Raw genomic sequence first — 69,282 nt, 5'->3', positions numbered from 1 at the left:
CTAGGTGGGGCTCCTTGCACCCGATCTAGGTAGGGCTCCTTGGACATAGCCTAGGCAGTACTCCTTGGACCCAGTCTAGGCGGGGCTCCTTGGATCCAATCTAGGTGGTGTTCCTTGCACTTGGTCTACCTAGGCAGTGCTCCTCAGACCTGGTCTATGCGATGCTCCTTGCACCCGATCTAGGTGGGGCTCCTTGGACAAAGTCTAGGCAGTACTCCTTGGACCTGGTCTAGGCAGGGGTCCTTGGACCCAGTCTAGGCAGGGCTCCTTGGATCCAATCTAGGTGGTGCTCCTCAGACCCGGTCTAGGCAGGGCTCCTTGGATCCAATCTAGGTGGTGCTCCTTGCACTTGGTCTAGGCAGTGCTCCTCAGACCTGGTCTATCTGGTGCTCCTTGCACCCGATCTAGGCGGGGCTCCTTGGACCCAATCTAGGTGGGGGTCCTTGGACACAGTCTAGGCAGTGCGCCTTGGACCTGATCCAGGCGGTGCTCTGGGGCAGCAGGAGCCCAAAGGATCTTTTTAAGAGGCATCATGATCTCAAGAGATCCAGCTCTGCCTTCCATGGGCCATCAAGGGCTGCAGAAAAGGGGCACGTTCCCTTTGTGCTAAACAGCACAGGGGGATCGGGATTTCATGGCTCGGAGCCAGCCACCCTCATAAAGCACTTGTTCCTCTGGGAGCCCAGCAGTAGTTCCCTGGATGCCCTTGGGGAGTCCTCAAGGGACTTGGGCACCTTCTTGTTCAGCACTGAAGCTGGTGACTCTTTTGCTTGACAAGTTTAATCTCCACCAGAGGTCAAGCTTGGCCACCTTTTTCTCCTCGTGAATCTGGATGTACCCCCGCCTTCGCCAGATTTAACTTAATCACTGCCAATCCAGGTCTCCCCAGTCAAGTTCAGGGGACCGCTGCGAGGACATACGGAGTGACACCTTATGAGGTCTGCCACAGGGGACCACGAGGGACAGTGCCAGGGGCAGGAGGTAGGTCTGTGTTTGTACTCCTGGGCACGGCTGCAGTTGACACCAGCCAAGGGATAATGAAACCTCCTTGATGCAAAATGTCCACAAAGCCCAGATCCCCCCTTTCCAGCCACGTGGGGATGCAGAAACTGCTGAGGCACTCCCGTATCAGTTTATATTTATAAACGGAGTTTGCACGTGAGTGTAACTCACATCACCCCTCTGGAGGGAGGGTGGAGAAAAGGTAATTCCTAGTCAGAACAATACCGGGAATGATCTTTCTAAATACTTACCGAAGCAGTGCTTGTGCTCCCGCCAAGACAGGCAAATGCACAACGAATGCTATAAGAAGTTAAGAAAGGGAATCTGTATTCTTGGCATTTTACTATGGATGACCCAAGTTCAGCTTCATACGCGAGTCTGAATTTTGTATTTCAAGCAGAGATCCGAGCTCTCTACTATGCAAGAAGGGCATCCCTTCCCCTGACACCACAGCACATGCTCAGTGACTGCTAAACACATTTTCTGAGAACTCACAAACAAATCCCTTAATGAGCTGATAAGTTAAAATGAAAGCATAACTGGGAAATTTCAGAAATGTCACACCTGCCTCAGATCCTGTACATTCTTAGCCTGGTTCCCTCAGGAAATGAGATCCATGGAGTCGTTCAGAGTCTGCCCTGGCTGGCTGCCCTCTTTACAATAATTTTTGAACATGAGTTCACTTGAATTTAACGGAGTGGAGATCTCAAAGATACTATCAAGCTCTGCAAATTTAGTAAAAAGAGGTGATAAGGAAGAAAAGCCATAGCTGTGCCATGACCCAGCCAGCACCAGGCAGGACGGGAATGCACAGCCCCGTACCATACATCAAAAGGAAATCTCCAGTCATTCTGCTGCTCTGTTTTCATCCCAAGCGATTTCAGGCCAGACTTGGTTTATTTAAGCTAAAACTGTCAGAAAAACTTGATCTAGGGTGTAGGGGGTTGGCTTTTGTTGGGTTTGGGTGTGGGTTTTTTTTTTCCCTTTTGAAAGAAACACTAAGGATTCATTCATCCTGTTATTCACCAGGGTGAAACTTTCTCCATAGGTACAGCCTGGAAAAAAACCAGCCCCCGGAGATGCTTGCTCAGCCCTGCCCTTCCCTTCAGCTCTCACCGGGATGGAGGGGTGATGCTGGATCTGGCCCCCACCCCTCCCAGCCACAGGGCTGGAAGTGCAAGGTTTTTCCACAGATTTTCTCATGATTTCCTCATTCTGGGAGGACAGGGAAGGAGGGCTGCCTTCACTTGTCACTATTTTCCCCAAGAATAATTGCTGGTGCTTTCAACTGTCTCTAAGTTGTTGCCTGCTCTGTATTTCTGTTGTATCTTAAATTAAGTGGTGGGTGTTTTCTGATTTCTCTTGGGGTTTTTTTTGTTGGTTTTTTTTTTAATTTCTGGTGTTTTCTCATGTATACATTTTTTCATAAGCCAGTAGGATGATTTGAACATATTTACCCAAAAAGCACTTCTCCCTCCCCCTACATCTCGCCTCCAGAAATGCTGGTACAAGTGAGAGGGAGTTTTTAACTTTACTCTTCCCAAGTTTCTGGCTGTCCATGTATTTTAACTGCTCACTTTTAGTTCTCAGTGGACAATCATAGGAACCTAAATCTCATTTCCAGGACAAACAGGAACATTAAGAAAACACACCCTTTTTAAGAGATTCCAATCTGAACCAAGAGATTGCCTGAAGCATCCCAGGCTTGAATCCAAACTTCCTGCTGGAAGCTGTGGGCTGAGCTCTCACTTAGGATGCGCCCAAGGTAGCAGAAAGAAAGTCCCCCCTTGTATGTGGCCACATCTTGCTCTCCTTTGTTCAGCAACTACTGTCATTTCTCCCTCTGAGACTTCTTGCATGTGTGTAATTTCCCTTTCAAAACCACAATTTCCTATTTTCTTTAACATGTTCTTATTTTTTCAGGTATCCTCCACAGCCAGTTCTAGGTACCTTCCACATCTGGAGAGGCTGGAATCTCCCTCTTGAGTTGCAGGGCAAACTCGTGCTCAGTTTAGGCTTTCTGGGTTTTCCCTGCCTCTTGGGCTGCTAGGATTTCCACCAAAAAAGCCTTGCATAGCACTCTCACCATCTATCTATCTCCTCCTCCTGCCCCTTAATCATCTCTCTGACCACATCTCCTCTACTAGTATGTTTGCAACTACATTTCCTCTCATGCCTCCTGCCCAGATGGTCCCCAGAAGAACGGCCACGTTTCCTACAAAGCCCAGCCCTGGTGAGCGTGACCAAGGTGGGCAGGAGACATGATGCTGCCCAGCCTGTTAGCCATCGCTAAGGTGACGGGGAACAGCAGCAGATTGCTCTTTGCCATGGTAACATGATGTTCAACACTGCGCAGCAGGGCAGGATGCTCTGTGCTCCACATGTCTGGCCATACCTTGGGGGACCCAGGGTGCTGGGGACCATGAGGAGCCTGCCTTTGGTACTTTGTAGCTGCTCAGGTAATAGATCAGCATGGAGGTGGATATATTCTGCTCCGACTCCTTGGAAAGCCAACAGGACCCTTGGAGAGGAGACCAGAGCAAGGTGAGCACCTGCCAAGCTGAGCCCAAGCACTGCTCCTCTGCTTTCCTCCCAGGACAGCCAGCAGCCCTGCCTTGGGACCTGCCAGCCACCTCCAGCTGGGAACACCAAGGAGTGAGACCTGCAAAGCTCTCCTCCTGGACCTCCCTGACCCATGCGTTCCTCTTTCCAGGTGAAGCAGGGTCCCCATCCAGCCTGTGTCCAGGTATTAGCGGGAGGACCCTCTCCTCACTGACCACCCTGCCAAAGGATGTGGCTTCCCATTCACAGTCAACATGAGTAGAGATGGTCCAGTCTGACTCGGTGGTCTGCACCAGCCCTGCTCACCACAGCCTCACTCCTTGCTACTTACTCCAGCTCTGCCACACTGGATGCTCCAGGTGCAGCAGGACTTGAGCGTTACAAGGAGGGGACCTATCATCCAGGTTGAACCAAGTGTTTGTCCTTAGTTGTGGAAAGCATCATTCCCAAGCAGTCTTGCACTAAGGAATGACTTTTTTTTTTTTTTTTTTTTTTTTTTTACACACCTCTGAAAAAGCAACCCCTGGGAAGAGCTTCAGCCAGAGCATTTGCTAGGGTCAATGTGACAAAGGACAGGGCAGGAGAAAGCTCAGCCTCACACTTCTTCATTTTCAGAGGGGGACACAGGGCTGGGCGACGGATTCCCCCCCTCGCGGCCGCCCAGAAGCAGCATCCGTAGGCGGCACCTCCCGGCGCCCAGCGGCTGCGGGAGAGCCCGGGAGAGGGCAGCCGCGCCGCGCGGGCAGGGGGCTGCAGGGGGCCGGGAAATGCGAGCCAGGGAATGTTGCAGCACAAACAAACCAGTAGGCTACAACAAGGCTTTTACCGTCGGTCGGATTCTACTGGCCGGGCTGTTTCTTCATACTCCTCAGGCAAGTCCCCCTGCTGTATCTTCCTTGTCCCTCCTATACCCGGAGCACACTCTCTCACCCCTCTGCTTCTTGCAGGTCTTTCTTCATTGGCTGCTCCTCTTCCATAGGCTCCTTAGAGCTATTTAACTACTTAGCAGGAACCAGCCACAACAGCTGCACATCATCCACATCAGCCCCTGAAGCCAGCCCACAGCTGTATACTGTTAATTAACCCAGCTTCATTTCTTTACAAGGGAAGGGGCTTGCTCTGCTCCTTGGGTGTAGAAATAGCAAATTCAGAGCAGGGATATGGGTCTAGCCCCAGATCTTGTGTTCAGTACAGCAGCTCCAGAGGCGCTAAGCTGTCCCAAGGAACCTTAGCAGAAAGCATGGGCTGGCAAGTGTTTGCTGAGGGCCAGTGAAGGGTGAGATGGTGCCATTCATCCATCGCCTGCAGACCAATCTGCCCATCAACGGCCAGTCCCCAGGCAGGAATCCTGGAAACCACCTGGGAGAGGCGAGGAGAGGAGGGGGAAAAGTGGAGAAGAGGCAGAGCAGTGATGCGCTGTCTGAGGGGAGGGGGCGGGGGGTCTCTAGGCAGGAGGGGTGGGCAGGGGGTTACAGGAGGGCCCCTGGTTAGCTGTAAAGCTCTGTGGTTCTCCTGCTCCTCTTGGCTCTCCTCCAGCTCACCAAGCTCCTCGGCAGGACCGCAGCAGGTGATTAAACACAGCTTTGACATCAACGAGCCAAAGGTAGGGGGAAAGGCAGAGATGGGAGAGCTGGATTCCAGAGTCCCTGAAGCAGGGAGCGCGGAGACCTGGGGTAAAGCCAAAGGAAAGGAGGCGGAGGAAACGGGCAAGTCAGTTCTGTGACCATCACCTTGAAGTCGCTCTGCCAGGCTGGAGGTGAAGCCCCTGGGGGAAGGCTATGTACAGCTCCCAGAGACATAGGAGCTGAGGAGCACTGGGGGTCTCCCCCTGCCGTGGAGCCTGGATTTGCTCCACCCCTTCAGTCACTCTCAGCGTCTCCCCCCTGCAAAATCCTAAAGGGCGCTGCAAACCCCCTTTTGAATGAACCTGCCTGCCAGCAGGGCTGCAGCCCAAACCACAATCACGCTAATGAGGCAAAGCTAATGCCCACCCGCTGCCTTGAGGAGGCTGCGTACATGCCAGAGACCCAGCAATGCGTAAGGAGACTGCTCGCTTGGCATGGGCTGCAGTGAGGAGGCAGTGGCAGCTGCTGCCCAACTTAGCTCCGCAGCCCAGCTCGGAGAGAACAGATTCCTTCTGACTAATCTTGAGACAAGTGTAATTAGCAGGTCCATGGTGGGGGCTGTGGGCGGGAGTCATGGTTGTCCTCAGTCCCCAGCTGCGTGGGCTGTACCGTGAGTCGGTGGGAAAGGGCTGGGGGGAGCTGGCTCTCAATACAGGCTGTCTGGCCTCTGCAATCAAGGGCCGAGCAAAAGGCCTGGCAGTGAAATTCCCCATAAGCCAGCCTCCTCCAGGAGAGCTCAAAGAACTGGGACATGGAAGGGGTTTGGGCAGACCAGGGCTGGTAGCCTGGAGGGAGGCAAGAAGGTGTCCAGCTGATGATGGCATGGATGCAAACAAGCACGGATCTAGCACACACGTTTCTCTAAACACTCTGTTATGGGGTTGGTCAAAAGCCTCTTTAATTTCATGATGTTTTACGGGTTCCTGATTCTTTCCTACAACGTCAGACTCCACTCCCCCACTGCCTTCCTAGTGCTGCTGTTCCACATGAACAAGAAAAAAAAAAAAAAAAAGGCAGGCTGCTCCCATCCTGGGTTCAATTCAAAAGTCTGTTAAGCACCCACAGTATTTTCCGCATCTGGGATGTCTGTCAGCATATGTTTAGGTGCTTCCCTGGACTGGGGTCTCAGAGAAAGACCAAGATCATCAGGATTCTGGAAAATCAAAAGGATTTTTGGTGTGGGGTAATAAGGCAGTAAGTGGCAGCATCACAATCATTTGTAGTCATCTGCCCACACTATTTAACCAGATTGAGATAAATACTTGATGCTTATGTTTGCAAGCAGTCATCTTGAAAATATTCTTATTTATGTCAGATTTCAGTCTTTCTGGATCCGAAAAGGTCTTCTGTTAAATCAGGGCCATTCTGTGCATGTGTCTGCATGTAATAGAACCTTTTCAGAAGTAACACATGAACCAAAATTTCATCTTCCCAAGGTCCCTAAGTAATGCCATTTTTAAAAAAGGGTCTGGTCCAGAATTTATTTTATGCCTAAAATCCAACTAGAACACTGTGATCAACTCTGTGGGGAAAGAGCAACGGGAATTTTTTATTAGCCAGAATGAAAAACAAAAAAAAGGCATTGGATAAATAAATAGAGAAATTAATTGCAAATGGGAAATCCAAAACATTTCAGCCTGAAATAATGAGACCTCTCAGTTTTATATTTGGGGAGATGTTTTCGTCTGAAAATTAAAACATGGCGAAACTTGTCTGCACTTGTAAAGCTTCTGGAGGTCACAACGTCAGTCCTACACAGCCCAGGGGATAAGTGCTGAGTAAAACTGCTGCCCAGCTCTCTGCAGAAGCCTGAATCCAGCCCAGGAGAGGTTTAATCTCCCCAGCACATTCAGAGTTAGGGCTTTCTCCCCAGGCTGCCAAACCCCTCTCCTTGCACACATCTCTTCCCTCATCTTCCTTTCCACCACCAGCAATTGGGTAGCCCGAAATACATGCTGGCTTTGTGCAGTTTGGAATATCCATGCTGGTTTGAGAGTTTGGGGGTCTTCACTCAAAACCGTTGTCCCAGCTTTCCCCTCCTGCAGACTTCTTTGAATCCAGACTCATCCCAGCAAATGGGGGCTGGAAGGTACAGCTGGGTGAACAAGTTAGGAACCAAAGCCACGTTTCCAACAACTTTAGTTTTTCAATCACCTTTATCTCTGTGATATGAAGTGGGGCCTCCACAGATCCCACACAACAGGGCAAGAGAGGACAAGAGGAGCAGAGCAGTGCAGAATTGGGTCCCTAATTGCATATTGGTATCCATGACAACCTCTCATTCCTGCTTGCTCACAGTAATTGCTGAAACTCTCCTCCTGCACCATCGCTGGGACTGCACCCTCTTGCTGAGGGTCTAAAGGAGCCAAGGGACTGCAGTGTGATGAGTCAGGGATGGCACAGACATGTGACACTCACAAGGACAAGAAACCTTCCACCTAGTGCCAGGGCTGTGAGTGTCACTGCCCTCAGCGCTCTGGCATCAGTGGTGATGGACAGACCCTCCAGAGGCGAGTCACTCTGTCCTTGTATCTGCCCTGGACTCCAGAGGCATGCCCAGCACCCCTGACCCCCAAGTGCAGAGTGCCAGCAGGCATGGATGTGTGAGATCCTAAGAAAGCCTGCCCCCAGCAAGCAGCCATGTCTCCCATCCACTGTAAAATTATCAGCTCACAGCTGCCCCTGCAAGCACGGCACCGCTTCGCAGCGCAGCAGGAGACATCCCCGTGTCAGAGCATCAGTGACCCCAGTGAATCCCTCTCGGGAGGGCTACCCTGCCCTGCCGTGCCAACACCATCCTGTTTTCCAACACCAACGGCTACAGATTCGCAGGCCCACTGGTTTTAATGACATGGGGAAATTTCTTCCACACAAAGGAAGTGAGGGGGTTCCTTTGAAGCCCAGCTCCCTTCCCCAGCCGACACCAGCAGGGCAATTCGGCTCCTGTGATGTATCATTAGGTAGCTCCCCTGGGCACAGAATGTGTCCTGGAGGGGCTGCACGTCAGCACTAATAATGAGGCAAATTGCAACCCAAACCTCTTTGAGGCAGCCACTCAGGCCAGTAGGGCCAAGCCTGCTGAGAAGCATTTAGGACCCCCCATCTGGCTCACAGCCCTCCTCCCCCAGGATGGGGTCAATTTGAAGGATGAAGGTTTGGCTTTTGATTAGCATGTGGCACTGCCTGGAACAGGAGAGGCAGGGTGGGTAGGTGCAGGAGTGAAGGGCAGTGTATTTGGTGTGTCTGTAGCCATCAGTGACAAGCTCACAGTTCTCCAGTTGCCCAGATGACCCCAAGAGAGGGGAGGAATTTTGCACAATTGCAAACTGAGCTTTTCTCCACCTTTCTTGCAGGCTGCCAGGCTCGAGCAAAGGGACTGTCACTGAACAGTAGAACAAGGCCAGAGAAAAACCTGGAGCCAGCCAAAGGCTTCTCAGTGCCAAAAGCCACACCAAATTTTGCCATCCTGTGAAGGATGATCAGGGCCACATTCACGTGATCTTCAAGGTGACGAGCTCCTGGAGCAGGAGGTTTGTGCCATGAAGCTGTCCCCTTCTCCCACGAGGTTTTCTGTGCTGCAGAAGTCCATCTTCCTTTGCAAGCCAGAATGGATGCAGTGGAGGTGGGAGCAGGAGGAGGAATTTGCTCTGCTACAGAAGTGCTCTGCCTCTTTAGTGCTCGTTTTCTCTCCTTTTCCTTGGGCTTTGCTGCTGCTTTGCTCCTGGTGCTCCCTGAAACTCAGGGACCTCCCAGCAGCAGGGTAAGCCAGGTGAACGTGGCCCTGCCAGTCTGACAGGAATCCACACCTTCTCCCTGTGGATTCTGGGATTGCTGAATAAAACCACTTCTAAAATATATCTGATCACTAACTACCTGATACACAATTGGAGCTTTTTAATGAAAAAAACCCACAAAATAATCATGAGCAAATACCATGACTGCTACTGTTTGTGACAGTTTATAATACACTTCCTACCTCGAGGTTAACTGCAAGTTCAGTTCACAATTTGCAGTTCCAGTGCCTGCTTGTACAACCTCAGCCTTAAGCAAGACCTGCTTTGAGTTCGAGCATCTGGGACTGTTTCTTTCTTGTTAAAATTGCCTAACCCGATGGAGGTATAAATGGCTCGATGACAGCCTTGTATTAATTCACTGCAACTCCAGGAGTACCTTGGATCCCAGCTACCCACCGCACAGCAGTACCCCTGCACATGTGGCAAACAGCCTACAGACAGGGAACTAGTGGAAAAATCGAGATGTTTCTGCTGCTTATGTGATGTGCGATGGACCTCATCACAACTCACCAGGGACCAAGGAAAGAGCATGGCCCCACGCCTCACACAACATGTTCCACCCCAGACTGTTGAAAAACACGCTCTGCCCAGACCATTGCGTCTCACCCAGTACCTACAGGGAGATGCAGATTGATTAGTTTAGGTGCAGCAGGAGAACATGGGAGGCCCCAGGGAGCTGCATCAGGGGCTGGCTCATGCTTTTGTCTCAGAAATTGAACTCTAAAGGCAGCAGTAGCTCCAGGATCAGTGCTGGCAGCAGGACACTGCTGTCGGGTCCATCTGCAGCAGCCCATGCTCTCTTACTGGTTCCCTTACAGTTCCCAGCCCAGCTGCAGCTGAGGACTCCTCCTGCCTGACCACAAACCAGTTGTGATTTCCAGGAAAAAGGGCTGCTCAGCCAGCAATGCCAAGGACAAAGCGTTGCGGTTGCACCCACCACTGTGAGCAAGGTGGTTCTGGGCTGACTGACCTTGGTGACACAAGCAAAGAACAGGCTCCGTGTCACGCACAGCACCTGCCAAAAGGTACTAAGGAAGTGAGAAGCTCAGTCATGAACCCTCCCCAGAGGAGAACATTTCCCTGGCAGTGCTTTGATCCCTGAGCTGGAGACTGCACTCTTTGAAGAAATGAGATGTAGAGATTTTTCTCTTGCAGACAATAAATCACGGAAGTGATTCACTTTGATCTTACCCAAAATTTGAATAAATACAGAGCTGATCCACCATCTCAGGTGGAGTACAGAGTTAACTAATTGCCTGAATGCTGAGGGGCTAAGGGCTGTCTTGCTAGCTGCTCTCAGCAGGCAGCAATTAATTAAAAGTGTTCCATGTAATTTTGCGTATCTTTTCTTTCAAGTCCAAAAAGACCACTATCCACTTGGTCTGCTCTTTCTCCTCCAAAGATACATACTTACTATCATATGCAAGATGCAGTAGATAATTAGTGCACTTTGCTCACTGCTGAGGAGTTCTCAGCTGGAGACTGTCCACTTTTGAGCATCATGCCTTAAAAGATGACAAATTACAGAGGGCAGATGACATCTGGGAGGCCTGAACCACCCCCTCCACAGAACCGAGAGGTCAAGTGTGTTCTGTGGAGGTCGGCTCCGGCTAAGGGGGCAAGAGCAGGCTGCCAGCCCCCGACACCACGCTGCGAGACAGCCGTCGGCTGAGGCAAGCGAGCCAACAGGAGGACGCTCAGCCCAAAGGCTGGCTGCCAGACTAGTCAGCAAGAAGAAGTGAGCGAAAGAGCTGCAGTTGCCTTCACCAGAAACCCAAGAGCTGTGTATTGCCCCCAGACCCTCTCCCACAGCCGGGGCTGGGGCACAGGGGGCGGTGGGGGCCAGCGCCAGCTAGCCCTGTGCAGGATATGGCCACACACGGCCTGCCACCAGGCCACAGCCCCCGCCACAGAGGGGCCCTGACCCCCCCACACACACACAGAGGGGCCCTGACCCCCGCCACTGACGCACAGACGGGCCCCCCCAAGGCCACCCCACACACCCCAGAGCCTGGTGCCGCCCCTGAGCCCTGCAGGCCCCAACCCACGCCACGGGAGCCACCAACACCCACCAGCAGCTGCTTCTGCTTCACCTCCCGGGCGCCCCAGGCCCCCACCCTCTCCCCCATGAGCCCCCGTCAGGTGCTGGCACCCTCGTCCTGGTGTCCCCAACTTCCCCCGAGGCCCCCAGCCCCCTCAGGGGCAGCCGCTCCCTGTAACGCGCAGCACAGGCGGGGACCCGCGCCCGCCCAGCCCCTCATGGCGGCACCGCAGCCTCCCCTCGGGCCGCGCGGGGCCCGGGCTGCGCGCTGGCCAATCCAGAGCCGCTGCCGGGGCTCCTGGCCAATCGCCTTCAGCCGAGCTGCACCGAGGCTATATAAGGCTCCTCCGGTGACCACTGCCACCCTCCGTGCTGGCAGCGGTGAGCGAGGGTGTGAGACGGGGGCGGGAGTTTCTGTGCGGGGTTTACCTGGGGGCGGTTGTTACCCAAAGAGAGTTCCCCTGAGGGGTTTACCTGGGGGCAGTTACCCGAAGAGGGTTCCCCTGAGGGGTTTACCTGGGGGCGGTTGTTACCCAAAGAGAGTTCCCCTGAGGGGTTTACCTGGGGGCAGTTACTGAAGAGGGTTCCCCTGAGGGGTTTACCTGCGGGCAATTACCCGAAGAGGGTTCCCCTGAGGGGTTTACCTGCGGGCAGTTACCCGAAGAGGGTTCCCCTGAGGGGTTTACCTGGGGGCAGTTACCCGAAGAGGGTTCCCCTGAGGGGTTTACCTGGGGGCGGTTGTTACCCAAAGCAAATTTCTCTGAGGAGTTTAGCTGGGGGCAGTTGTTACCCGAAGAGGGTCCCCCTGAGGGGTTTAGCCAGGGATGTTTGTTACCGAAAGCAAGTTTCTCTGAGGGGTTTATCTGCAGGCGGTTGCTGCCCAAAGCAGGTTTCTCTGAGAGGTTGCTGTGGGCCTAAGCTCTTCCAGAACCAGAGCAGTTTGTCTGAGCAGTTGATTTTTAAGGGGAAGCCACCCAAAGCTTGAGGTACAGACCCCACCACCAAGTGCCAAAGCAGGTCTGTGGTTGGAAGCATGTTCTGAGGCAGCTTTGCTGAGAGCTATAACCATCCTGGGCAGGAAGGTCCTTGGTGTCTTTGCACAGCCACTTAGGGGCTGTAATTATTTCAGCACTCTGTGGTTTGTTTTGCATTGCACAAAGCTTTGGTGGGGGTTCAACCAGAAAGGGGGTCTGATGGGGCATGTGAGCTGGCTGGAGGAAGGAAAGGCCAAAGTCATCAACTGTGTTAGCGCTTCACTGTTCTTTTGTGATTTCTCCAATTAGTGCTGAGCAGGAAGAGCAGTCACAATTAAAATAATACCTATTCAAGATGAAATTATAATTACTGTGGGTTGTTTATGCAAATTTGACAAAGCACGTAGGAGCTGAACTGCCACCCTGAATCTCCTGGTCTAAAGGATGTTCTCAACTATAGTTATGGTTCAATACAATACAATTTTCACCTTTCTGGTTTTCTGCTTTTTCATTTATTGCCTTTTTTCTGCTTTTTCTTGTTTTTAGGAAGAGTTGTGCCTTGCTAAGCATGCTGTGAATTCTCTTATGGTGATTGCTCTTTGGGTGTTGAGAAAAACACTTCCAAACAGGCGAGAGTGGTGGCAGAGGGCACATAGCTGGGCCTCCTTTGGCTTTAGTCGCTGAGCTACGCTGCTTTTCGCCATGCTCAGCTAGCAGGACAGACTCACGTGACCACAACTGGAAGGTGATGCCAGCAGCAGGAACTTTCTGAAGCACTCTTCAACCAGCTTTTGAGTTTCTCCTGGCATATTGGAGCCATTAGATCTGATTCTCCTGGAAACAAATCCCCACAAAGCAACATCCCCCTTAACACAGCTGAGGGAAACAGATGCTTTTGGATCAGGAGCTTCCACCTTTTTTTTGTTTTTCTCCCTGAGCAAACTGATTGCTCGGCTTGTTTCTGCAACTAAAGCAGATGTTTCCGTGGTCACATGAGGCAAAGGGGCAGCCTGGCTGGAGGATATTGCTACAAGCTAGAAAGCATCAACATCACATCAATTTCTCATTTGCTTATTCTCACTTGACCTGACCACTCGCTTAGCAACTGCTTAGCAGCACCTTCCTTGTGGAGAGGGATGTGGGAGTCTCCCAGGCTTAGTGGTCATGGTTGTGTGATTGAGAGACTTGATTTGCTTCAACAGAAGGGCAGCAGAGTTTTTCCAGCCTGTGAGAAATGGGGAGCTTGACTGATGGGACCGAGTCATCATGGCCTTGCTCTGCAGATGAGGTGGAAGCCAAGCAGAGCAGTGGGGGAGGCTGTAGTGAGGATTACATTTTGCTCTGAACTCTGAGGCATCCCCAACTGGACAAAGCTCTGCATCCTCCCTGGCCCTTCCACCTGCACAGAGAGATTCAGAGCTGACAAGGAGGCAGGCAAAGAGACATTTACATTGAGAAAGCTGAAGGCCAATTTGACATTGGCAAGAAAGCCGTGGCTCCCATCTGATGAGCAGGAATATTCGTTCTGTGGGGTAAGGAAGTGCAGATATGGGTCTTACAGCAGAAGGTGCAGTTCCAGTCTCCCAGGAGCAGTCAGAGTGGTAGGGAATGTCTCGCCCTGGCTGATGGAGACACAGGCTCAGTTCTAGCAGAGGCTCCCAAAGTATTCAGCTGGGAACTGCTTTTAGTCTGTTAGTGTGGTTTGGCCCCCTGGGAAGCATCAAGTTGAAATGCAGCACTATAATTAACAACCGACAGCTTAAATAATGTAAGGGAGCTGGGAGGCTGGAAAAGCATCTTCTCTCCCAGCAGAGGCTATGGGGGTGGGAAGGCAATGCAAACACTGCCAGAAGGAATTAGTCCCTCAGGTGGGGGCATGTCAAATAGCTTTTAGCATGGGTTCTGATCTGAGGCAGATGACTGTAGGGAGGAACATGGTCAGTTTGGCGCAGAGGTCTTGTTACTGGTGTTTTCCCACTCTGTGGAACAGCACGTACTAGGATGAGGTGATACTTTTCTCCTTCTGTTTTGGGAAGGTAGAAATTACTCTTAATGGATACAGCTGAGCTGTGATGAGTTTCCTGTTCGCTGACTGATGAGATAACGTTTGACTCTACTTCCCCAGTGACCCAGTTGCAGGAAACCAACCAGCTGGGGTTGAACTGCAGCTGGGCCACAGCAGTTCCACCAGGATCAAATGAGGTTTGTGTTGGCCAAAGTCCTCTTGAGCTTTGTTTCCCCTTCACACCTGGGAGATAATTGATAATGGGCAGGCTAGCTATGGTGGCCAGGGACTAGGACTGTGAGGAAGAATTAGTTTAACCCTGCAGGTGTTGTCATCACAGTTGACAGGCTTTTCCATGTATGTGATAGTCACATTCATGCCCACAGCAATGTCTTTCATTCCTCTTCCTCCCCTTCACCACTTCCCTGACCACCAGCAGATGCATCTCTGTTTCCTTCAGCCAATCCCATGAGGAAGGAAAGCAAGCTGTGGCTGAGCCAAATGGTTGTATTTCACTGGGAAATAAGCAGATGGGACAGACAGATGGGAGAACAAAGCTATATATATATTTTTATTGCACAGATCTCTAATAACCAATAAAATGGGTCTGGGACCACAAAAATCTCTGGCATGGTTGCCATGGCAATATGAACACAATTCCAGTGACATGCAGCAAAGAAATCTTTTGTGTTGTTAGAGAGCTTTCTAAAATAAAAATAAATGAGATTTAAATGAGTGATTACGGCTGCCTCAAGGAGCATCTGCCAAAAACTCTGGGCCAGACCATCTACCAGAGTGTGGTATGGGGTTTTTTTTAACAAAATTGCAACAGTGGAAGAGTGTCCTTGGAGCCAAAGCTGAGCGGCCACAGGAGGCCTTACCTTTTGGAAAATTTTATAAATGAGGGGAGTTGACCTGTGAAAGTCTTTGTCTTGTTAGGGTGGTAGAAGTTTACATGGATTCAAAAATAAACTAGACAAATTCATGGAAGGAAAATCCACAGAGAATTACTCAGTTAAACCACAACCAGGCCTGGAAGTCTGAAAATAGTTGGGAGAAGGGAGACTTGTCAGAGGAAAGAGTTGTTCTTAGTTATACAGGTATCTGCCTGCGGCCACTGAAAGACTATTCAGGCCGGAGAGGGTTGAAATTAGAGGGATTAAATGGCATAACAGATTTCTAGGGATACAAGCCATTGTCTGCCCTGCCATCAGTCTGACATTGAGCTGATCGCTACAAGCAGGTGAAATGGTGAATTTAGTTCTCTTGGAGTTTTTCATAAATGAAATCTTGAAAGGAGGCAGTGTGTTGGATGATTCCTTTGTGGGGCTGCTTGGAGTTTCCCTGTATTGCCAACTACCTCTGCAAGAATGTGAAATGGGACAGAAATATTCACAATCTCACCATCCAAGTCTGTTCAAGTGGTGGTAAGATTGCTGTCTGTCACCTCCTGTGTCAGGGCTTGCTGGGTTCTCCATGAGCACATTCCCCAAGGGGCCAGTTCTCTCTTTGCTTTCCTCTGGATTTTCACATCCCATGTTATCAGTCCCCATGGAAGCAGGGCTTGATCGATTTCCTGAAAAACTTGTTCTGCATATTTCACAGCTGAAACACTGTTACCAAGTCTTTGCTGAATGTGTCCTTTCAGAGCAGGGTGGTGGTCTTAATGAGCACTGGCCTGAGTCCCAGAAGCAAGTGAGATTCTGGAACTTGCTCATAGTTTATGGCTGTGGTTGCCTCTGTCTCAGGAGAGTGGTGGTTCACCGAGTCTCTCGCCTTGTGCCGTGGTGTACTGCTGATGATGACCTTTCATGAAAATTAGTTGTTTCTAGTGTAGAAAGACTGGGTCAAAATCCACATCAACGAAGGGTGTTTGGGCACTGCCAGCTCTTTGCATCAAGGAGCCAGAGAGGAGTTTGGACTCTTCTCTAGCAAGCCACAAACACTCTTCTGTCCTCAAAACAGGCATTTGCCCATAGCTTAACAGCAGAGTGGTCCTGAAAGGTGGGTTGGGAGCTGCCTGGGACCAGGTCACCGGGTTGGTCCAGAGCACTGAACCATTTGATGATACCACCTGGGAGCATCTGCCTCTGCTTGTCCTGGCTGGAAACAGAAACCAAGGAGCAACGGCTCTGGTGTAGCTTTTAGCTCTACCCCTTCTTCCTGCCCTTGGTGGGAAGCAGGGCACAGCTGCCCAAGACCAGTGTGGTGTGGATTCGGCCTGCCACATCCTCCCCTGGGCGCCGGGGGAGGCAGGTACCCCTGCCTGCCTTTGGGGCAGGGTCCATCTGCAGTGCAGCTTGGTGTGGGGAGGCAGGCAGCGAAGCAGTGTTTATTCAGAGCAAGGAAGCGAGCTGCTGGGTGAGCTCTGCGTGGGAAGGGAGCTGTGAAGTGTGACGCCTTGGGTGGATGAATTATAGGCAGGCTTTCCTAGAATAGACCGGGTGGAGGTGAAGGGAAATGAATGCCACAGAGATGTGTTGGCCCTCCCCTTCAGGCTTAGCTGCCAGGGGCTGGGGTGCGTGTGATACACAGAAGTGCCTGGGTCTGATCTCTTCCAACAGGTTTCTTCCCCCACTTTCGTGCCTCCATCACTCCTTTGGTTTGCAGATACTCGCATTCACACGCAAAGCTACTACCAGTGCTCCAGTGAGTGAAGGGGTTGCCTGAGCTATGTTGAACCTAGCTGCTGGGAAGTTTCGTGCTGTACTGCTCTGCTCTGTGACTGCTTCTGTGAGGAAGAGGGAGAACTGTTGCCTCTGTGAACATATGGGGATCGCTGCTGGATGAGTCCATCCTCATTCTTCAGTGGAAGCCACCCACTGAGCCACTCCTTTCACCTTTCCAAGGCTGTAGAACACTTTCATTGGCAGAAGAAAGAGGTTTTGTGTCACTGCACCCAGGACTCCTGTAGATTTCCAGGGAACAGGAAAAGAGATAAATCTCTGTCAGATAAAACACCAGACCTTTTTTGCAAGGAATTTTCTGCCTGGGCTCCCCAGTCCTCTGAACTGAAAAGTAGGCTGGGAGCCTCCTAAAGCTCGCCAAAAATTGGTGAGCAGAGCTGCAGGCCTCGCACCATAGCTTTTCCCAGTCCTGAACCAGACTTCTTCCCTGCACAGAAAGGCATCAGTACCAGGCCCTCTGGGACATCTCTGGGTCTGGGGCTCACGTGCTTGCAGTCTATAGTGCTTTTTCACAAATTTTCATGTTACAGACTCATTAGGAAATCTGAAATAATTGTTCTGAGAAAATCCTTCAAAAGCTGACATGCCCAAATGCGTATTGGCTAGCAACAGTTTGAATCGCAGTGTTCCTTCATGCTCTTTGTCTCCCAGACCGCGTGGGCCAGTGTTTAATGCACAATCTGGATTTATCACTGGTTTATCTTAATGCAGGAAATTGTCCAAAAAACCAGAAAAGAAAAGAGGGAGGAATAGGGAGGAGGGCTTATGACTGTTGGCAGCAAATTTTAATTTGGGTTTGGCAGATGAGGAGTTATTCATGGAAATCTTGTCCCGAAATAACACTGAGCCTGCCCTGCGTCAGCCAAGGCAGGCAGGCAGGCACGTGCAGAATTTGTCTCTTCTTCCCAGCCATGGGGCCGAGCAGCACGCAGGGGGTGAGAACAGGCATGCTGGGTCAGACCAAAGGGCATGTGGCTTGGCAGCTGCCTGCAGGCAGTGCTGTTTCTTGAAGCATGTGAGTAATAGGGCAGAGATAGACGGTCTGGCTCCGCTTGTACATGTTCCTTCACCAGGAACAGATTAGGAGTTGTTTTACGGTTTAAAGTCCTGGTGAGGAGATTTCAGTGAGTGTGTCTCACCCCACGCCGAGCATGTTGCTGGCTTTGGCTCCTGCAAACAAACTTGAATCCTGCAGTGCGCAAAAGCACTCTCCTGTATTTCTTTTGTACCTGCTGATTTTTTAATTTCTTTTGAATTCCATCTTTCTAGTTCTTGGAGAGTGGGGAATGAGCTTTCTGAAGTATTTGCTTCCTGGTCACTCTGAAGATCCTACAAACCTCAGCCATTTCTTTCCTGTCCCTGAACTCTCTTCCAGGCTGAAGACATCTAGGTTAGTCCATCCCTGTAGGGGAGCTGTTCTACACTTTGATCTTTGATTCTTTTGAGTTCTGTTAAAGCTGCAACACCGGCACCACATCAGTCCCCAGTCCCTTCTTGCACTGCCATGGGAGAGAGAGAGAAGAGCTGAAACCATAACATTCCTCCGCCAGCAAAGCCAGAGCATCCTGGCTTTTTGTTTTCTTGTAATGGTACAAACAGGAAGGGAGTCTGATAAGGTCCAGGAACTGATAAGGGATAAGTAACAGCCAGGGTCAGGCCCTGGTCCATAGCACATTAAACTGCATACTACAGTACTTCTACAGAAGCTGCGCATCAGTGACATTATAAATGAAGAAACTAAGGCATGCTGCCTGACTGAAACAACTTACTTATCAAGCAGCCCAGAGCCAGGTGAGAATGATCCTGAGCTCTTTCTGCCCTGGGCTGTCACATTGTTGACCAAGACTGGGCTCCAGTTGCCCCAGGAAAACAGGAAAGATCCTTGCAATGTTGGACAACTGCATTGCTTCAAAACATGACTTCTTTTTTACACAGCCTTTGTTCTTGTGTAACAAACTAGCTCTGTTTCATTCAAGGTGCTGCAGGATCAGGCCCTGAGATGCTGACCTTGGCCAGTGACTGGCCAGGTCCCATCCTGTGGAGGCTTGCACCCTTCGCGTGGTCAGCTCTGTAGAGCAAGCCGTGCTGCAGCGTGGGAGCTGTGTAGGTGGCAGGTCTTTCAGAAAGGCCAGGGACAGTTGGAAAACAGACAAGTGCCTGATCTTATTTGAGCCCCACTCCTGCCAGCCTGTTGCATCTGAATGAATGTGGGTACCATGCCGGAGGGAAGGGGAGGATCAAGCAGGTCTGGCTCTCCTCAGGCAGCCAGGAGGCCACCCACTGGGAACCCTCCCAGCCAGCTCTGCTGAAACAGGAGACAGCTGTGTGAAAGGCTGTTGCCCCGCCATCATCTGAGCCCAGACATGCTCCATCTGGCCAGCCCCACCAGCTATCGTGCTGAGCACACCTGCTGCCTACCAGCCAGCCCGACCCTCAGCCATCTGGCCTGAGACAGCCCAGTTAGAGAGCAACCCCGCAGGTCTCCAGGCTGGGAACTGGGCTAGCTGGTAGGAGCCATTTCATTTGGAGTGAATGCTTGGGAACATGTAGGGAGGGAAGAATAAGAGCAGGGAGATGGTTGGGCTGTGCCATGTAGGGAACCAAATACCTGAAAAACCTTTTACTTTCCAGATTTGTAGCTTTACCACTTCTATTGTTTTTTGAAAAAGGACTTGTATGAGGCTGCTCTCATGCTTTGCCCAGGGAGGCAATGCCAATGTAGTCATTAGCTTCCTTCTGCCTCACCCTCCAGCCCTGTTTCCAATGGGAAAGAGCTGAGAGGGAGGGACCTGGAGTAGCTGGAGGAGCTTTCTGCTTAATTGACTTCACAGTTGCTTTGTGGCCAGCCTCAGCCCCATCCCAGGGGATGGTTAACTCTTTCGTCATGCAGAGTGCCACATCAAAGACCTGTGCTGTGGAAGTGACACTCAGAGTAGACCTGATGAAGGCAAAGAAAGGGAAATATCAAGAATCTTTGCAGCTCAGAGCTCTGCAAGTTTGGCTGAATCCCACCATACCACAGGCCACCCCTCACAGACTTTCTCTGTGTCTTTACAGACCCTTCTCCAAGTCTGGGACAGTTGTCCTTTGTGTGTGGCAGTGTGGAGAGAGATGAAAATCTGAGTGCTGTCCTGAAGCTTTGTGTCCTCACAGCCTTGCTCTCAAATGACCCATCATCCACTCTCTGGTGAGCACTAGGGGCACATCCCTGTGACAGGCCTGACCTTGACATTGCTCCAGGAAAGCGTGGTCTGGGAGGCTGAGCTCCAGGGGCCCACAGAGACGTGGGAGGTCTCCACAGCCACGAGCTGCTGCTCAGCAGCTCAGAGGGAAGGTGTTGGGCTCCAGGCACAGCTCAGCCTCAGCTCTTGCTCACTGGCACCTGTCAGCAGATGCTGGCCCCAAGGAGCTGGAATAGTGCCTGGCTCTTACAACACTGAGTAATTCCCCCGGGGCCAGGCGGGTGCAGCCACAGCAGTGAGCAGCCTGGGATCAAATTTCTTTTCTGCTGCCAATGCTACTTCTATGGGTAAATGAAGCCAGGTCATGGGCTGGCATTGCTTTTCCGCGCTCCCACACGTGTCTCCCTGCATAGCAGAATACTGCTGCGGAATAATGACCAGGCCTTATAGGGCAGTCTGAAATACCTCCTGGCCTATTCTGTCACTTGGAGGAAACTGTGGCTCTGCCCAGCCCCTACGTCTCCCACGTTGCCTTGTTCCTAAGCCCCTGGGTGGCTATGGAGAGGCACAGGGAGATGGCAAGGGCAGAATGTATTTAATCATGAGCATGCTGCTCCTCTTCGCTGTGACACGTTCTGTGCTGTCCAGAGAGGATAAGGGAGCCTAGCCTGCTCCCTGCAGCATTCTTAAGCCTCACAGCATCCCTGTTTCCACGTGCACACACACACGCACGCACACGTGCACACACACACGCACACATGCACACACGCACACGCACACACACATGCGCACACGCACACGCACGCACACACACACACAGTGCCAGCATCCTTCCTGCTCCCCCCACAGAGCCAGACTGGGGCCCTCCCTGCCCGCCCAAGGCAGGAAGGATGCTGGCACTGCAAATAGCAAGTCATTTCCATTTCAGTGCTCCTGCTGCAGGGAAGGGCTGGGCCTGGGTGTGTGGGCGCAGAGCAGCTCCTCTTCGCTTCTCCCTACCTTGTGCTTTTTCTCTGCAGAATTTTCCTGTTATCATATCTGCCCTGCTCCCTCACCTTCATATCTGCCCACCACTATCTCTTTTGCTTTATTCTCCTGAACGCTCTGTAGATGGGGCTTCAGTTACCCCTCCCAGGGCTCTGAGGTGGCAGCAAGCCAGAGAGCCCAGTGCAACACTACCCCAAAGCAGAGTTGCAGCCAGCTGCTCATCCTTCACTTGTGGTCCTCAGGGCCATGAAGCTGGAAGCTGCTGAGCAGAGCCCTTTGAGATCCCCAGGCCCACAAGGGAATGCCCCCAGCTCACAGTGGAAATTAGTCCAGTTCATAGTTCTGTCACCTAGTGTGACTAATTTTTCACCAGCCTCTCTGAGTTCAGTTTCCCTATCTTGGGAAAAGAGGCTCTGACTGCCTGTGATCCTGTGATCCCTACTACTCAATGCCAGATCCTTGAATTCAGGGAGACTCTTCCTCCATCACAGGCAGGGAAAGGCAGGAGAGCCATTGCTGAGCTGTTCTGAGCCCATATCTCTGTCCATCCCTTCTCATCTGTCTACTCGCTGCCAAAGCAGAGGAGTGTGAGATCTCCTAGTGGAAAAACAGAGGGAGAAGGGGGAGAATTGCCAAGTGCAACAAGGCAGAAGCAGGAGGCAGATAGATGCTGTGCCAAACAGAGATGTCAGGCACTCCTTCCGCACCAGGCAGACTGCAAAAGGAGATGGTGTCCTGGCAGCTGAGTGGTGCGGCAGAAGCAGCTCTCTCCTGCCATGGAAACAGAGCTCACAGCGTGGAGCAGGAGCCACCTGCATGGGCTGGTGTGGTTCATACCTGTGTCCCTGCACAGGGCCATTTCTGCTTCCTCTAAGGTATAACCCAAGCAGTTTACAGTCGCCAGCTTTATTGTGCTCCCCTTCTCTTGCTGAAGTGTGCTTCTCTCCCTGCTGAACTTCCGCTGTGCGTCAGCAATCTAGGGCTCCATCTGTCACTAGCCCACCCTCCTTGAACACTGCCATGATGTTTGTGCCCCAGGAGGGGAGGGAAGTGGTCCCTTGCCCAAAGGTACTGAGTGATATGCACAGAGGAGAGGCAGTGACACATCAAGGAGCTTCAGAAACTGGCTTTTATCAAAGCTTTGTCTTGCCCGGGTCTTCTATGTGCTGTTAGCGTTGGGTCTGTAAGAAGAATCGTAGAATCATTTTGGTTGGAAAAGACCCTAAGGTCATCAGGTCCAACTGTTAACCCAGGACTGCTGAGTCCACCACTAAACCATGCCTCTAACCCAGTATCAGACACCAGCTGGCAGAAGGAGACTCTGGCCTAGTTTTCCTGTCCTATCTGACTCATCAGGGCAAAAGGAAACAGACTGGGCCAGCAGTCATTGCGGGCAGGTTGTGGGGGGCTCATCAGTGGCTCTGCAAAAGCAAACACTCTACCTCAAGCACCAGTCCACTTCCAAGCCCCATCTTTGGCACAGATTCCTGTAGGAGAATGCCTTGATGTAGGTCAAAAGCCATGAGAAAGCCAGGGGAGAGATGTGTGCAAGGTGGCCAGCACCATGCTCCAGCCTTCTGCTGTCTCCTCAGCTCTGGCGCCAGCCGCGTGCTGGCAGCACACACCATCTCCAAACACCACCTCCAGCGCAGGAGACAGCAGAGGAGGAAACACGGAGGTGACATAAAAAACAGCATTTGCTTTCTTGGCCATCTGTCACAGTGTCGCATTTGCCTTCCCAAACACATCCCAGCTCAGTACTGGCTGGGAAAAACAGGGAGTTATTTTGGTTCATCAGCATCTAGCGGGATGATGGATCCCACGTAGCAAGCAGGCAGGCAGCGTTCGTGTTGGGACTGCTGGCTTCCTTGCAGGGATAGCACACAGCACCCTGTGCACCCCGAGCCACCGATGGGGCTTAGTCACTGCAGGAGTGTCCACCAGCATCTTTGCTGCTCCATGTTGTCTCCAGCTGCAGGGCTCCTCCCTCTGCCTCACTGACCTTCACGATGGAGACTTGATTTGTCTGAAGATTCAGCTGCAGGCTTAAGGCTTAAGGTCAGGCTTAAGGTCAGGGAGATGCAGGCTACTGCCAGCTGGAGGATCCCATGCTCGCACTTGTCTCCCCTGTGATGGCACTAGCAGCAAATGGCTCCTTGCTGTGAGTCAGGCCAGGGAGCTGATCCAGAGAACTGAGGACTAAAAATCTCCAATATTCAGCCAGATCAGCTCCCTGAGCTGCCCCACTGGTGGGCACAGGAGAGGGGAAGGGAGGAGGGAACCCCCTTCTCCCGTGGCGCGTGCACTGGTCTGCGGTCATGCAGTTGCAGTTTCAGCCGGTGTAAGTGTGCAGTCAGCGCAGGACCCGATTTAGCTAAGCAGGGCTTTGCACGGGGGACTGTGCACACTTGGCGCGTGTTCTCAGCAGCTCCGCAGGTCTCTGGCAGCCTGCAGACAAAGCAGTGAAGTGCTTGGCACCAGTTTCAATCCCAGCACAGCACAATGGGCTCCCTGTGTTCAGCGTGAATACAGCAGCCATGCCAGAGCTCTCGGGCCTTCAGGAGATGTTTTCCTCAAGTCCTGCTCTGGGTGCACTTCCCCAGCTGTCTTCTCATTTTCCTAGTCATGAGGCAGAGTCCCGCGAGCAGACACAGCGAAGGCTGGCAGAGTTTTGACACATTTCATAAGGAGCATTAATAGCGCAAAACTGGAGGCTGTGCTGTTGGAGGACGTCGGCTCCTTCCATATTCCTTTCTCAGGCAATTCATTACCCAGCTGAAATTATTCCTTGGTTAAAAAGACAGGTAATTCTTTTACATTGAGCTTGGGATTTCAGGAGGAAATAACTTGCCGGAGACCCACACAAAGCAAACCATGATAAGAATGGCTTAGAATTTATTACCCTAGGATATTTTTAAGTGGAATAATTTCCTTGAAGTAGCCTGGATTCACAGAGAGATTCCCCCAAGAGGGCAAAGGGAGCAAATCTGAAGGGAAATGGGGTGAAGAAAGTTGGGGAGGGGCAAGAAAAGGAGGTTAGACATTTTGGCATAGGCAAAATGACAAGGGCCAGTTTTGTAACAAGAAGTTATTGTCTTGTCACATTGCAAAAAATGGAGATTAAAACAAGGGAGAAAAAGCCTGAGAAATGGAAATGACGCGTGGCAGCTGGACTAAGGCAAAGCAAGCCAAGTTTTATCACAAGATTTTAATGTTTTGTCTCTTTCTGTTTATTTCCCAAGCTCCAAAATTACCCATCGGCAGGGAACCAATGCCACATACTCCCACCATCTCTGCATTGTGATCCAAAGCAGGAGTAAAGCTTCCCAGCTCCACTGTAGTGAATTGATCTAAACTGAAGACTTTATGTTGAATAAGGTAGCAACAGGTCCCACATAAGTTGCTTTGACCAGGGCATTTTTTACTGTTGCAGCTGACAGAGTCGGTGGCATGCTGCCTGTGTTTCCCAAAAATGCCTCCTTGCACCCAGAAAAGAAAAGCAAGGGAGAAGCTACCAGAAAATCAAGGGGTTTCTGCACAAGGACTGTTAGGTGGCTTGAACAAAGGAAACGAGGATATGTAACACATTTGCAGACACCCCACACAGGGAGGAGAGGTATGAGTAATGTAAGACAAGATAAGAGTTTGAAAGGAGCCCGGTAAAATGGAGAAATGGTGCTGAAATAGCCCCTGTGATGAGGTTCACTAGGAATAAACGCGGAGTTCCACAAACCTGCATTGGTCATCAGCTATGCAAATTGTGGGTGGGGGACAATGAGCTAGGGAGCAGCTTATACAGGAATGGTCCTGGCATTTTAGTGGATCCAAAGCCAAGAGCTCTTCTAAACCTGTTTTTTGGGGAGCTTGAAAAATACCTTTCACAATGTGACAGCCTTTCCCTCCTCTTCTCTGTAGCAGGACACAGTTCCTGTTAGTTGTGCTAGCGGTGTTGCCTGAGGGTCGCTGGCGAACCAGAGAATGAACTGACCAACGTGAAAACCTCTGTTTAATGTTAGTTTGCTGTGGTGTTTTTTTTCATGTTCCCTGATCTGGTTCGCAGCATGACTCCCCTATGTGTGAACTGGGGAGGCATGAAGAGACAGCAAAGATGCAAGGAGCTGGGGATGCTCTAAGCTGTAGCTGCCATGAGCTTTAGCACATGAAAGCACAGTCCTAAACAATCCCCTCCTCCAGAAATGGCCATAACTGCGAGGCTCAGCCGGGCATTTCCACCATCACAAAGAGGAGAAAGCTGATGCTGAGCTTTGTCTTTGCTGTTCTTCGATTTCTTCATCCCACAACCCCCTGCACATGAGGAGGGAGCTATAAAAAGGGACTTCGGCCCAGTGCGTCTAAATGGCCAGCTGTGTTTCTTTGTGTTTTGTTGCCAGGTATTGTTCCCTCCTGACTGTTAAAGGGTAACCTGGTATATACCTTGCAGAGAATAATGGAACTATTAGTCATCCTAAAGCCCTGAAATAAGACACCTGCAGGCAGCAGGTCTGAGCCATTTCAAGTAACTGTGCATGTGGCAAATTCCTAAGAAGCCAAGGTTCTTACTAACTTCTCTCTTCCGTCAGCCTTTGCTGCTCCACGTAGAGCCAAGGAGAAGGAACTGGGTTTGTTGTGGCTCATCCAGCCATGCTGGAGACTTCATCTCTAGTGTAAAGTGCTTTGAAAAAAGCACCTTAAACACAAGAGGATGGACTGGGCACAGCCGTTCTTACCACTGTGAAATGTGGTCAGTGCAGAGAAGGGAAAAGTAAGGTGTCAGGTCTTGACTTGAAACTGTAGCAACATCCAGAGCTGCCTGTCACCTCAGAGCTGCCTTCTTTCTTTTTTCTTTCCATCCACTCGGGAAGCACATAAAGCTGGAAGGTTTTAACACCAAAGCAAAAGAAATACCCCTAGTGATACATCCCAGGTAGATGGAAGTGTGAAAAAAAGCCACAAACTACAGGAATGGTGCAACTGTGGTTAGTATCTCCCTTCTGCACCTCCTGCCAGCCCCAGTGATTATTACATTTCTGTACAATGAGATGACAAAGAGTCAGCTCTGAGTGAAATGTGTGCATAATTTTTCATCCCCCCCATGCCTTGTTTCCCCAGGCACTTTATAAACTCCATAATGAAATGCAGCCACCTGGCACACAGCACGCTGCCTAGCAGTGAGAAGAAGGGAAACTTGAGCCAAGGATACAGAATAAGTCCAGCATTTTTCTAGGCATGGTCCTTCAAGCACTGCAATGAAAAGAACAACCTTGTGTTTGTTTGTTCCTACCTGTACAAGTCTCTCTGAAGCATCCCTGGCCACTGGGAAACTGCCATCTGTACCAAATACCATGAAACAAGTATGTGGAGTCTCACAAGGGACTTGCTAGAAAAGTTGTGTGCACCTGGGCAAGGCAACCTATTTCCTGAAGCTCCTTATCCAGAATCAGTGCATCCCTTCGCCATGTCACATTCATGGTGGAGATACTCAGTTTCATTCAGGTAGAAGGCAGCTCCAGTACAACCAGAAGCTACCAAATCTATGGATTTTTACCAGAAAGCATTGCCAAGGCAGATCTAGAAGTGTCACTGCCAACTCCAACATACACCCTAGAGGTTTCCATCAGCCCAGGACAGCCCTGATCATGAAACAGAGCTTCTGGAAACTCACCAGCTGAGACAGGCTGGGCAGCAGAGACAGGAGAAGGGGCAACCAGCAGAGTTGACTCAGCACTAACCGAACGCAATCAGTCTTTGAGGCCAGCCAGCTGCTTGCATGCTGTAAGCATGATGGAGGCAAGTGGAGATTAAAGCTGTTGTCCTTTCCAGCTGTAACTGTCTGGCATGCTGCAGATGGCCCAGGGTAGGTCCTGTCACATGGATTTTTGGCATGCTCCCATCTGGTTGTGTGAGGTTTAGTGGCCCTCTGGCTCCCCGGTTTCTGAAGTGTGGGATGAAGAACAATGAGCCTTGCTGCGTACATGGGTCACTAATCCATCCTCACTGCAGCCTGGGGGTTTAGGGGTTTTAGCATCTTGCTGGAGATGAGCTGGGCCCTGCAGAGTATTGCAGGTCAATGGGTTCAGTTTCCAGGCTGGTCCTTGCACAATGCTGTGGCAGCTGGCCTAGCGCATGCCAAGCTGGATGGCTGGCTGTACTGGGAATTCATTGCATCCAATTAGTCCGATTTTCAATTATCTGAGAGAATGAACTTAGCTAATTAAAGCCTAATTACATTTTGCCTGCTTCTTCAGCTGTCTTGTCCTATTAAACCTGCATTTTGGGACTCTGCAAGGCAAGAGGGGAGTACTTAGAGCTGCACAGAAACCTGTAAGTTGTGAACACTTGTGGGGCCTGCCAGAAAGGATGACTCTGGATTTAACCCCACATGCATGAAAGCTTGAGCCATGCCAGGACAGAGAGCCAGCATCCAGCACCAGCCAGGCAGCTGTCACAGAAAGGGAACAGTGCCCTGAGCTTGCTTTCATGCACACCTTGTTTTCCTGGAAGGTGAAGTGTTCTGCACAAGCACCTGCATTCATCCTCACACCCACGCTTGTGTACCAGCCTTGAACAATACCAACAAACACACTAAGGTAACAAAATCAGCTCTTTAATGAAGAAGCAAGAGTTGTGTAGCTCTGCAGTTCCAGCCCCTTTTCCAGAAAGATCACTCTAGTTGCCTGCTGTCACAGGGTAGATGTTTCTCCTGCCTCTTGTTGATTATTGCCTTGATCATCTCCACTTCCAGTGTCATGTCCACAGTTAGAATGAGGTGATAACTCATGTCCTCACAGTATTGAACCCTTTCAGAAGAACTGGAGCATCACAGGAAGGATGGATCTTGTCTCCTTTTCCCCTACAGTCATTCAGAACAAAACCAAAAGTGGTGTTCACTGAAGGCACATATCAGCAAGGCACAGCTGGTGCTGCATAAATCATAAACAGCCCCTGAGCCCACGTGGAAAGAAAAGGCAGATCTGACAAGGGATTCAGGTGCTGTGTCCTCTACTCTCACAGCTCCTTGCTAGGAGAGTAAATAGACCTGCAGAGTTGGTATCTTCAAAGATTGTTGCTGGGGCAAAAGAACCCCATTCATCTGATAAGTGATATTGAGATAGATTTGATTAACTCAAAAAGAGGAAACTTGTTTGATTTAATAGCTGCTCCCTGACTACACCCCAACAGAGAGCGCTTTGCCATGTCCAGGACTCAAGATCCTGACCAGTTGAACATGGTAGACAGAGTGCCAAAACAGCTGCCTTCACCTTGGAGTCATCTGTGACCTGCAGCCAAGATTGCCATGCAGACTCATCTCTCAGCTTCTTGCACTACTGTGCTAAAACCTCTGTTATTAAAAAGTCATTTTTGCTTTGTTGTTGATTAACCTGCCTTAAATTAATGACATGAAAATGTCATCCACTCTAATGAGCTTCTGGGAAGGATGAGAGCTGCAAAGGCATCTCTGAAGCTAGACTTCTGTTGTTCTTACAACCTGAAATACATGTAGATGAGCAGCGTTTTTCAGATCAGAGACAGTCACTTTAGATATGTGTTCACGTCTTTGAGCGTTGCCAGTGCCCCCACCGCTTTCCAGCATGTTGACAGTGATGTCTTCAGGGATGTGCCAAACCATACTGATTACTGGCAGCATTCTGATTTTCTCTTAACTGCATTTTCCATAACCATGTGTTCATGGAACAAACAAGTCCAAGAAATTGCCTGTCTCTAAAATCAGAGCAGCGCAAACTTGACCAGACTGCTGGGGAATTGCTTGGCTAAGTCATCTTCATGGGGGAACTAGTGTGAACCCAAAGATGTATTCAACACCATGGAACAGGCAGTTGTTAAGGCTGCTGAGGATGTCGTGTGCTTCCCTGTGTTCACTGTTTTTCCAAAGACATATTCTCCAGGACTAAAACCAGGGGTTTCCAATCCCTCATTCATACTTGAGAAAACCAAGTTGGATTCAGAAAGCCAAACAACTGCTTTGAGGACATCTACATTTACATGTGAATCCATTAAATCTGAGATATCACCCTGCACAGACAGCATGGTCCAAAGCAATGTCCTTGAATGCACTGTGGTCTTTTAACTATGTCATTTTGCCACTGCCCAGGGACTGTTCAGGTCAGGCTGTCGGCACAGGTCTGGACCATACCAACAACCGTTCTCACAGGTTAACAGTACCATCAGGCAAGTTCCAGTGCCCAGGAACATCCCTGGCCCTGTTCAGTTTCCTAGTACAGATGGAGCTGTGAGATCCATATTTTATACAGAGGACTTGAAATGCTCACACAATTCTGTAACAGCTCTGATTTGGAAACAGGAAGAGGGACAACCCACATTTATTTGGAAGTGAGGAGCTTTCTGTGCCCCAGATTTTGTCGTGTGCGCCTGGTGCTCTGCACACCTCAGTAGGGAGCAAGCCCTGTGTCAGGCTAGCAGCTCCAGGCAAGGTAGAGCACAGGGCCAGGGCAGGACAGGGGATCTGAGGAATTCCATGCCAAAATACCATCAGCAGCCACAGCGGCAAAGCAGCTGGAAAGACACAGAAACTGGGAAATGTTTCCCTCTGAGATGGAGAAACTGGTAGGCAAAGTCTTGGAAGCTGTGAGGCAATGCTGGCTCTTGAATTCTGTCATCTTTTGGCCTCAGTTCTCCCTGAGTACTTGACTCTGATAGCATCAACTTGTCCCTCTCTGGCAGAGCTAATGGACTACAGAGGCTTTATCTGGAGGCTAATAGCTCTCACAAAGTGGGGACAAGAGAACCATGCTGAGCTGCATCGGGCATTAACGGACCAATGTTCCTGAGTAATTGCACTGTGTATTTCAAGCCATCTCTTTGCTAAGTGAACCCCTACATGCACTGCCACAGCTTCCTTAATAGAGAACGGGCTCACAAAGCTGTTGATTTAACCAGCACTAAATTAAAATTCAATATGAGGATCAAATGGACAAACCTGACCCACTTGCCAGAGGGGATGGCTTGGGAGGGGAGGTGGAAGTAGGTTTTTGCCCACTGATGGAAGGGCAGGAGGGAGACACAGGAGATTTCCATTCTTGCTTGATGAGTGCCCCTTTGCTTGGAGACCTCCCCAGAGCTCAGGAAACCTGTGTTTTCTTCTTAGGTCTGTCATGTGGCTTTAAGAAAAGTGCTTTGTTACCTCCTTCCCAGCCTCTGAACTGCCTGCCTCATCTTGGAGACCAGCTTTGGGACCTTCATCACTTGGGAAGCAGGTAACTGTAGGCAGGCTGCAAACTGGGATCACAGCATCCTTCTGTGGGCTTGGCTGGGATGAGGGCTTGTCCGTGACTGCTCTCTTGTGCATATACACTTTGAGAGACAAGTGTCCTTCCCGTTAGCCAGCTGGGGACACACCTGAAGCCAGCCCAGAGGTCTGGAAGGGAAACCAGGTGGTGGAGGAGCATCCCAGACCCATCCATGAGAGGGGTCCAGCCCCTCACCCCTCACAGCACTCAGCTTCAGACCCGCGGAGATCCACTCCAGCCATTCCCCAGGCTTTCCAGGGCAACGTGTGTCTGGAGCAACCTGGTTCCCCCCACCTACCTACAGAACAAGCCCAGAACTGCCAGACGAGAGACAGGAAACTGCTACTTACTTAATTTGATTTTATTTTACTTCTTTTTTATTTTTTGGGCTTTCAGAAATGTGTTCAGTCTGGATTGAGGTTACAACCCGGGTAATGCCTCCCTGCCTAAAAAAAAGGCTGTAACCATAACAACCTGACTCTGCGCTTCATTACCATGGCAATTCTCAGGAATTATTAAATACTGTGTATGTTTGGTGCACCTGCTCCAGTACATCTGGTGCCAGGCTCAGGTTGGGATCCTCCCTCCCCCCTAATCTGTTTGTCTGTCTCTTCTTGTTTAACTCTTTCACTGCCCTCAACCAAGACTGCCAGGGCAGGGAGAAGGAGGTGGGTATGGTTTGGGACTTGGTTTGGGTTTTTCCCCACTGCAGGGAGGACTGTATGACCAGAGTTTCTGCATTTGCTCAGGTGGGTCAAGCCACCTCTTTGTTTCTCCAATTGTAAAATTGGTGATTACAGAGGTAGAGGATTTATCTTTGCAGGCAGGCTGCTCAGCAGGGAAAAATGATCTCACAATTGCCTTTCTCTGCTGCCTGTCTAGAAATAAGAAATTCCAGCTGGAACAGAATTGCGGCAAGTGGGGACCAGCCCAGAGACAGGGAACTGTTCCTGAAGCAGGATGGTGAAGATCCAGTGCGGGTTGCTCTTGGTGGGGGTCAAGAAGCAGTTCTCCATTAGTAGGACAACTTATACTGACCATGTACTACCTAAAATGATGATTGCTTTCAGCAAAGAGATGCAGAGTAGATGAACCAGTGGCTCAGACCAATGTGGCCTGTCCCACAGAACTGACCCGGTATCTTGTATTCCACTGCTAGGAGATGATTCTAAATGAGACTCAATGGCTGGTCCTCACTCGGTCACTGATGTGATGATCCACGTAAACATGTCCCTTCTCTCCCTGTCTCTCTGCTGTACTTTATAGCCAGCAGTGTCTCTCAATCATACTTGTACAGCTCCTGGCACCCCAGTGACGTTCTAGAAGCTAAGATGCTACAAGTAACAATTAAAAAAAAAAAATCAAAATAATATTCATTATATTCAGCCTCATTCCAAAAAAAAAAACCCGCTTAAATTTTCTTGGGAGCCAGTATCCGCTTGTGAGCTTAAGCTGAATAAGTAGGTGTGAGATGGAAAAAATGCAGCTATCTGTGGGGAAGGGCAGAAAGAGCCCTATGGTCTGCTTTCCTTACACAGGCCCTGGAGTAACCACCTCATCCTCTGGCTGGAGGACTCGTGCCTCTAGGGCAGGACAGCTGGATTTCCAGGGTCTGAGATAGCAGCTCTTCCCCTGAGATCTGGGGAGCATCATGGTGCCCTCAGCACCTTCTTTCCACCGGGCATGACCTGCACTGGCATCTGCTTTGTGCGAGCAGGATGGGGAAGGAATCGGGGCAGCTAAAACAGCAACCATGACCTCACCTCAAGAGGGTCTTTAGACCCCAGATCTCTAACCCGGGGGTTCCCTCACCATGCCAGCCCTCTGTTGCCTTCCTTCTGGTCTCCCCTTGCCATACCAGTGCTGGCATCAATCCTCCAGAGATCTTATTTTCCCCAAGTAATTCCTCCTCTCAGTGGGGTAATCAGCCTTTTATTGGGAATCTAACAGGATGGGACTTCTGTGCAAATCTCTTAAACCCACTGCAAGACAGCAGCCCAGTAACCCCATGTGGACACGTGCCATGTAGTATGGTGCCCACCAACTGCTTTGCTCTGCTGACCCTCCTCTGTTGGTCCACATGGACACACAGACATGTATGTACATAACGCAGACGTAGCCCTTATGGTCAGGAAAGAGACACAGCACAACTAGAGGATGAATAAGCCAATGTAAAGTTGGGCTCTTGTCCCAAGGGGCCATGGGCAAACACCTGTGCAAGCTCCCCCTGTCTCAGTAGGTTCCCAGCTCTGCTTGCTGGGGCATTACTGCTCCTCCACCTCATGTATCCATGACCTTCCTGTGGCTGACGTTTCTCACCCCCACGCCCCACTCCTGGATGTGGCATCTGAGGACACTTGGCAAGTTGGTGGCTACGTGGGATTGCAGAGCCATGTTTCCCCACTGGGAAAACACATCAGCTCTGACGGCCTCTGGCAGAGCAAGGCAGGTAGGGACAGCTGAGACAATTTGACCAGCATCTTCACTCAGGGCCTTGTTGCAGACCAGTTAAGGTGATTTTGATAGGTTCTTTGTATTAGCAGCTCTTCCCGTGCCTTGCTTGCATTGCTAACACTGGAAGGTTTCTTCCATCTTCCCTGATTTCTCCCTGAACTCATCTTTGGGCCATGGCTGGTGGATGGATCGCCAAGAGAGACCAAATGCCAGCCTAAAGCAGAAGCTGGGTGAGAGTTTAGTGACTACATCTGGGCTGTCCTCTGATAGCACAGCAACATGAAGATGCAATTACACAGTTAGGTTATACATGCAAGTACAGTCCTAAGTGTGTGCAGAGCTGGGTCATCATATGCATTGGGGATTATTTGCATCTCAACCTGAAAACGTGACCAGGCTGTGCTCCCACCAGCGGTTTGCACTCATATGCAAAGGAGTCAATGGCCATAACACCCCCTCCCACAGCAGGGACCAAAATCCCCTTCCACCCTGCTGTGTGAAGCCACTTTTACATCTGTCCACATGACAGCAAACCCTCGGTGCCGAGAAGGCTGCTCAGGTGTGCAGACCTACAAGCTGCTCATGAAAATCAGAGCCCTGCCTGTTCAGCCATTTTACTGGCACCAGCAGGACGTTTCAGAGCTTTGAATCCCAGGTTCTGGTCCTGCTGCCATGTTGTCTTTGTGCCCTTAAGGCATCACAGACCACAGGTTAGTGGGAGCAAGCAGTGACAGTGCTGCAGTAGTCCTGCTCTGCATCGGGTTTAGTCCACCAGTACCCTGTGGGAACCTTGCAGAAGGTGCCCAGCAAATACTGATTAGTTACAAAATGTACTCTAATCTTGTTCCTCCTTTTGGGAAAGGCAGAGAGCTGTTCTTCTGGATTTACATCCAAGTACATCAGATCATCAGCTCCTCCAGCATCCAGGATTGCTTTCCCACTACAGAAGTGGACCCAGCAGGAATACTGTTGGTAAAACAAAAGTCAAATTATTTCCATCTCACACCCACAGACAGAGCTGTAATTCCATCACAGAACAAAGGTCAGGAGTCCTCCTCCTCTCACATAATTTAGTTTTGACAGCTCGTCAGGATCAGAGGAGCTGGAGATTTTAGCTTGGAGGCTGAAATCTTGCTTTGCAAGAGGTGCTCAGTGCATCTTCATGAATCTCTGCTACAGCACTGTGCAGGTATTTAACACAAACCTGAAATACATAATTCCTGATGAATTGATTTGCTGCTGGTAACTGATACTTGCCTGTGAGAAATGTATGGTAGTTTCTGCTTTAAAGAAACATGTCCAGTTAGAGTTCGGTTGGAAGGTGAGATGATTATATCTGGAACTGGGATTGGAATACCTGAACTCTGCACACACAGAGAAAGAAAATGAAGACAACACAAAATTCTTTTGAAACAGTTTCTTTTTTTCCTGAATGTTCACCAGTTTTCAAAAAACTACAAAAACCTCAAAGACTGTAACAATATAGCACTTGATAAAAAGGCTGTTTTGTACAAAAACAAGCATGCTTTAGTTTTGGGGTTGGAGTGGGTTTTTGTATTTATCTGGGTTCTTTTCTTCCTTTAGCATAGTGTGAAGAGAGAAAGTACCAGCTTATTTAACAGGTTAGCTCAGAAAAATAAGGAAAAACATGCTTTCCCCATTACAAAATTTTACCAGAAGATTCATGCTTGAGGTCCGAAATACAAACAGACTGACACATTTTGAAGCATGCAGACTTTGTTGTACAACCCACACATAACTTCCCTTCCCCTTCCCCATGGTCAAAGATGTGGTCCATGACATGTGTTTTCCTTTCCCTTTAGTTTGTTTTTTTTGTTTTCTTTTTGTAGTGAGTTATTCGCTTTTTTTTTCTGTCTTTTTTTTTTTTTTTTTTTTTTAGCCCTAAATCCCAGGTAGTGGTATCCAAGGTAACAGCAGAAAAAAGTCCAGATCTGCACATTATCACTGTTTCTGTAAGTTTCATGCAAAACTTAAGCCATTTCTGCATGCAACACGATGCTGGTCATTTATTGTGCTTCATACAACTGAGGGGAGACTTCCCCATTCACCACAACAGTTTGTTGATTGGTGACTGCAGGTTTGCTTTCCCATGGACACAGACATATTAAAAGACCCCTCCCACCCTCTCCAGTCCCCCCCAGCTGCCCCAAACACATGGGAATGTGCATCTCAGCACCAGGTCCAGACAGTTCACTTGCCTACAAAAGCCCGGTGCCTTCAGTAAAGTCCTATGATTGCAGCTCCCACGTCCTTGGAAGGTCTTCGGTCCTTCACCAGAAAGTTAATCATGCTCTCCGACTTGATGAGCAAGTTGCAGCCCAGAAAGAAGATGCCAAACATCACAGTCAAGGAGAGGACACAGAGGACAGCGATCTGCACCACCCGTGTGATGTAAAGGCTCCTCTCATCGGGTGCCAGGACCGAGGAGCTGCCATCGGTCGCCAGCACTGAGCTGGTCCCGTTGCAGCAGGCCATGAGCATCCCCAAGCCCTGGGTCCTGTTGGGGTAAGCTCCCTGCTCTAGGAGAGTCTGATTGAAAAAGGATCCATTCATGGTCTATGCGCGATCCCAAACCTCTGGGGAAGGCAAGTGGAAAGCTTGCTGTCCCCCTGCCCACCCCTCACACGCCAGGGCTGGGTGCCGTGGGCCGGCGGGCTCCGAGCCACCTCCTGCCTTGCTCTCGCAGTACCTCGGACGGGAGGAAACTTCCTCGAGGCTGCGAGCAGGTGGGAAGCCAATTTGTGCAGCCGAGGGATGGCTCGCTCCCGGATCCCTCCTGGCACAGGCAGCGTTAGCACAAGCCCCCAAACAAGGAGAAAGAGAGAGCGAGAGAAAAGGCGAAGGGGGCGCGGGGGAGAAGACGGCAGCTGAAGATCACCCCATGCCTCCTGCCCTCGCCGCTGCCCCGAAGCTGCCACCCCAAGGCACAGCCCGTTCCCCGCCGGCTCTCGCGCAGGAGGGAGAGCTGATTCCTGCCGGCTGGGAGCTCCACAAATGCAAGTTCCACACTAAAGTCTTCACCGTGTTCAAAGAAAAAACAGCAACTCCACCCCCTTCCAGCCTCCCCCCAGGACCGCCTTCCTCCCCCTCCACGCTCACCCAGGCTGCCCACCCCTTCCCCACGCCTGTGCACCCCCTCTCTGCCCTGCCACGGGTGCCAGCACCCACCCCTGTGCCACCCCCAGGTGGGGGCTGACCCCTGAGGCCCTGCGCAGCGTCACCTCACTCATCCTTCCTCCCGGCTCCCCCGCTTGCTCCCAAAAGCAGCCCCCACGGTCGATGTTTGTCCTGGGCTGCTGGCAGGTGCCTGCCCCCCCCCACGAAGGCTCCCGTGAGCCTCGGGTCAGTGCTGCTCTCGCTGATCCCCGCTTGCTGCTGCGTGCCACCCACTCCTTAGAGCAGCGCCGGCCGAAGCCAGCCCTGGCCACCCCCGGCTCTGCTCAGCGATGCCTACCCTGTGCCTCCAGATGAAAGCTGAATCCTTCCCTCTTCCTGCATCCTTATCTTCTCTGGCTGGGGGTTTCCACCCCAGGCACCTTTGCCTCCCTCTTCTCCCTCTCCTGCTCCTTTAGCCCCTTTGAAGGGGAGCGCTGCACCGCTGCACCCCGATCTCTACCCAGTACCCCTGCCCTGCCCTGTCCCCAGCCCTGGGTCCTACAGCAGCATCACGGCTGCACCCAGGGCTGGAGCACCACAGACCCCCTCGCCCAGGCCCCTCAGCCCCAGCGAGGCAATCCCAGGGGGAGTTTCATCGCGCTTCCCTCCCTGTGTCTGCGTAAGCCCCTGAAGTGACACCACAAGTCGGGGTGTCCAGCCATGCCTGGCTCAGTCCCGACCCTGTAGGTCCCAGGGCTGTGCCCGTGTTACAGCCGTGTCACAGCTTCTCGGCTTCACCCATCAGCTTTCGCCTGGAAAGGCGCAGGGAGGGCACAGAACTGCAGCTCACCCCCCAGCCACCATGTGAGGACCTTGTCCTCATTTATCTGTGTACCTCTTGGCTTGCCTTCTTTGCCCAGCCCCCAAAAGGGGATATTCCTAAGCCTAAGATGAGAAGTGATAAATTGCAGCTAAAGGCGGGCACGTGAGGCTGGCTGGCCGCAGGTGGCCAGTGGCTTGGGACAGAGAGTGTCAATCGATTTTCATTTTCGGCAGCTGGGACCTGTGCCCCTGTTCTGCTGCTGTGACTTCAGGGGCTCAAAAAACAGTTGCTCTGTGTTTTACTTGTTGCTTTTTCCTCCTTGTTTTGCACTTGGCATCTCTCTCCCTAAAGGGCTGCCCGACCTGCGAGAGCAGTTTGCAGCAGAAGCGCTTGCAGGAGGGAGGCCAAAAGCCCTGATCGAACAAGAGCATCTGCTCCTGTTTAACCTGAGGGCCTGGAATAATCCCCACGGGAAAGCAGAGCATCCCCCCTGCCCCAGGGCGGGTGGGAGCTCCTCTCCCCTGCTCGCTCCCAGACTGAAGGAGTTTCTGCTCCCTCTTGTGGCTCCAGCTCCAGCCTCTCTTCTCCCCCGCACGCCTGAGCATGGCTTCGAGCTGCTGCACCCACTGCTCCTGGGTCACAGCAGTGATGGGGGGGGGGGGGGGGCTCTGGGCTCCCCAACACCCTCCTGCCTGCTCCGTGCCTTCATCCAAGCAGGGACTTAAATAGCCCAGAGCATCCCACTGCCTGTTACGAGCGCCTGGAGTTAACAGCACGGTGATGTTTCCAGGACAAGCAGTACCTTCTTGCAGTAGCCAGGGAAATTCAGTCCAAATGTGATGAATTAAGTTGATGCCATCCTTGTCCTCAGACAGGACCAGAGCCCGGACGGGTGCAGGCAAATCAAACACTTCATTGTGCGGCTTTTTCCTTCTTCAGAGTTTTTGCAGCATGCTGGAAGCAAGGGCTGGATCGCAGTTCCCGCTGGGCAGCGAGTTTCAGGACATCCCAGGCTGTGTCCCTTCGGAGCCAGCAGCACTTACCAGTCTGGGCAACCGGCTGCTGGGCAGGACGGGTCCCCCAGCTAAAAGGGCCTGGGAGAGCGATGGCAGGTTGGGTCTGTGGGATGTGCAGAGCGGAGCAGGGCTCCCACGTTTCTCTCTAGAAACTTAGAAGAATTCATCATCCTTTCCATGAAGCATCCAGACACGCTGGCAGGGTGATACAGCGCAGCACATGGGGACGGGCTGCTGTGTAGCCAGAAAGCCCCGCCTGATGGGGAAAGGCCACACAGGCAGCATTTCCAGGCAGGACAATGAAGGAAAAGCAGGAATTTGGATACCCTAAAACCATCTAACGGGGTCAGCAATGAGAGATAGCTCTGGGATCTGGAGAGGGTAAGACTCAGAGCCTCCCAGAAAGCAGGCTTGGGGTTTGCATTGATGTCCCAGCCAAGATGCAGCCCTTTTTTGATGCTGCATGAGGGTCCGTGGGCTTCTCCTAGCCCCCTTTACCAAATCCAAGCCTCCGGGAGGGAGTTGGATCCCAGGTGGAAAATGATCCCCCGCTGAGCGGAGCCCACGCAGCCGCAGGAGGGCAGCAGCTCCGCGCAGGGACAGTGGGGCTGAGCCGGGGAGCAAAGAGGCTTCACAACTTCTTTTAAAGCCAAGAAAAGTCCCCAGCTCCTGAGGCAGTGTCCCTACCTCCATCTCGTCCTCACAAACACCATCACCTCTTGGTGAGAGCCGCACAGCTCTGGGGCAGGTGCCGTTCTCCCCATCTTTCCCGATGTGGGGCTGTGGTTCTCGTACAGCACCTTGCACGTCGCCCACGAGCTTGTTTTCTGCTGCTTGGTGCGTCTGTGTGTTGGATCATCTTGACCCAGGGTTGTGTCATTACTGTCCCCAACACCTGTCAGCTGGTGGGATGACAGCATCCCACGGTGCCAGGGAAACAGCCCTTCTCTCTTTTTTGCCCCCCAGCCTGTATTTTGGGTGCCTCAGTTTCCCCATCTCTGAGGAGGACCTCGGTATTGCAGGGAAACAAGAGGTTTATGAAACCCCTTTCAGGAGGCGCCCACAAACAGGTCAAGGGACCTTCAGGAGCTCCCCACAAGTGGGGACGGTTCCCCTGTGGACCCGGCTCTTGTACTTGCTCAGTAAAGGAGCAATTTCTGAGGACCCAGAGGGGAAAAAACAAAACAAGTAAGAAGACAATCCAGTCCCAATGATCCGACCAAAAGCCAAACTTCCCTCCCCTTGCGATGTCCAGGTTTATACCCAAACTGCAGGTTTCACTGGGTCCAGTTCTTGGCTGGGTCCCATTCAGCTCCCAGCGCTGTCTCAGCAGAGATGTTCCCATCTGCACCCATGCTCTGGGGAGGGGAGCTGAGGACCCACACTTTCATATCAGTACCTCTTTGCTCTGTTTCTCCTTAAATCCTTGAACTCAGTGGCAGCTCAGGCTGGGTTTAAAACCCCATCTGCCTTTCATGCAAGAGTTAATAGGAGGAAGGAGTGAGCAAGGTTTTGCAATGAATTAAACCCCCGTGAAAGAGCCTATGGGAAAGAGCCTGTTACCAGCCCCAGGGCTGTAGGTCACCAGCGCTGTGTACTTGCTGCCAGCGTTTATTAGGTCCTTGTCTGAGCTGAGCGAGTAAAAAAAGCCAAGAGGAGCTGCAGGCAGAGCGGGCGGGGGCACTGCCTCACTCAAAACTGAGTGATGAGCCAGCGCAGTTTCCTCCGGCCGGCCGCGCTCGTCATGTGTGTCATACACCCAGACTCATGATTCATCTCTCGGACTACTCAAAACCTCCAGCTGGCCCAGAGCTGCTCTCCATCGCTCACGGCGGGGCTGGTCCACGAAGTCCCCCACGTCCGGGGCTCGGAGGAGAAGATGGAAAAACTCTACATGACTCTGGGGGTCCTCATGCTCTGCGCTGCTGGCAGCTGGGGTAGGTTTATAGCCCGTAGCATTGTTGCTTGCTGAAAGCCAGGTCATTTAGTGATTACCTTGCCTGTTATTTCACAAAATCCCAGGACTTTCTGCATTCCCAGGGTCCGTGATTTCCCAGGAAAATCACTCGGAGGGGGAGCTGGCAGCCTGAAACTGCAGCACGGCTCCCAAACCCAAAGCACCGCTCGAGCCGTTGGGTTTTGGCCGGGACGGGGCTGGGAGCATTTCTCCAAGATGTTACAGGGTCAAGACACGGTTTGGTGCGTTATTTGCACGCTGGGTGTGGCAAGTTCATATTCTCTTCTCTACCTACGTTGTGTTTGGCTCCGGGTACCGGTTTGTAATGGAACGACTGGGGTGTGACTTGTGCTCCGTCCTTCATCAACAGAAAATAGGCTGGGAGAGTTTGCAGGGCAGTAGCCACTGTGTCCGTGTCATTTTAAGGGCAGGGGGTGTATTTATGTCAGCGTTGCTGTCTTGTGTTATTTTTTTCTCATGCTGTTCCAGTGCTTTTCGTTAAAAACTCTGGTTTCTGACATCAGGTGACTTCAGGACAAATATAGTTTTTATTTAAAAAAAGATTTTCCAGTATCTGTAGTGTGGAGAAGCAGGCTAGAAGAGTGCTGCCTCCTCCCCAGGTGTGGGGCTTAAAGTAAATCCTGCAACTGCAAACTGGTGTGGGGTTTTCAGGTCCTGATTTATAAATCAGTCCCATTGTTTTCAAGGCCAGACTCGAAGGGGGTTGGGGCAACGTTGTTCTGTCTAAAGAATTCCAGACTTCGGTGAATTCCCAGGAACAGCCTGAGGCTCCAATCTGCTGCCAGAGCGAGCTGTCATCAGTACAGGACATAGGATAACCCCTGGAAGAGCCTGAGTTTATAAAGCGGCAGTTTGGGGCTGTGCAAGTGATTTCTCTGGTGCCTGTCATCAGCTGAGCTCAGCTTGGGGCATCCCATCTCCGGGAAGATGTTGGCAGACAGGGAGAGGTTCAGAGAAAAGAGCCCCAGGATGGTGTGGGCAGACCAGCCAGAAAAGCCCAAATCCTTACCCCTGAGCCAAGCAGAAAGGCCAGAGAGGATGTAAGTATGGTTTGTGTGTTCATCGAGTTTTCTGAAATCTCTTTCTCAAGTTTTCTGCGTGCACATTCTTGCTCAAGTTGGCAGAGGGGGAAAAAACAAAGTGTATGGGTGGCTCCTCCAGTATGCAGAGGGGTTACTTAGAGTGCAGATTGGGGACTGAGTAATTTTCTCCAGCCAGGGAAGGGTAATGCTCAGCCACAGGCGTCTGGGGTAATTTAAGTGCATCATTTCACCTCACTTGGGGCCACAATGCCGCCCAGCCCCAGGCGGGTGGGTCCCATGCTGCCCAGTTTACCTCCCGTTTCCCTGTATTTCGTGTGCTAGGGTTATTGAATTTTTTTTTAAAAGCCTGAGTTTTTAGGATCAGATCATTATATGAGACCAGCTGCTTTCATGGTAAAAAAAATGCAGCTTTTGTACTGGGGTTTATTAGTTTTTACGGCTGGAAAAACAAGCCCCAGAAAATGAGGGGGGGGAAAGTAAAGAAAAAACACAGAATTTATTAGTTTAGGCTGTGCTGGGATCTTGTTAACGTGCTCACAGCCAGGCAGTGCCCTGAGTCTGGGAAGTGGTGCTGGGCACTCTCAGGGCCAAAACCTGAGGGGACTTAAGCTGCCCATCCTCCACCTGTGCTTTTGCCCTGCATCACCCCGGGGTCCCGCTGCCCACCTCCCTCGCGACACCACAGCCCTGCCCCGGGCCAGGCAAGCAAGTGCTGGAAATGCCAGAACAGAGAGATTTCCCCGCAGTGAGGGAGGGGGTGAAGCTGCCTGCTCGAGGCAGGACCAGCCACATGTTTGGATGGTGATAACTGCCCTGTGTTAATTACCACTGGCGCCCGGGGGATTTCGGCCCCTTCCCAGGGGGAAGGGATGGCCATGCTCCACCCGACCCCCAGTGTAGCGCAGCCAAGAATGGCTCTGGATGGTGCTGGAGGTTGGGGAAGGGTCCTCTACCCCCAGGCATGTGTCTTGGTTATGGAGAGATGGAGACCAAGGGGACCACAGGGCTGCGTGAGTCTGGGGCAGGTGCCGACCTGTAGGGACCCCCCAGGCAAAGCCAGAGGTAAGGGCAGACCCCAGGGCGGCCTTGGACATGGCAGCATCCCTCTTGTGGACCCCCATGCTGCAGCCCTGTTAACCCCATGTGCTTCTCCCCAGCCATGCGGCCGCTGCTCTGCCCAGGCAGGACAGCCCAGCTTGTGGCCCTCGTTCCAAAATCAACCAGAAAATTGGATTTACATCTCCAGCATGGAGGGGGGACATCAGATCGAGGACCCATGAGCTGTGGGGTCGTAGTAGGAGGGCAGGAAAGGAAACCACCGGGGTCCAGAGGCTGTGCACAGGCAGGAGGTAATTTGTACCAGATGCTGGAGAGCAGATGAGCTCTCCAGCCCAAAGGGACAGTCCTGGGGCTCATTAGCCCCAGAGCTCAGGTTTCGCGGCACGAAGAGGCAAAAAGGAGGCAGCCAAGGGTTTGGCTGGCAGATATGAGCTTGGAAATCCTCCACATCATGTTTCAGTGCAGCCAGATCTTGCTGACAGCAGGGTTAGTACTGCACAAGGGAAACTGAGGCAGACAGCGGCTGAGTGACTTGGCTGAAGTCACAGTGCGTCTCACATCCCGGATGCTGGTGTGAGCCCTGGGTCCTGTCCCTTTTCTGGGAGCATGGCTGGAGCACCCATGGGTGCCAGGGACCCTTGTCAGCGCCGCACTTTGCCAGCAAGCTGGGTGCTGGGGCAGAGCCAGGTGACCAAACCCTCCTACGGCAAGTTAAACCCACTGCAGAGGGAACAAACCTCAGCAAACCTGGCATTAAACTGGGCCAGGAGCATTGCTGGTGGTACCAGGTGCTATAACCCTGCCCCTAGCCACGGCGGCCGTGAGTCAGCAGCTGGACACGGCTGCTGCTGGGAGGGACGTGAGAGTGGAAAGCAATGAAAATCCTGGAACAGGGCTGGTGGCTACCTGGCACCTCTCCCCCCATCCCTGACCAGTGGCACACGGTGCTGGTCCAGGTATCCAAGCATCAGGGCTCCCCAGCGACCTGCAGCTTTGGGGGCTGTTCCCATGCTCGGGCATGTGGCCCCAGGGTTGGCAGCTCTAAGAGTTTAATCCTAAGCATCTGGAGCTGCCAGGGCCTTCCCCGTCCCCAAGGGCTGGCAGGGTAATGCCTCCCCTGCTGTCCCTGGAGGGCTGAGCTGCTGCCAGCCATGCGGAACTGGCTCCCAGCTGCACGGCACGGTGCAAATCCAAGGCACGCGCCCCGGTGCTGGGCTGCAGCCACCGGCACTTGGCAAGGCAGGAGGGATTTCACACGGACGCAGCGGGAGCAGGCGTGGGAAGCAGGAGCTGGTGCTGTTGGTGCCGCTGCTGCTGTCTGAGCCCTTTGCCTTCCCACTGCCAAGCCCTGGCCATCCAGACCTGTCCACCCAAGGATGCGCTGCTGCTGCTAACACGTCGCTCAGTGTCCTGGTGCAGAAAGCACCAGAGATCAACCTGTTGCTCTTTTGGACAATGCTAAATTTCAAATCTTTCCCATCCTCGCATGCTACAGCCGGGTATTTTGGTGTAGAAAGAGAGATATGGGAGCAGATCCACCCCAAAGGTGGTGCTGAGCCAGCAGCTGGGCATTTAATTTAGTCCCCCTGCATGAGACAAGCAAGGAGCGTGGGTGGCAGAGGTCTGATGGGGCCACTGGCCCCAGGGGCATGTCCCCAAGCACGTCCCTTCAGGGCAGCCACAGCGTGTCCAGCTCAGCCTGTGACACCAGCCTTGTACAGACACACACACCTGTGACACGCTGCACACACAGCTGCCATGCACACACGCACGCGCAGACACGCATGCACGCTCACACTCCCAGGCTGCATACTGGTGGGCATGAGCACGTGATGCCATCGCTGTGGTTCTGCCCAGACCAGAAACCTGACGACATTGTCCCACTGTTTCCTTTCTGCTTTGTGTTGCATATCCTGCGCCGCAGAAAACACTGCGCTTTCTGCTTGCAGCTGCCCAGGAGAGCCCTGGGCGGGGACGGGGGGACACGGGACAAAGGGGAGTCCCCAGCACCCGCTGCTCCACGCCAGCATCCCCCAGGGTCCCCAGGCTGCAGCGTTCCCCCAGCCAAGCAGGCACATGGCTGCGGTCTGCTCTACCCAGGGAATCCTAAACCTCTGCCAAGACGCTTGTGCCCCAGGAGGGAGGAAGAGCTGAGGGTGACACCACTGCGGCCGTGCCCCCCGCCGCTCGCTGCAGCAGGAACCGCAGAGCGGCACAGCCCTGGCTCTGCCGGAGGAGCTCCTTCTGCTCGGGCCAACGCTGGTGCTGCCCCAGGGCCCCTGTGGGCATTTTGGGGCCCTTTAATCCCCACCACGGAGCCGCTGGCCTTCACGACTGGTGCCAACACGTGTCTTCCAAAGTCCCCTTGGCCGCTGCCCCGGACAGAGCCCAGCCTTTGCCCAGCGCATCGGCACAAAATGCCACCAGCGCGTCTCCGGACTCATGCCCTCTCCCTCCCCTCCCTTCCCTGGGTTTGAACCCGAGCCGAGATCACCCACTGAGTTTACCATCTGCACCAGGTGGCACTGACCCCCCCGGGTCAGGGGCGGTGGGAAGCCGTGGCGGTACCCCACCCGCTTGGGGGGCTGCGGGTACACGCTGCACCCCTGGGAACGGCCCCCTCCCTGCTGCCCCAGGCTGTTTGCTGGGAGGCACAAGGGGAGACGCCTGCGCCCTCCCTGCCAGCGGTGGGGGCTTCACTCCAACACACGCACCATTGCAGGGATGGAGGGACCAGTAAGGAGCTGGCAGATAGGAACTGGTGCTCAGTCCTGAGCAGGATGAAGCCCAGCTGGTAGCAGGCTGGGGAGGTGTTTATAAAAGGGGCCAAGAGGCAGCACCTGGGGCTGGGAAAGGGGTCAGAGTAGAGGGGCTGTGTCTGCTCCTGAAGGTGTCGGCTGAGCAGTGGGACTTCAGGGCATGTGAGCCCCGGGTTCTGCAGGCTGTAACCGCTCTCTGTTTTGCTGTTTCAGGGGGTAACATCTGCACCACCCGCGGGGTGAACTCCTGCAAGCAGTGCCTGGCCGTGAGCCCCCTCTGCGCCTGGTGCTCTGCAGAGGTAAGAGCTGGGGGGCGGCTGAGAAAGGGCTGAAGCGGGTCCCCGAGCCGGACTGGGGGTGTGTAGGAAGGGATGAGCCTCTGGGTTGTGTGATGGGCGCTGATCCCTGCGTTACAGCCACAACCTCGGTCTCCATCTGTTCCCGCTGTGTCTAAAACATTCCTCGGTGGCATGTGGCTCAGACCACAGCTCGAGACGTGCATACATCACAGGGCTCGTGCTGCCTGCTCCTGCCTTGCTCTGAAAATCTGCCCCTCACCTGGGAGGTGGTGGGAGCCACGTCAAGGTGGCTGGGAAATGCTGATGTTTCAACTGGGAATTCACTTTGTCTTTCAAAAAATGTACATTTGAAAACTTACTTTATTTTTGGTTTCCTTTTTGAAAACCCATCATGAAGCTCTGGCTAAAGGAGCTTAAATGTTAGAAGGACCGGAAAGGGAAGGAAGCCTAGAGGGAGGAAGAAAAATACTGATTAGAAGTTAGGGTTTGGGTTCAAAACCCTTTTTTTTTTTTTTTTTTTTTTCATTGTAAAGAGAGGGAACGGAAGACAAGGTGTCTAGTCTTAGTTACTGAGCTAAAGAGGATGTGAGAACTGAGTTGTGGTTCTGAAATCACCCTGTCTGGGTAGGTGGGAGCCTGGGGACATCTGCCACGCTCCCCTCCAAAAATGCAGCCCTGGGGGTTAGTCCGTCAGGGAGGTAAAAGGAGGGAGTTTCCCAGCAGTGGGAGAGCAGCCCCAGGGCAGCGACTGGGGAGGTGAGGCTGGGATGGGGAGAGGTGATGAAACCTCCTCCTGGGCTTTGCGGCCAGAGCCCGTTCCCCCTCTGGCAAGGCTTTCCTTGTTTTCTGCTTCTCCATCCCTGAAGCTCTGCTTCCTCCAGCTGTGCCCGTGGTGCCCACTTGGACTAGGGAAAGAATGGGGGAAAGCGATCCAAGCTGGAAAATGCTGCTGGATCATGCCCCCGTGGCCTGATGCTTTGGGGTCAGCGTGTATCTGGGGGGGGTGCCTCCGCTTGCTGTGCCCAGCGGATAGCCGGGATCTCGGTGTGGATAAAGATGCTTGTGTGCCCCATCTTATCTCCGGCGGGGAGTGGCTGAAGGGTGATAAGGACCCTGCTCCCCTCTCCGGAGGGGAATGGCTGGCTGGGCTGGGCTCGTCCTTCCCAGCCTCTGCTCCTGGGCTGGGCTGGTGTCTTGACACTGCAGTGGGGGCTGTGATGAGCTTTTTTTTTTTCCTTCAGATCAGCAAAGGTTTCCAAAAAAGGAAATATTTCCAGTGCTGCTCAGAGCTGTGCTCATGGGCAGACGTGACAAGCAGCGAGGGAGCCGTCCCGCTGCCAGCAAGCGGCCCCCAGAGAGCCAGGCTGTGCAAGCTCTGCTCAGCAACTCTGCCTCCAACATCTGGACCACATTGTCTTAATTTAGCAAATGAGGGCTTTTTCTGTGGGCTTGTTTAATTTCCCTGGAGTGGGGGAGGTCTCTGATACTGTGCCCCCCCCCCCCCTTTTTTTTTAAAGGGACAGTGCCTTTATTTGTGCTTCTGCTCCCACTGCAGCCCTTGCTGAGCAGCGCGGCCTTCCCGAGGACCGGGGGTTATCAGCCACTCCTGCTCCGTCCTGGGTTTGGATGGACGGATTTCGTTGTGGCTTCTTGCGATCACTGACCCCACCGAGTGCTGATGCAGAGGAGAATTGCATTTTACTTATTTCTCAGAAACTTTGACCACTCTTACCCACAAATAGATGTGCCCATCCACTCGCTTTTCCTTTTGGAAAAAGTCAGCTGAACCTTAACACTGAGACGTGGCTCTAAAATCCCTTTGGAGACTATCATGACGTCTTCTAGGGTCTCACCCAACTGAAATGTCACCCGCTGTGGTTCCCTTGGAGGAAAGGTGGAGGCAAGGCTGGACCAGGCTTTGATTTTAGAGAAGCTGCTGGAAGGTTTTAGCTTCATCTGCAGAGACGTCTCTCTTTGGGTGCTCCCAGGAGCTCTCCTGCAGAGAAGCTGATGCTGCGTGTGGTTGAAAACAGAGAAGCCGTGGGGATGCATGAGTTCCCGCAGCCTCCCTGCCCAGCAGCAAGGGAGCTGGGGGATGGAGCTGGCTCTGCCAGCCCCCTGCCTGACCCTGCCCTCGCTCACGGGGTCTGGAGGCAGCCACCAGGGGATAAAATCATCAGCTTTCCCATCCTGGAGCTGGGGAGTATCCCTGCAAAGGGCTGTGGGGTGGCTTTTGACAGCGGGGTGGGGATATCCACCCCCCCGCAGCATCTCTGCGGTGGGGAGCTGGTGCTGGCGGGGCTGTGCTGGCAGGGAAGTGGGGTTTGTTGCATGTGTGGCAGTGGACGAAGTCCCTGCGCTCAGAGTTTGTCACCAGCAAGCCTGGGCTGCCTCTGGGTTGTCCTACCTGGGGCTGTGTCCCAGTTGCTGAGTCAGCACGGCTGCGGAGACTGGGGTAAAATACAGGCTGGGGGCTGCGAGGGCCTCGTGGCCAAATGCCCCTTTGATGCCACAATAACTTTTTCCTTTGTCTTTTGCAGTAGTTTTGTGGCTGGGGCTGCTCCTGTGACTCCCGAGTCAATTGTAATATTTAGGGCTCCAGGGAAAGGAGAAGGATGCAGCCCTGGGGTTAAATAGCTTCCCCATGGGAATCCCACAGCAGGAATGATGATGCTGATCCCAGAAGGTGCTGCGTGCCCTTTTGGGTCCTGGAAGTTCCCCAGGATCTCCAGGTATTGCCCAAGAGCCCAGCACCACAGTTAAAAACGTGTCTGCCCAGCCCTCTTTTTCACCCGCATGTTTTCCCAGTGATTTCCCTGCCTGGGACAGGAATGTAGGTGATGATTGATGGGATCTGGAGTAAATCAGGCACCTCTTCCCGCAGCAGGGAGCCCCGCGGGGTGGGCGCATGCAATGGAGCTAATTTGGAGGGATGACTTGTCCTCTTCGCCCACGGCATGCTGTCCAGGCGGAGAGGGTGGGAGCAGGGGGCCGCGGGGGAGAACACGCCTGCTGATGTATTTTCTGGCTATCACTTGGCCACCACTTCCAGAGGGCTGTAGGCCAACCAGGGCCTCTGACACTGTTTGCATTTTTCTACTTGTTTCTGTCAAACACACGCATTTGCTCCGGGGTTCAGCCAGCCGGGAGCTGGGGGGAGATGATGGCCTGGCTGGGGAGCCGCTCCGGTGCTGGGGGGCTGCGGCATCGGGATCCAGCTTCCCAGGAGCCCGGAGGGAGCTGAACCAGCCCCAGCAGGACCTGTGCCACCCCCCTTTGCTGCAGGGAAAGGCTGTGCTGGTCATCTGCTGCGGGGCTGTGAATGTAGAAAGTTTTAGGCTGTGGGAGGGAAATGGAGAAACCTTTTGGAGGGGAGGGTGGCTGCTGCCTGGCCGGGAATGTACAGCAGCAGATCCTGGCAGTGTTGGGCTGGGAAAGAAATTCTTCCCATATTTGTCTTCATGAGAAACCAAAAGGACGGGAGCCCTTCTGACGTGCCGTGATAAGGGCGAGAAGCCGGGAGCTTTCTAGGAAAGGAAGGACGGGGCCGGAGCCCCACCGTGACTCCACGCTTTGGGCTTCCTGCCCCTGATGGGCACTTGACGGCTGCTCCTGCAGCCCCGTTGCCTTTTTGCTCCTTTTTTGGTTCTCCTCTCCCCCAGCCAGCTCACCCGGCAGGAAGCTGGAGAGCTGCAGATAAGCCTGACCCGTTCTCGGGCAGGAACTGAGCGCCATTCCCTGCGATGGGCTCACCCGCAGCGGGCTTTTCCCTGCTCGCAGCAGGACTTCTAAGGGAACGTGATGAGAAAATGGAGGGAAAAGGTGCCTTGCCTTTTGCCAAAGTTTAGAAAACAACAAAAAAAAGTCCCGGGCTCTGCCCCTCACCCCCAGCCTGCCATCTTCACATCCCGCCTCACCCAATTCAACCATCCCACATAGAGGCGCTTTCCTTTTAGCTTTGCCAAAACCCAAAGCTGAGGTTCCAGCTGCCGGGAGTCAGGATGGGGTTTGGCAGGAATATGTTATCCATCGCTCCTTGGCGGAGGTGCTGAGCTCTGCCGCAGAGCACAACAGACCAGAACCTTCTCTGAACCCCAGCAGGACTTGTTGGTCCTGGATCCCCTCTGCCTGCAACCTCCTTTGAGGAGAGACCATGGGCCCCCAAAAGCCTCTTATCCTGCTCTTGTGTTAGGTGTGATAAAGCTGGGGGTCTCTCCTTAACCCTGGGGGGACCTGGGTCCTGACCGTGTCCCTCTCCTGCAGGTCATGTTGCAGTCGTCCCCTCGCTGTGACTTGCGTGCCAACCTCCTGCGAAACGGCTGCGGGCAGGGCTACATCGAGTTCCCCACCAGCAGCGTAACCATCCTGGAGGACCGACCCCTCAGCAACAAGGGCTCGGGGGGCTCCACCACCACCCAGATGAGCCCCCAGAAAATACAGCTGAACCTGCGGCCGGGTAAGACCCCCCAGCTGCTGTGGGAGCGGGAGATGTAGTGGGAAATAACCCAAAGGCTCAAGCAACGGATGAGCCATCGCTATGGCCATGGCTATAGCTGTCTTGTGTCCATCAAGGGCAAGGCCAAGCTGGGGGCTGCACCGACCCTCCAGGCGCATCCCTGGTGGGCAGCTGGGCTGGCTGCAAGCTGTTCTCTGCTGTTCAGTCTCTTGGATCAATCCTGTGTATCCTGAGGGGCAGGGCAGGATGCAACTTCAACAAGAAGCTTCTTTTATAAAGCCCTTTAGATGTCAGCTACTGCTGCTGCGCTCTGAACGCCTCGGTGGAGGTCAGCTCGTCTCTTATAAGCCGTGGAGCAGCTGGCAGGGTTGGAATACCAACAGGTCGCTGTAATTTCCCAGGCTCATTTCAGCCAGGCAAACTGGAGCCAACTGACTGTTATGGTTGTTTGCCAGCGCTGAGGAGTTTCAAACCGTGCCAGGCAGGAGGCAAAACTAACAAACGCCACTTGCCCAAGGTTACAAAACTGGTTTGGGGAACACGGAGTGAGTGATACCATCGCCCTGCTCTGCCCTGCGAGTAGCCCACCCCCAGCCTTCCACTCACCGATGGCTCCTCCAGGCTCAGCAGGAACAATTTTGGTTCCTTGTGCTCAGTCAAGCCCTGGGGCCAGGTACTGGTGGCCGATAGCACGTGGCATGCTGTGTTCGTCCCTGGGCCTGGCCAAGAGTCCTGTCCCACCTGACTGACGGCAGTCTGAAGTGTCCCAATGCAATGGGGACATCCGATGCCATGGGGACGTGTGGCTGCTCAGTGGCCCTTGCTCTGTTCAGGTCTAAAGCTGTGGCAGGAGGCAGGAGGTGTGCTGCTCTGGAGAGGAACAGAGGCAGGGTGCAATGCCCTGAGTCTCTGTTCCTTGGATGCAGAAGAAGACACCCCACCCACCCCCAGCCTGATACCATCTCTGCCCAGCCAAGGCTTAGCATAAGTCATCTGCCTTGACTCATGAATCAAGACCAAACGCTGGAGGATATAAGCAGGACAAGTCACAGCCCACGTTCCACAAACTTGGAGTCCTTGTGGTTTTAGCTCAACAAGGAGGAAAGCTGCTGTGTGAGCACAAAGCTGGGACCCCTGCCTGTGTGGTGGTGCTCCTGGAAGGGGACGGAGGCTCTCGACTTTCTCCATCCTGAAAGTCAGAAGGCGACACACCAGTTTAGAAGGGAATATGAAAACATTAACAATTTAAGCCCAATTAAAGCTTTTTTCCTCAACATTTGAGGTGTTCTGAGAAAGCTGCAGCTGTGCCCCAGTTTACATTTCAAAGAAGCTGTTTCAAAGAGCAGCAAGAAAGAACCTTTGTGTTTTTTAAAAGGCAGAATGAAAACATCAACCCAAAGCATTTTTAGCTTTTTTGGGTTTTTTAAGTGCAAAAGTCATCAAAACTGGCCTGTTCCCCAGAAGGTTTTGTCTAAGGAGGTTTTTGTTTCATTGGAAAATGTTTCACTAACAATTTCCCAGAAGAAGCTGGGAGGAGCCAAGAGGAAAGGGAAGGAACAGGGATGGGGGAGGCCCTGGGAGGTGCCTGGAGTCCCTTGGGAGCTCGGAGAAGTCTGAAGCAGCCAGGCAGCCCCTGGCAATCCCTGCAGACCAGCTGCCCACCTGCCGGGTGTTTCACCCTCTCTATCCAACCGTGTTGGTCACACTGTTCGTGCAGGGCACCCTGGGGGTCAGCTCGGAGAGGGAGGATCTGCTCACAGCCTGGCCACCACAGGTCTGGAGAACAGGACCCAAACGCCACATTCACATCTCCAAGGGGTGCATGGCACACCTCCCACCAGCACCCTGCCCTGAGGGCTTTACCCCTGGGTCTATTTAACTGTGGTGTTCTCCTTCCAGCAGCTTTAAGCCACCTCCTTGGCTCCTGCTGACCCCACAGGCTTTCTCCCTAGCCCTGTGGTGAGCCCCCGTGGCTCCTCCCGGGAGCGGATCTCTCACCCCGCTGCCTTGTCACATTACAGATGACTCCCAGACCTTTCGTGTCCAAGTGCGTCAAGTGGAAGACTACCCCGTGGACATCTACTACCTGATGGACCTGTCCAACTCCATGAAGGACGATCTGAGGAACATCCAGAATCTGGGCACAAACCTGGCCAGCGAGATGCGCAAGCTTACCAGCAACCTCCGCATCGGCTTTGGGGCCTTTGTGGACAAGCCTATTTCCCCCTACATGTATATCTCTCCTCCACAAGCCATCACAAACCCTTGCTATGAGTAAGTTCCAGGCTGAGGAAGTCCTCTAAGGGCCAGAAGTTAATGGGACATCACTGGAACGTGGCTGGAGATCCATACCAATGGATTTCAGCAGGGAGCTGGGCGCCTTCTTTTGGGCAGAATTAAACCTGGTTGTGATGCACGTTCTGCTGGCACAGGGAGCAACAGCAGGTCTAAACTAAAAGTATCGTTGTCACTGAAAAGCTTTTAAGGGAACAATTGGGTTGACACCATTTTTTCAGGAGAGATGTAGAGGGTCAAAAAAAGGGACTCCTAAAAACCCCAGCAGGACAGAGGCTGGGAGCTGACCTGGGCCCAGCATCTCTAGAACATGTGGCTGGTTTTTAAAAGGTCCTTCACCAGCCTCTGGCTGTGTCCTCAGGCTCCTGGGGTGGTTGGGTGCCTCCAACGCATCCTGGATGGGACCACGGGATGCGAGATGGGTGCAGGGCAGGGATGGGAGCTGGAAGAGCCCTGTGAGCATCACACCCTGACTGCTTTTCTCCTGCAGGATTGGGGAAACCTGCCTGCCCATGTTTGGCTACAAACACGTCCTGTCGCTCACGGACGAGGTGACCCGTTTCAATGAGGAGGTGCAGAAGCAGAGTGTCTCACGGAACCGTGACGCACCCGAGGGCGGCTTCGATGCCATCATCCAGGCCACCGTGTGCGACGTAAGGGGCAAGAAGATCTGACTGGGGCCAGGAGAGGGTCATCAGGCTGGGCCTGATGGGTTGGCAGAGACCACCCAACCCCACCAGGACCATAATAAGCCCTGTGGAGCTGCTCTGGGGCTCAGATCTGGAGAGCGTGAACATCTCAACTAGGACATTTCCAGACCAATAGCCAAGGCAAGGGAAGAGCAGGGCCCATAGGTGGTCCTGGGGGGAGAAAGGAGCAGGTGATCCCACGTCAGCCCTGCAGTAACCAGCCCAGAAGGGACATCATCTCCTGTGCCTGCACCTTGGTTTTGCTGGAAATGGGAGGGGTCGCGTCCCCCAGTCATTAGCCACCTTGATTAACACTCTAGCAAATTAAAACCTGTCTTTCACCTGTACCAGCAGCCCATGCCCACCTGCCAGGCTCCACAGCCCACCCCACCACCCCAGCACTTCCCTGGGAGGGCGACTGCCCTCGCTTCCCTCTGCAGTGTCAGGCTGGTCCCTGCGGCCAAGCCGTGACCCGAGGTGGCAGCAAAGATGGTCGTGGGGCGCTGGCACGTAGGGCTGCCCTCGGTGCGTGCTGCCGCACAACTGGGAGCTGCCTTTCGCTGCAGGAGAAAATCGGCTGGAGGAACGATGCTTCCCACCTACTGGTCTTCACCACGGATGCCAAGACCCACATCGCGCTGGATGGCAGGCTGGCCGGCATCGTGCAGCCCAATGATGCCCAGTGCCACATCAACAAGGATAATTTCTACTCTGCCTCCACCACACTGGTAAATGCTGACCCCTGTGTGGGGTTGTGGAGCCCAGAGCTCCTGTTGAGGATCCCCGTGGGATGGGAAAGGTGGTCCAGCTGCGGCTGGAGAGCGTGATGGGGACCAGGGTGGTTGGGGGTGCATGTTCCTAGGGTATAGCTTCTCCTCTTCCCCAGGACTATCCCTCTCTGGGTCTGATGACTGAGAAACTCTCACAGAAGAACATCAACTTGATCTTTGCTGTGACAGACACAGTTGTTGGCCTCTACCAGGTAAGAGCTGCTATGCAAAGCCACCTTCTTGGCGGGCTGGTGGGTCCTGAGGAGCACCCTTTGCGGCTGGCCTTGGGTGGTCTCCTGCCCTATCAAAGCTCCCTGGGAAGTTCCCGTGTGCCCGGACAGGGTTTGGCCCAGCAGTGGCACATTCACCCATCACGAGCAGCCCACGCTTATGATATTTCTCCAGAACTACAGCGAGCTGATCCCAGGCACAACCGTGGGCACCTTGTCCAGAGACTCCAGCAATGTCCTGCAGCTCATAGTGGACTCCTATGGGGTGAGTGTGCAGTGTGATGGCCCCGCAGCCACTTTCTCCCTCCCAAAATAACCACTGCTTCACACTGCAAACAGCCCAGACAGATCTGGCAGCTCCCCCAACCCCGAGCATCCTCCCTGCACCAGCTGTGAGCATCTGCCTCCACCCCCGCGTGCGGGGACCCTGGGGAAGGGCGATCACTGTGCTCGCTGCCCCTTCTATCCTCGAAGGCATTTCTCTGTGGGGGATGACGTAGCTGAGTCCTGAGAAAGACTCGGGGCACTTGGCTGCTTTCCCCTCTGCGTGGGAACATCGCTGGGGTGCTCGGGGGGACCCCTCCCAGGACCGAGCCCTGCCCAGCCTGTGCTGTCATCTTCATTGTTCCTCTCTCCTCCCCTAGAAAATCCGCTCCAAGGTGGAGCTGGAGGTGCGTGACCTCCCCGAAGAGCTGTCCCTGGCCTTCAACGCAACCTGCCTCAACGACGAGGTCATCCCTGGGCTCAAGTCCTGCGTGGGGCTCAAGATCGGGGACACGGTGAGGATCCAGCTCGTGGGATTGGTTTTTCTCCCCCTCCACGTAGCAGTGCTGCCAGCTCATCTGACACTTTCCTCCAGCACCCACTGGGTGACACGAGCCCTGTAACCTCTGCAGTGCAGAGAGGGGCCCAGCTGGGTGGGTGCAAGGGGGAAAATGCTTTTTTGAGCCTGCTGGATGCAGACTCTGTGGTCCTCTAGCTCAGTCTCACCGCTGGCCACAGTGCATGGGATTTAGCTGTGGCAGGCAGGTGCCTGGTCCAGACCATGCCGGGACAGCTTCGAAAAGCCCCAAGAGGGCTATTTGCCTTTGTAGCCAAATGGTGGGTCCCATTTCTGGGCTCCTAAAGCTTGGGGACGGAGTGGGGCAGGTACCCCAATACCATGCTGGTGGTACTGACACCCCGATGCACCCTCTTGCCTTCCAGGTGAGCTTCAGTATCGAGGCCAAAGTGCGGGGCTGCCCACGGGAGCGGCAGAAATCCTTCACCATCAAACCCGTGGGCTTCAAGGACAGCCTGACGGTGATGGTGAACTTCAGCTGCAACTGCTACTGCGAGGGCCAAGCCGAAGCCAACAGCTCGTCCTGCAGCCGAGGCAACGGCACGCTGGAGTGCGGCGTGTGCCGCTGCAACCCCGGGCGCCTGGGCTCGCACTGCGAGTGCTCGGAGGAGGAGTACAACCCCTCGCAGCAGGACAACTGCAGCCCCCGGCCAGGCCAGCCCCTCTGCAGCCAGCGCGGCGAGTGCATCTGCGGGCAGTGCGTGTGCCACAGCAGCGATTTCGGGAAGGTGACGGGCAAGTACTGCGAATGCGACGACTTCTCCTGCGTCCGCTTCAAGGGCCAAATGTGCTCAGGTGAGTGCTGGGATCCGGGCGCTTGCGCTGCCCGAGCTCACGGAGGAGGACGACACCGACACCGGCTCCTCTGGGGCTTGTCCCATGCGTTGTCCCCACCTCCAGCTCCCTCGCTGGAGCAGCCCTGGGTCTGGAGCGATGCCAGGGGAATGACTCCCTTTTTGGCAGCTGGTGTCACCTCCCGTGCCCGATAGCTGTTGGGGGGGTGATGGGCCAGAGGGTTAAAAAGCAGACCTCTGTCCCTACTTGGGCTCGGGAGTCCCTGAGTGGGCTGGGGGGCACCCAAGGAAGCAGCCCCGGGGTGCACAGGGCAGGGACCCTGCTCACATTGCAGCCCCCCGCACGTCAGAGGCACTGCTCTGCAGGAGGAAACCCCAGGATGGAGGGAGAAGGCTGGGGAGAGGCAACTTTTCTCCTCCACCCAGTTCTTGAAGGCTCCCTGTTGGAAAAAGCATTGGGGAAGTAAATCCTCCCCCATCGCTGGCTTGAAGCCTGTCCGCTCCTGAATATTCATCTCTTCCACCTGCTGCCAGGCGCCCTGGCTGCTGCTGCTCTCAGCACCGGGGAGAGGAGCGGGTCCCTGAGTATTTCTCCCATGCCAGGGGCTGGGGAAGGAGCCCCTCTCTGCAAAACACCCGTCCCAAAGCATTTTCTTGCGTCCTGATGTGCCAGGGTCTCTTCCCCATCAGGAAATCCCCACCCAGGGTTTCTCCCACCAGTAAGCACCGAAGGCCTGAGTGAACCCCAGGGCTCTGCCCCATCTCCTGGCTTTTTTAGAGGATGTGGGAGAGGATGTGGGAGGGGTGGCAGCGCCTGAGACTGAGACATGAAGCGGTGGCATGTCCCGTCCAGGAGCAGAGCATCCCAAGTGTGATTCAAGGGGGGAATGACAGAGGGGTACCCCCTCCCTTTCCTATCCCCAGCCTCCCTCCGTGAGCCCAGGTGAGGCAGCTGCTAACACAGTGCCAGAAAAGCCACCCCTTTCCTGCTGCAAGCCCCCAGATCCTCAAGAAAACATCAGTACCCAAAGCTGATCCCACTCTGCTGGAGCCCAGGGCTGGGGATATGAAACCTGCTGGCCAGATGACCAGGTTCCTGCTTCCCAACATCTCCAAATCGAGTTTTTTGGGACCCCACCTGCCCCTCAGCCCAGTTCCTGGCTCAGGGCTGCTCTGCGCCGCTGGGATTGATCCCTTGTCTTAACAGCCTGCTGAGAACGGCGCCGGGAACTGGGGTTTTTCCCAGCTCCGAACAGTCCGTGTCCTCGATGCCCCTGGGGAGCCGGGACCTCCCCCTGCTCCCGCTGCCTGTTTGCACAAGGCCTGGGCAGGAGGGATGAAGGGCGATGATGAAGCACTGCCTCCAGCCTGGGCGAGCTGTTAATTAACCTGACCTGTCTGACCCCGTTGGCATCCATCCCGTCCCACTGAGCCACTTCTCCCCAGCCTCCCCGTCTGTTTCCATGCCCCGTCACCCGGTGCGGCACCGTTTTCCTGTGACTCAGCCCTAGTTCCTCGTTAACGGGGTTACACATTAATTTCTCACGCTGGTGCCTCCAAGGCCGTGGTGGGTTGGTGCCCAGCTGATGCCTCGCCAGGAGCAGCATTCCCGATGCACCCCGGTGCGGTCGGGGATGGGGATGGGTTGGCACGTGCCAGCTCCGTGGTGTTGCCTCCGTTTACCGTGTCTTGTCTTTGAGCAGGAATCAGCCCAAATAGCTCCAGGCTTTGGCAGGATTTGAGCACGTCTGTCTGTCTGTCTGTCTGATTAAACCAGTCTCGGCGAGTGTGCAGAGCTTGTCGGGCTTTTCCCAGCAATCAGCTTCCCCTGCCTGGTCTGGGACTGGGAAACGAGTGGGATTTGGGGGGTTTGACCAGATGTTCTGACTCAATCTAAAGTTAAAAGCCGAAGTTTGCTCAGAGATGCATCTGATGGAGCATCTCCAGCTGTTGCAGCCAACCTGCCAGAGCTGGGGCAGCTCAGCCTGAAATCTGACAGTTTTTTTCTTGTTTGGGTGAAATACGAGGAGTGCTGGGGACACAGTGAAGGTTGAGGTTTGATGTGAGTTTTGTGCGCGCCACCCCAGGGCGGTGGAAAGGGGCTGTCCTGGGCGGCCGGTCCGCTTTGCCGTGCTGACGGAGGTGGAGCTGCCACTCTGGGTGCACAGGTATCCCAGATGGGTGACTGCTAACGGGATCTGTGGGGACACACGAGGGTTCTGATGCCTTCTGCGTTGTCCCCAGGCCACGGGCAGTGCAGCTGCGGTGACTGTCTGTGTGACTCAGACTGGACCGGTGACTACTGCAACTGCACCACCCGCACCGACACGTGCATGTCCAGCAACGGGCTGGTGTGCAGTGGCCACGGCTCCTGCGTCTGCGGCAAGTGCGACTGCACCCAGCCTGGATCCTATGGCGACACCTGCGAGAAGTGTCCCACGTGCCCGGACGCCTGCACCATCAAAAAGTGAGAGCGAGCAGAGAGCTGGGACAGGTCATACCCCATGGGGCAGCCGGCAGAGAGCTGGGATGGGTCATACACCACCAGGGAGCCGGCAGCAGGAGCTCTCACCAGCTGCAGCCCAGCTTGGTTGGGATTGCAGCGATTTACGCAGCCTCAGACCGAAAGGTATGATGCTTCCCTGGGGAGAGCACGGGGGAGCTCACGGTACCTCCCTCCTCTTCCTCAGGGATTGCGTGGAGTGCAAGAAGTTTGAGCGGGGAACGCTGGCGCAGCAGCAGTCCTGCAGCCGCATGTGCCGCGACGAGATCGAGACGGTGCAGCAGCTGGGTAAGAGAGGAGACCCAACGCCCTGCCCGAAAGCGTGGAAATCCAGGGGGCTGCGTATGCCCTCAGCTTTCCCTCCGCATGTGCATCCCCCTGGCACGGGGGGCTCTGAGCCTCTCGCTCTGGCAGGTGACAGGGGCAAGGATGCCGTGAACTGCACCTACAAGGACGAGGACGACTGCGTGGTGCGGTTCCAGTACTACGAGGACGCCAGCGGCAAGTCCATCCTCTACGTTATCGAGGAGCCTGGTAAGACCCAGCTGCTGTGGTCGGGCTGGGGGATGCAGAGCGTGCCGTGCTGCCTTTCTGCGCTGAATGGGAGGGTTCTGAGTGCCCTTCATAGCTCCCACCCCAGCCAGGCTCACGGGGTGCTGCGGTGGGGGGCTGAGAGGGGTTACAGAGCCGCTTTGTTCCCTGCTCCGTGCCACCGGGGCTGTGATTTCCTGCCTCTGTCTCACATTTCCCCACCACCTTGCTCACTTATTTCACCCCCACAGTGAGGCCAAGGACGGGGGCTCAACCTTCCCACCACCCTGATCCCATTTTTGACTCCATGGGTGTGATTTTTCTCGAGAAGCAGGGAAGAGCTGGCTCCTGCTAGCCACACCGCGGCTGCATCCCAGGGCTGGGATACAGCAGCCCCCTGCCACGCAGAGCAGCCCCCGGGGTCTCCGGCGACCTCCAGGTCTGATTTCCAGCTGAGCCAGGGGCTGTGTGGCTACAGATCCTTGGAAAGCAGAGCCAGGAGGGCAGCTGCCAGCTCTCCTTACAACTGCCTGCCCTCGGCAGGGCTGCAGCTCACCCTCCGCAGCCCCTGTGCCGGCAGAGGGGAGGCAGGCAGGGGCCGGGGCAGCTGCTGGGGTTTGCACCAGATCTCGCCACCCCGGTTTGGCAGCGCGGTGTTGACACACATCCAGGAAGCGGGGGCGATGCGGGGTGTCAGCCAGGCTGGTGGCTTGGGGATGACTTGGTCACTGATGTCATCCTCTGCCATGGGTGAGAGCGGTGATGCCCCAGCTTGGCACCCCAGCAACCCCTTGGGCTGCTCCAGGCGTGGGTGCAGACCTCACCCTACAGACAGGAGTCCTGCACGTGCACCCCACGGATGGGACCCTCCGTTACAGAGCCTGCTGTGTTCAGGGCTGGAGGCTCCTGCTCCTTGACAGGGCAGGATGAAGCCCTCCTGAGACCAGAGGAGCTCCATGTACCCACGGCCAGGCAGCCCCAGAGCTGCTTTTAATTGTCCAAGGGGTGCTGAGCCCTCCCAACCCTGCCCTCCTCCCTCCTCCAGACTGCCCAAAGGGGCCAGACGTCCTGGTGGTCCTGCTCTCCGTGATGGGTGCCATCCTGCTCATCGGCCTCACCGCCCTGCTCATCTGGAAGCTCCTCATCACCATCCACGACCGCCGGGAATTCGCCCGTTTCGAGGAGGAGAAGGCCAGGGCCAAGTGGGACACGGTGAGGGGCAGCGGGTTGGGTGTGCTGGGCAGGAGCCCCTGAATCCCGTGGGCTGAGTGGATCCAGATCCCGGTGCTCCCAGCAGGAGAGCCCAGCTGCTGTCTGTGGTCCCAGGGCGTAGTCCTCAGGGACCTGCTTGCCCCATCCCTCCCTGGAGCATGGCACAGTGTCACAGGCAGGACACGGGGTGACACTGCCAGCCTGGACACCCCTTCCCCAAGCCCGCTGCGGTCCCAGGGGCTGTGCATAGGTGACAGCAGATGTTCCAGATGATTTTCTCACCTCCAGCACATCCCAAACGTTTGTCACCAGCGTGACCCTCTTACTCACTGCCCACAGCAGCCTTTCCATCCCGTGGGCGAGGCGGAAGGTCCCTCCTGCCACGGGGTGCTGGAAGGGCTGAGGCACCCCGAGCACAAGGGAAGGGGCTGGGGCAGCACCGGTGCCTGCGCCCCCCCTCCCCCCTCTCCAGAGGGAAGGGAAAGAGCCACTCCATCCCACCCCACCGGGAGGCCTCTCGCCTCCTGAGCTCCTGCTGCCTCGCCTCTCCTCCGCAGCAGCTTTTCCTTGCTCTCCCCCATGAAACCTAATGGAGAGCCATTAAACTGCACGGCCAGAGCCTCGAGTGGAGACGTGGATCCACCACTCGATGCTGAAATGGTGCCTCGGTTTCCCCAGCTGTAAGGGAGAACGAATGCTGATGCCAAGCGCAAAGTGATGATGTTCTTGTTCCTTCTTCTTCCAGGGCCACAACCCTCTATACAAGGAGGCTACGTCTACCTTCACCAACATCACGTACCGCGGGAACATGTAAGGATGCCACATCCAGCGCTGGCTGTGGGATCAGCCAAGGATCCACAGGACCTTCTGGAGTCCAGTTTACAGAAGAGCTTGCGTGCGTCTGCATGTGTGAGTGTGTCTGCGTGTAATTTAACAATCCCTCGACCGCCTCCGAAGCCCTGTTGTCCGTCACCCCACTGTAACTGCAGGGACGTGCTTTCTGCAGCAAACCTCTCCTTACCTCAGCGGGTCGCCCCGCAGGAGCTGGCGGCCCCTCCATACACTGAACACGGAGAAATGGGACTTTCTCTGCCTGGCGAGTCTGTGAAGGGTTAGGTGCTCATTGGGCCAAGTGGATTTCAGGAGCGGCTGCTCGAACCGTGCGTGGCCCGTGTCCCCTCGTGCCCTGGACAGCTGTGGTCCCCCAGGAGCCATCTCCCCGGGGACAGGGCAGCTACGCTGGCTGCCAGCAGGCAGGAGCCATCGCATGGCTTGGTGGGTTGAGGACACCGCTCAAGTGACACGGCAGCCTCTTGCTTCTTACAGCCAAATGCTTCTGGTGCTGCTGCGGCCCGGGACGGTGAAAAGCAGTGCCCCAGCATCACGGCGCCCTTCCTTGTTCCCTCCACCTGCACTCTGCACCACCGGCCAACTCTATGTAGCGTCAGCTGTGCTGGTCCCAGCTGCAGCCTGGCTCAGCCCCTGGGATGGTGCTGAGCACCCCGTGTCCCGCTCTGCTGTCCCCACACCACAGAGCACGTGGATGTGCAGGCAGCAGCCTCGGGAGGGCCATGATGCCTGTGATCCCTTGAGCCTGGCCACCTCTCTCCCTTTTCTGTGCTTTTTGGGCTGCGTAACTGCACCACGCTTGGTTTTCTGTGTGGCTCAGGGTTCCAGAAGAGCAGGCAGGGTTCGAGCCCTGTCCTGCTGCCTGGGGCTGTGCATCACCCATGGTTTGTCCTGGGGGGAGAAACAAAGAAATGTCCCGGTAGCAGAATGTGGCTGTGACGGTGCTGCTTGCCTGATCCCTGCCCAGGCCAGATCGTGGTGGCTTTATTCCCCTCAATCCCACCAAAAAGCAACAGAGACCTTGTGCCCGGCACGGGGCTGGCCCCAGCAGCGTGTTGGCTGAGCTGGCGGTGGCCGTGTGTCCCCATTCCCTGGCTGGCCTGTCCCCAGCAGTAGGGGCAGGGGCTGGCTGCAGGCAGCAGCGGCTGGTGCTGGGGGGGAGCTGGGGCTGAGCCCCAGCGCGGGGGCGTTGGGTGGGCAGCACCAGCACAGCAGCGGTTCACACCACGAAAATAAAAATAAAATGAAAAAACCTCAAACTAGTAACGGTGTCAGTGTCCACACGAGCAATCTGTGCCCAGGCTTCGCACCCCGGGGGCAGCCCCTGGCTCCCCAGCAGGGCTCGGGGGGCTGCTCTGGGCCGGGGGGAGCTGAGGGACAGCGGAGCCAGCGCAAGCAGGGCTGGGGCCACCCCAGGGCTGTCTCTGCTCTGTTACTTGTGCCCTGTTGGGGGTGGATTACACACCTAGGGGCACAGGGCGAGCCAGAGCCCACCGCAGACTGCTACTTGGGCAGCCACCTTGCTTCACTGCAAGTGGGGTGAACCCCAGCAGCCCCCCGCCCTGCCCCACGGGGCCCTGCAGCCCTCTGGGCTGTGGGAGAAGCCCCCAGGAGAGGGGACCTGGGCTGGGGCCACCGCAGGACTGTCCCAGGGACAGCTGGGGCTTGGGCTCAGGGTGAAGGTGCTAAACCTGGGAGCAGGGTCCTGCCTGTGCCCACAGCACCCAGCCCGCGCACCCACTTGGCACCATGTCGCACAGGGCTGCAGGGACACCCTTCGAAGCAGCACCTTGGGACCACAGAAGGTGCCAGAAAAACAACTGTCCCGTACCCCCCTGCACCCCCTGGGCCACAGGGTGCTGCAGCTGAGCGCTGTGTTCAGGCACCTGGAGCAGCAGTCAGTGCTCCCAGCTGCACCAGGCAGGAGCTTGAGGCGGGGGTTCCCAGAACCCGAGTGGGCTCTGGGCTTGGTTTGAATCGGGCTCAGCTGGGTTTGGCCTCGGGGGGAGCATTTCAGCATCAGGGTGGGCTGAGGGGAAGGCAAAAGGGTGCCCAAGGCAGAGCTTGGCTGCAGCATGAAGGAGTAGGATGAGACCCCCGAGCTGGCTGGGGCTGCCCCAGCGCAGTGAGCCCAAGGGCGAGTTTGGGGTGCAGGGGGTTCGGCTGACCCCTTATGCTTATGAAAGCAAGGTTCTGTCAAATTAGACACCCCCCTCTTGTAGTTGACACAAGAAAACATTCTCAATTTTGATAAGTAAGCAAGTAGAGCACGGAAGGGACAGGCTGGTGTTCTGCAAAAAGGCCGTGCGCGGGGACAGTGACCATTCCCACAGGGCCAAAGCGCACCGCCCACAACATCACTTGAAAATGTAGCATCTTCCTGCCTCCCTCGGAGCTGCCCATCACTATGCGTCAGTATTTACGCTTATTACCTCGTTGTCCACTTTCAGATCTCTCTTCTTTTCCATGATGTTCACAAGAATTAATGACGTTTGCACTGACTTTGTGCCAAGACCACTGCTACTCACGCTGGCTAACAGCCCGTCGTTGCTTCCTTTGCTTCCACCTGTATGAAACCATTTGCTTCCACCTGTCTGACATTTAGTTTGTAAATACTTTTGGGACATTTTTATGTCTTAGACTTGCATAATCCTTTCCTGCACGGTGTTCTGCCCCAAGGCTCTGCCCCTAGGCTACAGGAATACAAATAATAACAAAAGTGGAGGTAAAGAAATCAGTTTTGTAGGGAAAAAAGTTGGTACTGATGGAGGACTCGGCAGTGCTAGGTTAACGGTTGGACTTGATGATCTTAAAGGTCTTTTCTAATCTAAATGATTCTACGATTCCACGATTCTATGCTTTCGAACAAGATGGTGGCTCACAGCTAGAGAAAGCAGAAAGCCATACGGCCAGCAAACACACACACACTCGCACACGCCTCTGCCCGATCCGTGGTGAGGTCTCAGTGCGGAGCCCCAGAGCCCTGACACGGTTGTAAGGAGCAGGGCGATATAACACGCGCTTGGAGCCTGCAAGCTGCCCGCCTGCCAGCACAGAGCAAGAACAAAAATCTAACCCTGAAGCAGCGCTCGGTGATGCTGCAGAGCCCGTGGTGCCGTGGGCGTGCGGTGCCAGCCCGGGGGTCAGGGCAGTCGCCCACCCTGGGGCATCCAGCCTGGGAACCTGCACCGCTGCTGCGCCCGGCCAGCGAGGGTCCTTCCCACGGGATGCACCCAGCCTGTGCAGGGACTGATCCTGCTCAGGGCTGCGGGCATGGCGCAGGGCCAGCACGCAGCAGCTGGAGGGATGGAGGCGCAGCTGTCCTCAGGCTCTGGATGTTGTCCCCATCTCTGTGCCTTAGACACCCCATGGGACCCCCTCGGACCCTGTCCCAGCTTTCTGGTGGCAGGGAGCTGAGCCTGGGAATGCCACCAAGTGCTCTGTGACATCAGTTAGAACAGGGGCAGAGAGGTGACATCGGGCAGCGAGCCTGGGGTGCGCCCAAGGCCACCAGGGCAGTCACCCAGAGGTGAATCAGCCACAGGGTCCCTGGAGCGGGGCAGGGGGCTGCAGCACCCTCTTCCTAGGCAGCCCCCCGCACCAAAGCCACCTCCTGCCCTGCCATGGGCCCAGAGCTCTGGGTCACATCCTTCCCAGCCGTGGCCCCGCTGGGTGTGAGACCCCCAGGTGTCCGTGGGGCCCCATGGGTGCCCCTGTTGGCAGCTGAGCCAGGACAAGGAGAGGATGGACCCCAGCGAGCCGCTGCGGCCCCGCAGCCACCGGGGCTCAGCAGCAGCCACCACGGTGTGGCTCAGCAGAAATTCAGGACACAGCTGCCTGGTCCGGAGCCCCACCAGCGCCCAGGAGGGTGGTCTCATCCCGCAGGACTGCCGCAGCCAGCAGGACCTTGACGCCTAGCAGGAATGCCAAGTCCAGCAAGAAACCCACACCCAGCAGGACCTCCAAGTGGGTGAGGGGGTGCCTCCTCGGGCGGAGGGAGCCCGCATTTGCCCATTATTTCGGCCTCCTCATGTTCCCTACTTGTCCTTAAGGCGGAAAAGCTGCAGGACAGGACAGGGAGGGTGATGGAGGATGGTGCCAACAGTGCAGGGGGGCTGCCCCATGGTGCGTGGTGCTGTTGGCCAGGTCGTACCCACCCAGGCAAGGCAGCGTGCAGGAGGGACGTGCCCAAGGCAGATAAAGCAACGCAGGTGAGGGTGGGCAGCACTGGCCCCCACACACATTCTCACGAATTCTTTTGGAAGCATGTCCACACCCCAAAACTACGTGCCCATCAGCCATGCACACAACCCTCATCCCCAGCGGTGCAGCTAGATCATGCCAGGGGCTGCGTGTCCACCTGGGAAACACAGGCAAGGATTTGGCCTGGAGATGGTTCTGGCTGCTGCTGAGCACCCTGCTGTGGCCCAGCTTGGGCTAGACTCCTGCCCAGGGGCTGGGGACCCTCCAGAGACAGAGGACTGGAGCCCCCAGAACCGCCCAGATGGGGGTTACCAGGTCCCTCCCATTCCCCTCCCTGTGCTCCCACCATGCTCAGACAGTGTTTGGTGGTCTGGCTGCTTCTGGCCCCAGACCCCCTCTTCCTTCGAGGTGTCACAGAAGGAATGGCAGCCACGGGGTGAGATGAAGAAGAAAAATAAGTATGTGAGTGATGGCCCAGATCAGCCGCAGCAGCGAGCCTCACGGATCAGCAGTGCCACGGAGAGCTGCGCCCAGGCACGGCAGCGCGGAGCCCCCAGCCCCACCGAGGCAGCTGTCACACCCCAGGCAGGTAACACAGGGACCCTCTGGGCTGAGCCAGTGCCCCCCAGGTCTCTCCCCGGGGTGATCTGGGCCCCCAGTGCCGAGGGAGGGGTGCTGGGCAGGGTCACCTCGCACATGTCCGCCCGCTCCCTTGGTAGGAAGAGCATGTCCAGCCTGTGCACGAGTCCGTAGCACAAGGAGGGCGAAGGGCAGGATGAGGCTGGGCTGGAGCTGGATGGTAACCCTGCCCCTCATCCAGTTCCGCTGCGTTTGCTCCATTGTGCTCCTCTGAAATCCTCTGTCTGGAGGAACCGGAGAGATGCCACGTGGGCGACTCAGGCAGAAGATGTCCCTTTCCCACTGAGCCATGGTGACAAGACCCCCGTTTAGTTCACTGCTCCTTGACGCCAGTGGGCACGGCTGCTTGCAGGATCAGGCCCATGACCATGAGGACCAACTGCTGGGAGTCTGGACTGGTTTTCCCTCAAAAATCAGGACTGTGCCACTGTGCTGGCTGGTGTAGAGTGTGAGCAGCAGACTGACCTCCTGGGGCAGGTGGTGGAGGTGGTGGCTGCTCTCAGCTCCCTGGGAGAAGCCATCTGCAGGCAGCAATAGCCCCAGCCCTGCTCTACCTGCAAATTTTGGGCTGCGTTGAGGCTGTTGGTGTTGGGGACCACTAGATGGTGATGTCTGTACGTGCTCGGTCAGTTGCTTTCCACCTTCCTTTACTGCTTTCTGATCATCTCCCACTGCAGGTAGAGATCCCCCATGGAGGTTTCGGAGAGTGGGGACACCCTGCAACCCATCCCACAGACACAGCTCCTGCAGCAGCACCTCGGGGTGGGCTTCTCTGTAATGCTGCTCTTATTTCTGGCAGTGCTGAAGTGCTCCCTCTTCTTGGAAGCCATTAATACATCAACTCCTCTTGTAAACAGTTGTCAGTTAATAAATCCAAGAAGGAGCAAAGTGCTTCCTGATGCAGCTAGCAGCTGATTTAAGGTGCTCTCAGTTCCCATTCACGAGCCAGGACCGTCATTTCCAGGTCTCTAGGAAATTTTCTGAAATGAAAAACATCTCTCCAATTATTCTAGGAGAGCAGGCCAATGTTGGAGAGGTGAAGTCTCACCTACCCCCTGTGGAAATCTGCTCACCAGACTGGAATCACCAGGAGGCACCGGGACGTGCCTGTGGATGGTGAGTACCCTGGCACTTCAGGATTGTCCATGATCTGGAGCATCTGCTGGGCAGAAAGCTTAAGACTTAGGGAAGAAGAGGAGGAAAACGGAAATAAATAAAAAAAAGCCAGAATGATGGCATTTCCCAGGGCCCTAAATCACAGAACAATTCAGGTTGGAAGGGATCTCAGCAGGTCTGTAGTCCAACTTCTTACTCAAAGCGAGGTCAGCTGTGAGACCAGACTGGGCTGCTCTGGGATTTATCTGTTATAGGATCTCCAGGGCTGTAAAGGAGCCGGAGCTAACCTGGGATGAGAGTGCCATGCTCTGGGGAGAGCTTGGACCTCCAGACTACATCTGGCCAAAAAGGCCCCGGTTTGGGAAGCAGTTTTGGGGTAAGATTCCTTAAAATCACCCTATCTTTTATTGATATGAGTTCTCAGTGTTGTAAACTGCCCTTTCGGTGGGACACTTAGAGCTGCAGTTGTATTTTGGGCTCCCCTTCCTCAAACGTCTTTTCCCATTGACTAAGCTCCATCTTCCCCCATACCCCAGGGGACACAGTTGACATCCACGATGCAGATTCCATCACGGGCACCACGGATGTCCCCTGAACCAGCAAGGAGCTGCAAGAAGCCCTAGGACACACCACAGGGGGGACCGATATCTCCCTCCTTGCTCTCTGCTCCTACATGGCCCCTCCAGCCAACAACCCAGCGGCAGGAGCGTGGGGAGGCTGCTGGGTCTCTGCAGCTCATGCTTGGCCCATGGCTGGCGTGGGAGGCACCGTGCACTCAGCAGAGGTTAAATTCTCTCCGTTTCTCCCTTCCTTTTAATCTTGTGTTGAATTTTTGCTTTGCATTAATTTGGCACAGGGGGCACAGTGTGAACTCTGTGTGCCTCAGCAAGACGTAAACGCCATCCCTCAGCATATCAAAGAAGAAGGGGGCTGTGTCTGGAGTGTGTTACATATGGTGCAGCATGGAGGGAGGTGATGGGTGATGAATGGCCGTGGAAAATGAATTTAATCCTTCTTGGCCTCAGCATCCCCCCCTGCCTGGGGGGAGGGAGTTTCATTGCATTATTGTGGCTACAGTCCTTTAGATCCTGAAATGGAAAGGGTAGGTGAAAGGCAAAGGAGTCTCTATTATTATTATTAATAACCTTTTTTTGCCAAGTCTCTCTGCGCTGACTGCCAGCACGCAGAGGCGGTTTCCAACACTTTCTTGTTACAGAGGACGCAGCCGCTGTGGATAACCTGGGCTCCGACCTGGCCACGGTGGAGATGCACTTGACCCCAGAGCCGCAGGAGGTGCCCAGCCTGGCTGCTGCGGGCGGTGTCGCTCTGGCTGCCCTTTCGCTGCCATGGCCGAGGTCTGAGATCTCCCTGGAGAGTTGGTTCCTGTTGCTGGCGGGACGCCCTGCTCCATCCGAACACTGCCCGGGCCATACCCCAGGGACCGAGGTGACACCCAGGACCTCAGCTTCACCCTGGGTGCCGTGGCCAGCGAGGTCCGCCTGACCAGCAAGGAAAAGCTGGAAGCTTCAGGACACATGGAAGGTAAGACTAGGGATCTACGGTCTTTTTCTTTTGGGGGAAGCCTAGAAGTCTCTGGAAACCACCAGATTAGTTAAAAGCCTTCTGCATGCCTGTACTGGTGCTTGTCAGAGGACGCGGGTGCAAGGTTAACACGGCAGGTACACAAGGCAACGGGTTCCCTTAAAGTCATGCAGTGGCTCCCGCTCAGGTGGGGTGAGCGAGGGAAGTCTGGTGCTGCGGGACTGGATTGCTCCTCTGGCAGGAAAATCCACCTCCCCTGTCTCAGCGGGGTCTCGTACTTTATTTTCGTACCCCCACCTGCCACATGCTCTGAGGGGATGTTGTGCCCAATGGAGTCAGTCTGGATTCCCACCAGTGTAACGAGGAGCAAGCCACGGCACTTTTGCTTTCAACTTTCCCTTTTCCCAATGCCTGACCCTGCCCAAGGGCTCCGTCCTGCCTTGACTTGGAAGGAAGGAAGTTCTGACCATCATTTTGGGAAAGCCCCAAGCTTATGCAGTAGCTGCCACTGGGTCCAGCATCAGCACCTTGTCCCCTCTGCGCGCTGGTGCCCGTTATTTCCACCGACGCTGAGCTCTGCTCTCCCTCCACAGCTGACGGGAAGGTGAATCCACGTGAATCCATGAAGGTGGTGAGGACAGTCCAGCAGCCACCCCTGGGGGAAGGTGAGCAAGATCTCTGTAACCCACGTTGCTGCCAGATGACAGCAAATGCGACTAGTCCTTCAGAAGAAAACTCCCCGGCCACTGACCTTAATGAATGCTGGTAGCGAAGCTGTGCAGGCAGAGCCAGAGGCACGCCAGCTGCAGCAGGTTTCCAAAACTTCACTGCAGGGCTCAGGACAGCCACGTGCAGACTCACCGAAGCCAGACCAGCAAAACAGATTCCCATATTTACCAGCCTTCCTAGCTTAGCCACAGCACCTGGGTTGTGCAGCTGAGCTCCCAAGTACGGCATGCCAAGAGAAACCGTGTTAAACCCCGACTTCTCATCGAGGATTCAAACACGCTGTCCCCAGCCCGACTTTCCAACTGAACACATTTCCCACCAGCAACCCTAATATTGCTCAGGGCCATCAGAGGTAAACACAGCAAAGCTGGAGCTGCCGGAAAAATCAAAGCACGAGGCTGCTCTCAGCATGCTCCTTGCTCCATGTCGTAACTCCTGAGCCACGAGGGTGGGAAATCACAGTGTACGATGGCCTGCTTGAGACTGGCAAAGATTTACTTGACATCCCTCAGTTTCTCTTTCCCTTATTTGTCTTTCCACATGCAGAAAAAGTTGCTCCTTCTCCTGGCTGTGCTTCCAAAACCAGCATGACACCAGAGCCTTTGCCAAAGAAGAGGGTGAGAAAACCCCTGCCAAGGGAGACAACCAGGTGAGCATGGAGGTGGAAAGCGGGTGTGTGGAAATGCTGCTGTCCCTGGTCTGTCAGGTGATCACATGCAGGGGACCTGCCTTCACACTCATCCCTGCAGTGTTCTGTGTGTTGGCATCATCGATCTAGAGGAGACACTCTGAGGCACGGCTGGTGGATCAGGCTGGCCCTCTGAGCACCAGCCCCAACAAGGGCTGTGGGTCACAGAGCTCGCTCCATCCCATGTCGCAGTGTGGCCGAGGGAGGTTTCCAGGGCTGTCACCTCCTGGCTGATGTTCCTGCTTCCCCGCACACACCAAAAGCTGGCCTGAACTGGGGAAGACAGCAGAGATCCTGTTCTCAGCTCTGCGCAGCCTTGAGCAGTTAACAGGAGCTGCCGCACCGTTTCGCTCCCACCGCTGGCAGCACGGAGCTGGGTGGTGAGCTCTCCCCGGCAGCCCCTCCAGCGCTGCCTGGCCCGTAGGGCTGGGAGAAGGGCTGGCACCTGCATTGCTTGCTCCGGCTCCAGCAGCAGCAGCTGCCTATCGGTTGGTCCCTTGTCAGTGCGTGCCTCTGAGCTGT

At 54.3% G+C, this 69,282-nt stretch overlaps 2 protein-coding genes and 1 long non-coding RNA gene across 4 annotated transcripts; 2 read left to right on the top strand and 1 right to left on the bottom strand.

Moving 5' to 3' along the window:
• The first annotated feature begins 12,549 nt into the window (after nucleotides 1-12,549).
• LOC119159097 lies at nucleotides 12,550-34,404 on the top strand. Its single transcript, XR_005108028.1, has 3 exons — nucleotides 12,550-13,530; nucleotides 29,984-30,092; nucleotides 31,008-34,404. It is a non-coding gene; the product is annotated as an uncharacterized LOC119159097 (long non-coding RNA).
• Nucleotides 34,405-34,455: 51 nt separating this feature from the next.
• On the bottom strand, nucleotides 34,456-35,631 carry RPRML (reprimo like). Its single transcript, XM_037411261.1, has one exon. It carries the CDS (start codon nucleotides 35,151-35,153, stop codon nucleotides 34,818-34,820), a length of 336 nt encoding a protein of 111 aa, XP_037267158.1. The 5' UTR covers nucleotides 35,154-35,631; the 3' UTR covers nucleotides 34,456-34,817.
• Nucleotides 35,632-39,142: 3,511 nt separating this feature from the next.
• On the top strand, nucleotides 39,143-59,904 carry ITGB3 (integrin subunit beta 3). Of its 2 annotated transcripts, none has more exons than XM_037411313.1 (15): nucleotides 39,143-39,472; nucleotides 44,588-44,673; nucleotides 48,937-49,129; nucleotides 51,151-51,403; nucleotides 51,915-52,077; nucleotides 52,680-52,841; nucleotides 53,000-53,095; nucleotides 53,289-53,378; nucleotides 53,758-53,892; nucleotides 54,320-54,749; nucleotides 56,993-57,215; nucleotides 57,439-57,539; nucleotides 57,666-57,785; nucleotides 58,828-58,994; nucleotides 59,740-59,904. In XM_037411313.1, exons 1-15 carry the CDS (start codon nucleotides 39,415-39,417, stop codon nucleotides 59,806-59,808), a joined length of 2,346 nt encoding a protein of 781 aa, XP_037267210.1. In that variant the 5' UTR covers nucleotides 39,143-39,414; the 3' UTR covers nucleotides 59,809-59,904. The 2 variants fall into 2 exon arrangements, with proteins under 2 accessions (XP_037267210.1, XP_037267211.1); XM_037411314.1 differs by lacking the exon at nucleotides 39,143-39,472 and adding an exon at nucleotides 40,448-40,553.
• Nucleotides 59,905-69,282: the final 9,378 nt, after the last annotated feature.

This window comes from Falco rusticolus, chromosome 18 (genome assembly GCF_015220075.1).
Source record: "Falco rusticolus isolate bFalRus1 chromosome 18, bFalRus1.pri, whole genome shotgun sequence".
NCBI lineage: Eukaryota > Metazoa > Chordata > Aves > Falconiformes > Falconidae > Falco > Falco rusticolus.
This window is presented reverse-complemented; position numbering and strand designations above follow the sequence as displayed.

What these genes read in the sequence shown, in the direction of transcription:
- RPRML (XM_037411261.1), bottom strand. Translation starts at nt 35,153, where the DNA reads ATGAATGGATCCTTTTTCAATCAGACTCTCCTAGAGCAGGGAGCTTAC.
- ITGB3 (XM_037411313.1), top strand. Translation starts at nt 39,415, where the DNA reads ATGGAAAAACTCTACATGACTCTGGGGGTCCTCATGCTCTGCGCTGCT. An exon ending in GGCTCAAGATCGGGGACACG is followed by an intron (nt 53,893 to 54,319) that starts GTGAGGATCCAG and finishes CTTGCCTTCCAG; the next exon opens with GTGAGCTTCAGTATCGAGGC. An exon ending in CAAGGGCCAAATGTGCTCAG is followed by an intron (nt 54,750 to 56,992) that starts GTGAGTGCTGGG and finishes CGTTGTCCCCAG; the next exon opens with GCCACGGGCAGTGCAGCTGC.